Source organism: Dipodomys spectabilis, unplaced genomic scaffold (assembly GCF_019054845.1).
Source record: "Dipodomys spectabilis isolate Male_0828 unplaced genomic scaffold, ASM1905484v1 ptg000129l, whole genome shotgun sequence".
Lineage (NCBI taxonomy): Eukaryota > Metazoa > Chordata > Mammalia > Rodentia > Heteromyidae > Dipodomys > Dipodomys spectabilis.
The window spans coordinates 1465069-1537157 of NW_024870806.1; the positions used below are offsets into that span (position 1 = coordinate 1465069).

The 72089-nt window shown below is 36.2% G+C and overlaps 1 non-coding gene across 1 annotated transcript; it reads left to right on the forward strand.

The window, feature by feature from the left end:
• The first annotated feature begins 20573 nt into the window (after positions 1-20573).
• LOC122116245 lies at positions 20574-20680 on the forward strand. Its single transcript, XR_006148929.1, has one exon. It is a non-coding gene; the product is annotated as a U6 spliceosomal RNA (small nuclear RNA).
• Positions 20681-72089: the final 51409 nt, after the last annotated feature.

The following is a 72089-nucleotide window of genomic DNA, read 5'->3' on the forward strand; positions in this document are numbered from 1 at the left end:
TTGTTGGTTTCACTAAAGTCGCAGCTGGACATGAACATTACAAAGGAAATAATTCTACTGCTTTGCAGGCAAGAATGTGATGAAAAGCATACTGTTATCTTCTTAGATGAAATAAGAAGTCCACACTTTAAACGCTGACTAAATGATCAGCCCTTTGAATAACAGTGCCATTTTTAATGCACTCTAGATAATTCAAATCCTTCATCCCTCCACAACCATTAATGACATTCACAAATCATTGCCGAGGGGAATTTCCAGTTCTATATGATATTTCATTTGGATTAGGAGTAACATAAACAATAATTCAAGTTGTTGAGAATATTTAATTTAGAATAAGCAAACAAATCAGATTCAACTCCATAGCATAACCTTTAGGAAAAATGAATTAAGATATATGGCATGTCCTTTGTAATTTAATTATAGACATTAAGGCAAAATGTCAGAAACACTCTGCAAGAAGGAAACAGAAGTTTTGATAAGATATATTAAAGATTACAAGTAATTTTACCTACAATTTCTATTACATGATAGCATATTTTTTTCTGCTAATCAGAGACAAAATATTTTTAATTATGATATGAAAAATGCATTATCATGAATGAATGAAATCAGGGTGTAGATGGCTCAAGTGCTGGTTGGTTCTGTTAAATATTCTCATTATTTTGAATGATCTGGTGTTTTTGTCTGTGTGGAATTATGAATGTATTTTACGTCTGGGCAGGAAAATTTGATTATTAAATCACTGCTGACACCCAATGTCAGGAATCTAACCTGAGTCAGAGTGGTAAATATATATGTGTGCGTGTGTGATTGTGTGGGTGCCTGCAAGTCTGTAGTTAGAAAGAAGTATCTCATTTTCCTCAGGGTATAAACTTAATTCTATTAGTTATACTTCATTAATGACAGCAGATAAATGTAACTAACATTTTGAGGCATATGTTTATGTTCCTATGTTTGCATGAACAAAATAAAAAGTTATATTTTGGGTATGAGTTTTGTGAAACGTCAGTTGAAAGTATAAATATCATGACAAAGATGTCAATGGCAATTATTTCAGTGTAGATCAATTTCAGACAACACTTGGAAGAATATGTAATCATTTATGAAAATGCAACATTTATTGATTTTCAAAAGCTACACAATTCGAGAAATATTTTGGAAAACAATTAAATTATGGAAACATAAAAGTAATGTGATTATTTATTGCATACAGTTTTATATTTTAGTTTCGTCAAGTAAAAATGCCATTTATTTCTACTGGATAGGAAGGAAAATCCTAAATATTACAGTTTGTGCAATATTTCACATTGAGAAGCTTTGTCTATATCTTTGTCTATTTCTTTTGTTTCTGCTTTCCTAGTCATAATTCTGTGTCTCATAGTCTTCTTCTAAGGACTTTTTCTTTCTGCCAGTTTGAAGCTTGAACATACATTATGCTCTCAGTTTTGTTTTTTTTTTTGTTTTTTGTTTTTGCAAACTGTAGTCAGTCTACTATTTGAACCATGCCCCAGCCCAGAAATTTTTGTAGTTAATTGGAGATAGAAACTCATGAACTTTCCTACCAGCCTGAAAACCATTATCCCCCAAGTCTCGTACTTAATAATTGGGATTATAGAGATGAGTCTTGGATCTGAAGAGTCAATGACTTTTCGTGTCTTATAGCTTCTACATGTTTGCTAGTAATTGCAATAATAAACTAGCACAGATTGGGTAGCATTAACATTGTAAATACATTGTCTCTGAGTTGGTGGAATTAGAACTCCAGATTAGAGTTGGCTTCTGATTCCTCTTTCCTTGGCATATTCAAGACATTCTGCTTCTCTTGGAGTAGACTTCAACTTAAATGCTACCTTTGAGATTCTGTTTCCATATGCAGTCACTTTGTAAGACAATGGGTTTTTTTAACTTTAGTCTGATTTCAGTGGGACATAACATATTACTTAATAGAAGAAAATCTCTAATATGAAATTATTTGTTTGGGGTAGGAAGTTATGGTTATACTTTTTAAAAATAGCAAAAGAGGTAAAAGTTTTATTAGAACTTGTAAGACAAGTATGAAATCTTGATCTTAGACATGCCACATTTAAATTCCCAGCGCTACTGGAGATTGAACTCAAAGCCTATACTTGTGAACCAGCATTTCTACTACTACCATACCTGCAGATTATAATTTGATTGCTTATTTTGAGGTAGTATCACTATGCCTGGGCCTGCTTGGACTGAGGTCCTCCTAACACAAGCATAAAACATTTTGCCTGGAACTGGAATTCTCTAAGCTCTGTTTTCCAAGTCGATAATATTATAGATTTGAGCCACTTTATCCAGTAAAAGTATACAATTTCAAAATATCTTGATATTGCCTATATTTGTGTTTAACATATATAGCTAGCATTAATTTTCTCCCTCTTTTGTTTAGTACTCTGGGTTGAAAACATTGGCTTTCTTCATATACATGGCTTTGTTTAGGATGGAATCCCATCACAATCAAAAAAGTCTCACAAAAGTTTGTCAAAAATCATGGAAAAAAAGGCTTCAGGTTGGAAGAAAACACTGATCTTTAAGTTATAATTGCACTATTATTTATAGTGTTAGTCAATGCTTGCATAAGTATCAGGAGGAAGGCAGAAATGTGAGAGATGTCAGGTCACTGTAGAAATTTTGTAGTTGTCACTTCATGTTGTCTTCCTTCCTTTAAGCTTGTTTCATTAAAACCCTCTGGGTGTATATTGGTTGGACTGATTGTTAATCATCTCTGGAAATAAAGCTGATTTTAAAAGGCTGATGGTGTTGTAAATAAAGGAATTATCAGAATGAGCAGAGATATTGTCACAGATTGAGCCGTCCATGTTAACTGCTGAACAGCAAAAAAAAAAGCAAAGTTTCAAGTTTGATGATCCACATTGGAACATATACAGGTATATATATATATATGTATATATATATATATATGTATATATATATATACATATATATATATATATACATATACATATACATACATACATGAAAAATTAAATCTCCAGTAGATTATAGAGAAACTTGGAGTGACAGGTATTAAACTATATCAAACTGGTTGCAGGAAAGGTACAGTAAAATATAGATAGTTTAGCATAGATTTTGCATACATTTTGTAGAGGATGAAAATTCTTCCTTCATTATATACTTTACAAATATCCTTATTATATTTTAAGTTTTTTTCTGAAAATACCATACAGAGGGGTTACAATTACAGGGACAATGTAATAAGTACATTTCTTATCAAGCATTGTTACCTCCTCCTTTCTATCCCTTTATCATCCCTTTCCATCTCCCTTTCCTGACCCTCTCTCCCATCTTGAGCCAAAGTTGTAAATTTCATTTTTCTACATAACATCTTGTACATCTCATTGTTGCACTGGGTCCACCTGTATCCCTATTTAAACAATTTGGTTTTTTCTTCCCCTCCACAAATTATACCAACATCAAATACAATAAAAACTAGGTTAAGATTTTTCTTATATTGTAGTAGGAGCATCTATAAAATGCTGAAAATTTGAATTACACAAAATATTCAACATGGGTAGGCACTGGTGGCTCAAGGATGTAATCTTCGCTAGTTAAGTGGCTAAGATGTGAAGATCACAGTTCAAATCCAGCCTGCATAGGAAAGTTCATTAGATTCTTATCTCCAATTAACCACCAGGGCAAATGGAGTTCCAGTTCAGATTGTATGTCGAGCACTGGCTTAGGACACAAAAACATCATCCAGGCCCTGAGTTTAAGCCCTGGGATCAACAGAAACAAAAATATAAAATAAAACATGGAGTTAGATATTTTATAATGAAGCATAATTTAATATACTCTACATTGTTAGAAAGACTAGATTTCTGGATTAGCTTTATAACCTACCATAATAAGTGATGTTGTCGACTTATTGAACAGAAATGTTGATTCAGATTTACAAGTTTGAAGGTTTCAGTGTATGTTCAGTTGGTTTTATTGTTTTGGGAGCCTGTGACAAGACAATGGCAAGGTGGCGAGTATGTCAAAGAGAAAAGCTTTTGACCTAGACTGATTAAAAGATAAAATAAGAAAGTAGTTGAGAGTCTATGTTCTCATAGCTTACACGCTGAATAACTTAATCTCCAGAACTATTCAGATATTCTCCACAGTCTGGGAGGAAATAGAAAATCATTTTTCTTTAACCCATAGATCTTTCTGGGGCATTCTAAAACCAATTGGCAACACCTTCACAAATGATAATGACTTGTCCAGGGGAAGAAGTAGGTAAATATTTCTGTAAATTCTAATCAGAACTCAGCAGACTAAATATTTTATGGAATTCCTATTAAAATATTTTCTTGCAGATGGGGTGGGTCTTTATACTACAAATGTGTGTATCTGTGTGTTTGTATGTGTGTTGTGTGTGTTTGAATAAACTAATACAACAATGTAGCAGAGAAAAGTATTAATGGGGCTGGGAAAGTGGCTTAGTTGTGGAGTCCTTGCCTTGCATGCATGAGGCCCTTGGTTAGATTCCTCAGCACTACATAAACAAAAAGAAAAAAGCCAGAAGTGGCGCTGTGGCCCAAGTGGTAGAGCGCTAACCTTGAGCTGAATAGCTGAGCGACAACACCCAGGCCCAGAGTTCAGGCCCCACAACCGGACCCCCCAAAAAAATATTAGTATGGCCTTTCGTTTTTCTTCTTATACTATGAAAGTGTGCCACAATTCCCAATCAAATCCTATCCAAGATTCAAACATTAATACTGTCCCAAAAGTTTTGCATGCATGAAGGGCTGGGAAGGTGGCTCAGTGGTAGAGCACTTACCTTACTTACCAAAAGTTTTGCATGCCAATCCAAGTATATCTACCTCATTTAAGATGGCCATGGTATATAAAATTTTAAGTCCTCCAATTATGTTTCACCAAGGAAACAACATATGATATTTCTTTAAAAATACCTAGATTGTAGAACACTTTACCCAGAAAATTGAAGGAATATACTTTATGGAATTTAATTTAAATATTTAGTCACTGAAATGGATGTTCTATATCCACAACTCAGAGCCTTATTAAACTACATAATCGCAAAACTCATCTATTACCATCTTCCATGAACACAGTCCCTCATGAAAACAAACCAGATGTGGTAAACAAATTAACATGTACGCCATTGTCAAATGCAGCTGTTCTAAAGCATGGAACTGACAGAGCAATTAATGCCTGTAAACAGCTGTTTCTAAGGAGTACGGAAAGTGATTTTTCCTCTATAAGTGGAAAAGTCCACAGCTGTTTCAGATTGTGTTTCATTGTTGGCATTTGTGAGACATATTTTGGAAAACACAATGAATGAAAGCACACTGTTTTGTAAAACTTTGCTGGCTGACACAGCAGGGAAGGAAAACTTTTGACATGTTTCAAATGAAAAGCCAGACAATAGGGTGGGTAAGTTGTGGTATGCAGTTTAAATACAGACTGAAGCAAACCAAAGAATGGGAAAAATTCTTTTTCCTTAAGAAATGCTCTCTGGGTATATTGTGCTATACATTATAATGGTGAAATAATCATTTCTTTGGAAAACTAAGGAAAAAACACTCACCTGTTGAACTTCTTTTTAAAGTGAATCTTAAATGACAAGGATGAAGAAATTTAAATGGGTCCATATTATCCAGTATTACTTTAATTTTTGATTAAAAGTTAAAACAAACTGACAAACTATTAGTCCATGAAGATTTACACAGTAAGTTTCTGGCATATATTTTATTTTGTTCCTCTTTTTGGGGGGGGGTGATATAAATATTTTATTTCAAAAAGGCAACTGGTTTTAACCATTACCCACAAAATTTGTGCAGTCATAGAATAAGATTTTTTTTTATTAATTTAAGACAATAGTAGGCTCATTTTATGCCATCAGAAATATAAAAACCAATGACATTTTCACTGAACAACCACTAATAAAAAATCATGAAATAATATAGTAAAACTCCGTGTCAATTTTTTTTTGTTGGTTGTGGGCCTTGATCTCTGGGCCTGGGCACTGTCCCTCAGCTCTTCAGCTCAAGGCTACCACTGTACCATTTGAGCCACAGTGCCATTTCTGGTTTTAAGGCAGATTATTGGAGATAAGAGTCTCACAGACTTTTCTGCCCAGGCTGGCTTTCAACAACGATGCTCAGATCTCATACTCCTGTGTAGCGAGGATTACAGGCATGAACCACCAAAGTCCAGATCCAGGTGAATTTTTAAAAAACAAGCTTATTGAAACTTCTAGCTTTTTCCAGTAAACAATCTTATTTTTTTTCAGAATTAGCTTATAACTGAGTAATTTTTAGATGTAACCGTGAATTTTTTGTTTGTTTGTTTTTGATCCGGTCATGGGGCCTAAACTCTGGGACTGAACACTGTCCCTCAGCTCTTCAGCTCAAGGCTAGTGCCATACCACTTGAGCCACCTTCGCCACTTCCGGCTTTTTACTTTTTGCTTATGTGGTGCTGAGGAGTCGAAACCAGGGTCTCAGGCATGCAAGGCAAGCACTCTACCACTGAGCCAACTTCCCAGCCCATAACCCTGAATTTTTTTATAGAACCAAATATAATTCTATTACTCAGTATTTCACAAAAATCCACTGTAATTGACTTTCCCCCAAAGGAATTATTACATACTATCACACACACTATAATCATTACATTCTAAATAGTTTGGATCATTTCATATAAATTCTAGGTGCTATTTTACATTATAAATTCACATCTGTGGTTTTAAACTAAGGAGAAAAGATTTTAGAGGTAAAATCACATATGAATATGTAGTGTGGCTCAATTAAACCAAAAATTGTGAATTCATACAGACAAAATTATTTTCTTTCCACTAAATACGTTGAAGTAATACCATTGGAAATATTGAGGCAGGAAGTGGCAGAATTCAAATCTCATCAAACAATGTCTCTCTTATTCTGCTAACCCCTGCACTCAGAAGATGTCCCTTTTCCCAGTTGTCACAAAACTTGCAGTGTCTCTCTTAGAATTCTATTTGGAAAAGTTCTAAATCACTGATTCTTTTTTTTGTATTTTCTGTTATATAAAACAAAATATAGGCACAAAACAATTGAAATAAAATGCACACATATGTTGAAGTCATCACAGCTGGAAAAACAACAAACAAATTGGAACTTCCCCAGAACAAAAACATGTTGTGCCCAGTTTATTTTTTAAATTACAAAACCTTCAAACATAATTTAAGTAGAGCTATAACTGTCTCTCAGAAATAAGGTTGTGTTAATATGTAATTAAATTCATCTGGATCAACCTAATATAGAAAATCCCTTGAATGGATCAAATTGTTTAAAACAAATGAAGCTGTATATAAAGTAAGATCTGCACATATTTAAAAGAAAAAATGCAATTAGTAATTCCAAAATATCCATAATGAGAGCTAAATACTACTGACTTAACAAGAACAAAATGTGCAAATAATAGAATCTGAGCAGTGTACATGAGTGTACATAATTTAAAAATACTCCAAATTATACTGTTTTTAGAAGATTGAATGTGGATTATCTAAAGGAAAACTAGCACATTATATAAATGAAATTAAAAATCTCATGAAAAGAGAGAAGAGTAGTAGTTTCTGGAAAATAATATTTTAATAAATGTTGGTCAAAATCTAGTACTGACTAAATTGTATACCTAATTAATTAGAGACAAAGAAGACCCAAGTTACTCGAGCTGATTTGAAACTGTGGCAAAGTAGTAGAATACAACTGTAACATTATTATGGATGTTGACTCTGGCATGGAATTCAGTTCCTCTTTGATCTGACAAATGAATATATGAAAGAACATAACTTCTCCAACTAAATATCAAGACCTAACTAAACATATAACTAGAAAAGTCATCATGCAATCCGTATTGCAACTGGAATAAAAAGAAAAATCAGTCATACTGATTTTGTATTTATTTTATATGTTGGCTTTTTTCAAAAATTATATCCTTTGTCTTGCATTTTTTAAACATTGTGTTAAATGATTTATGTCTTGGTAACTAATTTTGGATGCCTCCTTAATATTTGTTCTGGGTTTAATATCTCACTTCAGTTCCTAACCCATGAAATCTTGTTGTTTACAAAACAAATGCTAATTACCACTGTTTTTAATACACAAAATCTCATAAGCATGATTTCAGGAAGCATAGGTTAACATTTTGATATCATGGTCTCATGACTGATGAGGCCTATTGCATGAGTAAAGTTGTACCTACATTCCTCAGCCTAAATTTAGCCACTTTTTAAAAATGTTTATACCTTTATCTGTCACCCATCAGAGGTTAAACCAGAATATAGACTCTAAGGAAAATCATAAGGTAAGAATTGAGCTCTTCTGGATATAAAGTAAACCAAAATGCAGGATAGAGTAACTCATTCGACTAAATTCAACTTATTTCTCTAAAACATGTTAAGCATTCCCTTACAATGTGTATTATTCTCAAGAAGGGAATGAAGGATGTGAGAAGAGGACTAAGCAAGTATTGTCTTCAAATATACATAATTGAGATTTACCTCTTTATTTCGTTACAGGAATTTTTGATAAAAACTGTTTGACTAATTGATTTCCTGGTCAGGTATAATATACTCTAGTTACATATACCAAACCGCATTCAGAAGATGGTATATAGTAATTGAGTAGAAAAATATTCTATAAATAACAAAAAGTATATACCTATAGGATAATATTTTGAAGAGTCAATTGGAAATATTCTAATATAATAATTTGAACAATTTCACATTGACAGTAATTATCTAGAATACTTTAATGCTAATTGGACAAGATTGTCCTTCTAAATGAGCAAAACCTATTTCTCCTTTTACTTTATCAGGGAAATATCTAAGCTAAAAATGGAAACTAACATATGAATCTATAACAACTGGAATGAATTTTACTTTTTATTAGCAAATAATTTCACAAAAGTATTTTATTGTGTTATACACATATGTCCACATAATGTAGCTTGTTAAATTTTATTCCTTTTATTAATTTTATTATCCTATTTTTATACTTGTATTTTATTATGTCACCATACTAACATGAAATATTTGAACATATTTACTCCACAATATTTCTCTTCATCTCATCTCTTACTTTTTTCCAAACTTAATCTGTTCCATCTTTACACGTGGGTCATTCATTTTATTTTCTGGGTCTAGAGTCTGCATATGAGAAATCTAATATTTGTTTTTCACAGTATCGCTAATTGCTTTAATATGAAGGTTTCCAATTCTCTTTTCTTGAAGATGATATGATTTCATAATTATGTGTGGCTAAATAGTATATCATTGTGTGTGTGTGTATATATATATATACATATATATATATGTTACAGTTTCTCTCTTCAATGAGTGATTAAGAAACATGTAGTTAATTCTGTAGTTATTTATGCTTTTTTATGTGGAAGAAGGAAGGATGGAAATAATGATGTTTGGAATAAGAAACATGCTCTTTAGACAGACGCTCTACTATAAGGATACAGGTGGACCCGTTGCAACAATGTTGCAACAAGTTGTCATGTTGAAAACGAACTTTACAACATTGGTGCAGGGTGGGGAGGACTGGGTGAGGGGTGGGGATAGGTGGGAAGGGATGAGAAGGGGAAACAAAGGAGGAGGCTACAATGCTTGATAAGAAATATATTCATTATCTTGCCCATCTAAGTGTAACCCCTCTATACAGCATTTTCACAATAAAAAATTTAAAAAAAGAAACATCTCTCATCTGCTCTTTCATCAGTATTTCAATAATGCATTTTATTTAAATATAAAATATAATTACATTTGCAAAGGTTTTCTTTTTCAGTATATATATATATATATATATTATTTTTATTACAATGTTATCTTTAGTATGTCATGTGAGTATGGGGATGTATGTGAGCATGAAAATCTAGGCATGTTTGTTCATGCAGCTGACTCAAAGGAAACTGAGTGTATGTGAGATACAGGATTCAAATGAAAGTTTGAGACCTGTAAGTTGCTAAATTGATGTATATGTCCAGTTTGTGGAGTGTGATTTCAAGATCACATTTCGGTAGGTTTTATACCAAGTAAGTAGATGTTTCTAATCCAAAATCATAAGGAATAAAACAACAACTCTGTTTCATAATCATTCAGTCTTAGTACTCCAGACATTGTAATAAGTGGATAAAATGATTGAAAGTATGGTGGGTCAGTAGTAAGCCTTTAGACACTCTACATTTTCCCCAAAATCTTCAGATGTACTCTTTGGATATATATTAAAAGTATATTTATCAACATACAGATATATGATCTTATATATGTAAATATATGTATATATTATAAATACATCATATATTTACTTATATTTTAAATGATTATCACAAATATTGATTTATATCTAAATGTAATTCATCTCATCATAGACACATAGACAGACAGACAGACAGACTGACAGGCAGACAGACAGACAGACAGACAGACAGATAGATAGATAGATAGATAGATAGATAGATAGATAGATAGATAGATAGATAGACAGATAGACAGATAGACAGATAGACAGATAGATAGATAGATAGATAGATAGATAGATAGATAGATAGATAGATAGATAGATAGATAGATAGATAGATAGATAGATAGATAGATAGATAGATAGATAGATACTTTTTTTTGGTCAGTCGTGGGGCTTGAACTCTGGGCTTAGGTGCTGTCCAAGTACTCTTCAGATCAAGGCAAGAGCTCTACCGCTTGAGACGTAGCGCTATTTCCAGTTTCCTGGTAGTTTATTGGCGATAAGACTCTCATGGATTTTCCTGCCTGAGCTGGCATTGAACTATGATCCTCAGATCTCAGCCTCCTGAATAGCTAGGATTATAGGCATGAGCCACGGGCACCCGACTATACTTATATCTGAGATTTGTTAGTGGAACAAAAGGTACAGAAATTATTATTCTTATCATGAAAGGGCTTCACACTGACAGGTATAATTACAAGAAGAAAAACAATAACTATTCACAGTTGCACAAAAATACCTTAGGTGCCTAGCAAGACAGCATGCGTTTCCAGAAAATGCATGTGGTGTGAGCAGTTTGCAACCCAAGCGACAGTGGAAGATAATGGACCCTAAACAAACCTGACAATTGCATAAACACAACCCTCTATGACATATTTAGCAAGGCCTATCTTAGAGATTCTTTTTAGGGACATGATGAAAAAATTTATAGTTTAGTTGCGATTACAGAACTCTTTTACACATATCACTCAACCATTAACTATATTTAACATAGTTCCTATTGCTCTAACTTATATTTTCTTGGCTCAGTAAACTGTTTTTTGTTTGTGACAAATTAGCTGTTCAAAAACATAGACATGGGTTTTTAATATTTTTGAAATTACTGTCTGTATAGTGTTGTATGAGATGAGCTTCTCTTTACCATATCAGGAATAAACTTAATCTGATTCAAACTTGGAAAAAGGTAGCTTGTTCTCTCTCCTAGAAACCCATCTATGTAAACTTCTTTACATGTAAACAGACCCTCATTTACTTGCAAAAGTCTGTCAGTGAGTCAAACCTAACTCACCCAAATGAGGTGAATTCTTCTCTCATGCTTCCTTTACATTAAAAATGGTAAGAACTGTTCAGTAATGTGCATACTTTTTAGTATGAAGTGTGACTCCCATTTTAAATAATATAAATCAATTAGAGGAATTAGTTTAAGATGTGAAAGAGCCTTAAAAAGAGTCTTGGACCTTGAAAATTTTCCTGGGTATGAATTTTTGGAGAAATATCCCTTTTCAAAGACAAAGGACCCATTTCTTAAAAAAAATATTGTTCTGGTACTGGGGTTTGAACTCCTGGCCTTGACCTCTATCTGGGCTTTAATTCTCAATGTTTGCTCTACACCACCTGAGCCACACCTTCACTTCTTCCATTTACCACAAGTGGAGAAAAGAATCTCTTAGGTTTATCTACTTGGAATAGCTTCGAATTGCAATTGTCAAATTTGAACCTACCAACTATCTAGGTGTAAGCCACTGGTGCTGTGCTAGAACTCACTTCTTAAGAATAAAAAAAATCACAAAAAGAGGAGAAAAAAACATTTGTTCAATTATTTATGTGTTGTCTGATAAACCTAATCACTTGCTACTGGAAGAGAAAAAGAGAAAAGTTAGAGATGAATATGCAGGAAAGAGACACAAAGAAAGAAGAAAGGAAGGGAGGTTAAATGAGGGGAGGGGAGTGGAAGGGAGGATACGAGAGGACCAGGTAGCTGAGTAGAATTGTCTACTCCTCACTTAGGTTTTGTTGGACAATCAGTACCTTTGCATTTATGTAGCCAAAGCTATTATGTTTGGTATTAGTAAGCTGAGATATAAAATACCAGTTTACGGGTAATAACCTGTAAGTGTGCTTCCTTCTGCACCAAGGAAGCCACAGTTAGGTTACTGTCAGAGAGAAGGCAAGAGGAAGCAATTTAAGTGATTCTGAGAAACAATAATTGACATGCCAGGAATGCTCCCTTGTATGGTGAAGTCAAGCATCAATCTTGTTCCCTGCTCCAGTCTTCCTCTCAATAAGAAAAGCAGAAACAGAAGAAGAAGGAGATATCTGAGTAATGATCATCACTCTGTTTACCCTCATCCCTTGGTTTCAAAAAAAATAAAGTGAAAGGAGACTTAACCTGAACTAGTGGGGAAAATGGGAGGAAAAATTTCAGTCTAACTTATTGTGAAACTTTTAAAATAATTGGAGCAGCATTTCAAATACTGAAATAAAACTTTTTAAATTATTAACAGAAAGTAATTTGAAATTTATCGAAAATTTAGAAGACTACAGGGCTCACTACATAGTGTAAACTGAAAATTAAAACTGATTCCTGCTTCTATCATCAGAAATTGAAGATCGTCCCTAAACTTCCAATACTAGGTAAATTACCCTTGATATTCACTTATACTGTGTGAATATAATTCAGAAAATATTTCTTTAAATTTAGACTTCTGAAATGATAAGCGATGGGAATTCATGATAGATAACATAATGCTAAGAGCATGGAAATTATTTCCCTTCCAACTTCAGTGTGTAGAGAATAAAAATGCTCTATTGGATGGCCCTGAAAGTCCAATTCTAAATTTAGGACAGAAGGTGAATAGTAAAGGAGATCTATCTTAGCCATTCTGAGATTAGTTTTGTGGAGAAATATACTCATTTATGTAGGTCAAACCTGGAAGAGAGGATGTGGCAAGCCCATAGCCAAATGCCAAAGTAGAGATATATAACAAAATACCATGAATTTGAAACAAGTCTTAAAAGGGGATCTGGGCTAAAAGGGAATAGAGTAGAAGAATGGAGAGGGAAATGGTGGACTAATACATTCATAACATTCAATGTACACGTCAGAATATAAGTAGGAAACATGAAGGGATTGGTGGGGTTGGGGTAAGGGAAGGAAGAAAAATGTGAAGTTTGACAATAATCCAGATGCACTGTATATTGAAATGCACATACACTCTATTCAACACTGACATGATGAAGCAAAACCCCTCTGCACAACTAGCTAAACATAAATTTTTTGAAGTTTTAATATTCAGAGACCAGAAGCATAAACCTTTAGAGATTAATAAGAAGAGAATTGGCATATTGTTGAGGCTTGTTTCCCTTTCAATATACAAAATTTAGCGTGTCAAGTCTGCTGAAAATGTAAATTTTATTTTGCCTATTCTTTTATGCAAATTGCTTAAAATGTAGAGAACCAAATTCCAATATCCCTTCATTTCCAATAAAAAAAAGTCTTATGCACCTTTAAGTTTCTCAGTTATTTATAAATACCTTAATGCAATGCATTATTGGAACTAATTTGATTCCATATTTAAATTTATTGTTTTGCTGTTGTTGTGAAAGTACTGTACAAAGGGGTTTCAATTACATGGGCAAGATAATGACTATATTTCTTATCAAGCATGGTAGCTTCCTGCTTTGTTTCCCCTTCCCATAACTTCCTGTCCTCTCCCCACTCCCCAACCAATCCTCCCCCCCCCACCAAAATTTAATGTTTGTTTTCTACATAATGACTTGTACATCTCATTGTTGTAATGGTCAAACTGTATCCCTATTATTTAAACGATTTGCTTTTTCCCTTCCCCTTCACAAATTATAACAACATCAAGTACAGTGAAAGCAGGGTTTTTTACAGTGGGGGAGGGACATGCAAAGCAAAAAAGAAATAATCTTATAAATGTGTTAGAAACAATCGCATTACAGGAAAAATAAACAATTGAATATATATCTTAGGTTTCATTTCCCTAACATCAACTTGTCTGACAGTTTCTGTTTGTCTCAGACATATACTAGTTACTGCAAATAAGGGAAAACATGGCACTTAATGTTTCTTTGGGCCTGGCTTACATCACTTAATATATTTTTTTTCCTAATCTTTCCATTTCCTAACAAATGGAGCAATGTCATTCTTTCTGATGGAGACATAGAATTCCAGTGTGTACATTTACCACATTTTCGTGATCTACTCATCTACTAAGGGTCATCTGGGTTGATTCCATATATTAGCTATGGTAAATAATGATGCAATAAACATAGTTGTGCTAGAAGCTCTAGTGTGGTCTTGTTTGTGAACATTTGGGTAAATACCCAAAGTGGGATTGGTGGGTCATAGGGGAGCTCTATGTGAAGACTTTTGAGGAACCTCAATAATTAATTCCAAACTGGCTGAACAAGTTTAGACTCCCATCAACAATACATTAATGTTCCTTTCTTTCCACATCCCCTCCAGCATCTGTTGTTATTAGAGTTCTTGAATTTTGCTATTCTAACTGGCATGACGTGGTATCTCAATGTTGTTTTGATTTATATTTCTTGTATGACTAGGGAGGTTGAGCATTTCTTCATTTGTCTACTGGCCATCCTTCTTTCTTCTTTAGAGAACATTCTCTTTAAGTCTTTAGCCCACTTATTTATCTTCTTTGAAGATTTTTTTGGGGGGATTTAATTTTTGAGTTACAGGTATATTTTAGATAAGAGACCCTTGTCCATTTTATGGCTAGTGAAGACCTTCTCTGAATCCGTAGGCTTTCTATTAATCTTGCTAGCTATGTCCTTTGCCATGCAGAAGCTCTGCAATTTTATGCAATCCCATTTGTCCAACTTTTCTTTGATTTGTTGTGTTTCCAGGTCTCTACTAAGAAAATTTCAGCCTGTGCCAACAAGACTTAGGGTTTCTCCTATTCCATCCTGTAATGTTTTCAGAGTGTCTGCTTTGACTCTGAGGTCTTTGATCCATTTGGAGTTGATCCTGGTTCAGGGTGATACATATGTATCTTGCTTTAGTGTTCTACAAGTTGTTTACCAATTTTGCCAGCACCAATTACTGAAGAAGCTGTCTTTCTTCCATTCTATTGTTTAGCTCCCTTATCGAAGATTAGATGGCTATAGTTCTGTAGGTTCATTTCTGGGTTTTCAATTCTATTCCATTGGTCCTGAGGTCTTTCTTGTGCCAGTATCAAGCTGTTTTGATTACTATGGATATGTAGTTGAATTTGAATTTGTATTGATATTCTTCCAGCACTGTTCTTTCTGTTAAGGATCATTTTTTGCTATTCAGGGTCTTTTATTGTTCCATGTGAATTTTTTGATTGCCTGTTCTATTTCCTTGAAGAATGAGGTTGGAATATTGATAGGAATCACCTTGAATTTGTAGATAGTCTTCGGAAATATTGCCATTTTCACGATGTTGATCTTTCCAATCCAGAAGCATGGGAGTTTTTGCCACTCTCTAAGTTCAGTTTTGATTTCTTTTTTCAGTTTTTTAAACTTTTCATCATAGATACCCTTCACTTCTTTGGCTAATTCCTAGGTATTTTATTTTTTGTGGAGCTATTACGAATGGAGTTGCTTTCCTAATTTCAGCCACACTTTTCTTATTGTTGGCATACAGAAAAGCTATTGATTTTTGAGGATTAATTTTACACCCTGCTACTTTGCCAAAGTTTTGAATCAGCTTGAGTAATTTTGGAGTGGACTCTGTGCGATTCTTTAATTACAAGAACATTTCATCTGCAAAGAGCGAGAGTTTTACTTCTTCCTTCCCTATTTGGATCCCTTTTATATTTTCACCTTGTCTTATTGTTGTAGTTAGTCATTCAAATACTAGATTGAAGAGAAGTGGAGAGAGTGGGCATCCTTGTCTCATTCCTGAGTAAGAGGAAATAGCTTTAGTATTTCACCATTAAGTAAAATGATGGCTATAGGTTTGTCATATACAGCCTTTATTGTATTGAGGAATGTTCCATGGATTCCTAATTTTTCCAGAACCTTCATAATAAAGGAGTTTTGGATCTTGTCGAATGCTTTTTCTGCATCTATTGAGACGACCGTGTGGTTCTTATCCTTGCTGCTGTTGATGTGATGAATTATATTAATTGATTTGCATATATTAAACCAGCTTTGCATCCCTGAAAGGAATCCTGTTTGACCCTGATGTATGATTTTTTGGACGAATTGTTGAAGTCAAGTGGCCAAAATTTTGTTGAGAAACTTTGCATCAATGTTCATAAATGAAATGGGTCTATAGTTCTCTTTCCTTGATGAGGCCCTTCATGGTTTTGGGATGTGTGTTATGATGGCCTCATAGAATGAGTTCATTAGTGAACTTTCTCTTTCAGTTTCATTGAAGAGTTGGAGGAGTATTGGTGTGATCTCTGCTTTGAAGGCCTTATAGAATTCTGCTGTAAAACCATTTGGTCCTGGGCTTTTCTTACATGGGAGGGCTCTTATTGCTGGTTCTATTTCAATGCTTGGTATAGGCCTTTTAAGATAGTTTGACTCATCTTGGCTTAGTTTCGGCATGTCAGTATTTGCTAGGATAAGGTCCATTTCTGCCAAGTTCTCAAACTTATTAGTTTAAAGGTTTTAGAAGCATTCCCTTATAATGTTCTGAATCTTAGTTGTTTCTCTGATATTTCCATTCTTATCTCTGAGTTTATTTGGGTGTGTTCTCTTCTTTTTCTGATAAGTTTGCTAAACGTCTGTCAATTTTGTTAAATGTTTTGAAGACTCAACTCTTTGGTTTCTTGATTCTTTCTATTTTTTTTTTTACATTCCAATTCATTTAATTATGATTTAATTTTAATTATTTATTTGCATCTACTGGATTGTGTTTATCTTGCTGCTCTTTTTCAAGGAGGCTTGGATGTCTCATTAAATTGGTTTCACATCTCTCCAATTTGTTGATGTAGGAACGCAGAGGTATAAACTTGCCTTTGAATACTGTGTTTGCTGTGTCCCAGCCGACACAGCAAATTGGTGTGTTCATTTTTGTTGAATATCATGAACATTTGAATTTCCTTTCTAATCTCTTCCATGACCCACTCGTGATTCAGTAGTGTGTTGTTCAGGATCCATGTATTACATGACTTTTTTGGTGGCATTTGGTGTTGAGTTCTAATTTTATTCCCTTGTGGTCTGAGAGAATGCAAGGTATAACTTCAATGTTTCTGAATTTGGACAAGTTTGCTTTGTGGCCTAAAATGTGGTCTATTTTGGAAAATGTTCCATGTGCTGTGGAGAAAAACGTATTGTCTAATGCTGCTGGGTGAAATATTCAGTAGATGTCTGTTAAATCTACTTGGTTTATGCAGTTTTTTATATCGGCGGTTTCTCTATTGAGTTTTTGCGAAATTCAGCTATCTAGTGGGGAAAGTTCTGTGTTAAAGTCCCCAACAATTAATGTCTTTAGATCTATGTGGGATTTGAGGGAAAATAGTGTTTCTTGGATAAATTTGGGTGCTCCATTGTTTGGCAAATAGATATTTCGAATTGTAATATCCTCCTGAAGGGGTAATCCCTTAATTAGTATGTCCCGAACTTTTCACTAATTTTAATTAAAAGTCTATTTTATCTGATATTAGGATTGCAACTCCTTCTTGTTTATGGGGACCATTTGCTTGGTAGATTTTGTTCTAGCCTTTATAATTGAAAATGTTTGTTTTTTGGCCAAGATGTAAATCCTGAAGGCAGTAGATAGAAGGATCTTGCTTTTTAATCCAAGTAGACAAACTTTGTTGCTTAATTGGAGAATTAAGTCCGTTAATGTTGAGAGATAGAACTCAGAGGTATTTGGGAGTTCCTGCCATTTTATCCAACTTGTTAGGGGCTGCCGCAACTGTATTCTTATGGTTCTTGGATTCTCAGTTTGGGTGCTGTTTCTTGGCCTTTATTGTGGTCTTGCTGGTTTTCTCTGTGTAGGACATCTTTAAGATTCTTTTGTAGGGCTGGTTTGGTAGAGATATATAGTTTCAATTTTTCTTTGCCATGGAAGTGTTTTATTTGACCTCCGATTATTAAGGAGAGTATAGCTTGGTAAATTATTCTTGGTTGACTTGTGTTTGTCTTTACGGCATGGCTTACATCATTCTAGGCTCTTCTTGCTTTGTTTGTCTCTGCTGAGAAATCTGAGGTGATTCTAATTGGTTTCCCTTTACAGGTGATTGATCTTTTCTCCATGACAACTTTAAGGATCTTTTCCTGGGTCTGAATTGATCCTGTGCATATTATAATGTGGCAATGGGATATCCTGTTCTGGTCTGGTCTATTGGGAGTTCTAAAAGCTTCTTGTATCTGAATAGGCCTATCTTTTTGCATGTTTGGGATGTTGTCTCCTAGGATCTTGTTAAACAAATTTCCTAGACCATTGACTTCTGGCTCTAGGTGCTCCTCTACACACATTTTCCTCAGATTAGGCCTTGTAATGGTGTCTTCCAAGGGTTGAATGTTGAATAGATCTATCATATTTCTTGGATTTGTCTTGGATGGTTGTATGTTCTTTCTCTATAATATCTAGGCTGTCTTCTATCCTCAGGATTCAGTCTTCTGCATGGTCTATCCCACTATCCAGACTTTCTACTTTTTTTTATTTCCTTATAGTTGTTGGGCTTTTATGGCTTCAAATTCTTTGTTGGATCTTTGTTTTAGATCTTGTATGAAATTCTTTACTTCCTTAATTTAGTGTTCAGTGTTTATTCTCAAATCACTTAGTTGATTAGTTATGGTTTCCTTGGACTCCCATTTCTTCTGTTGGGATCCATTCAGCATTCCCTTTGTGGACTCCCTGACTTCTTTCAGCTCTCTGTTTATGGATTGCATGAATGCCTCTAGTGATCTCTGTCTATTCTCATCCCGCTCTCATTTTCTGTATTACTCTTTGATTAGCTTCCTCACGTTCATGCAATTCCTGTAGTTCTCTTTGATTGATCTCAGCCTGCTCACACAATTCCTTTATTTCTTTTTGAGTGTAGTCAAACTGCTCAGGCAATTCCTTTATGTATCTTTGAGTAGCTTCCTCACGCCCATGAGCTTCCTGTTTTGATCTTTGGTTTGCCTCCTCTCTCTCCCTATCATGATCACGCAGAGTCCATTGCAGGTTTTCAATCTTTTCATTTACCATGTTTACCATTAGTGTTTGTAGAGCTTTTTGGGAGCTCTCTTCTGGATTATTCATTATCTGTTCTGTCCACTGATTATCATGAGTGGAGTTAAATGTATATGTAGAGTCCAGTTTTCTGAGGATTCACTCATCTGCCTAGGAATTCATGCTGGCTGTTGGAAAAAGAGCTCAAGTAAAGATGCAATTTAAAGCCTTATAACTTTACTCTTTACCAGGCTATTCTCTTGCTACTTTGGGTGTTGAGAGTGTCTACAAGACTATGAATTCCGTGAGAAGAAGGGAGACACCATATGACTTATACCCAATTGACTTGCTATCACTTGTACAGCATTTTGTAAGTCAAATCTCTCTAAAACTACCAGTTTTAAGAGATAAGAGGAGTGGTAAAAGAACTCTTAGAGACAAATACATCTTCAACACATATTGTTCCAAGTATTCCGTTTAGGCATATTCAATAACTGGTGAAACTTATGTTGGCTGTAATTATGTGTCTTTCTCCATGTGTGCATGTATACATGTGTATATGTATGTGTGTGAATAGTAACATACATGTGTACATTATGGCTTATATCATCATTTATTCCTTGCTAACAAATAAAGTAAGGAATCCCTAAAGTTTTAACAGAAACTGTGTAGTTAAAGTCTTAACTCTTCACTCTGCTTCTTTACACAAAGACTTTGCAACTCCTCATTAATAAAGTTTCCATAAACTCTGAAATGTACATACTTAATGCTTAATGTCTGCTACCATAAATCTTAAATACTTTATAGAAAAGTTTTATACTTGCCAAATAGTCCTATTTTTTGGCATATATAAGCAAAATCCCCAAAGTAAGCATATTTAAAACATTAAAACTTTTAACAAACCTTAACACTTTCTGCAATGTTCATTTTGACAGATGCCTTGTATAGAATAATTGAATTTCTCCTCCTACACATCTCTTGAACAATAAATATCCAGAATTATTTTGTTTTTGGCATGTCTATCTTGATTTTATTCTTAAATGTGTGCTTATGTAAGAAATACATGATTCTAAAATTTCACAACAATTCTTTTGAACTTACTTTTTGTTGAATTGTCTAGTTTAATAAAATCAATGAAAATTATACTTTATATATAAAAAATGTTTTATGCTCAATTTAGCACCACATACACTAACATTGGAACAATACAGAGAAGATTAGCACACCCCAGGCGCAAGGATGACATGAAAATTCGTGGAGCGTTCCATATTTTTTACAACAGATGCTGAAAGGTATGTGGCCACAAGGGAACCGTATTGCATTCTTGGTGGGAGTGTAAACTTATTCAACTACTTTGGAAAGTAGTATGGAGTTTCCTCAAAAGACTCCACATAAACTCCTCTATGACACAGTAATCCCACTTCTGGGGATTTACCCAAATGATCATAAACAAGACCATACTAAAACTACCAGCACAACTATGGTTATTGCAACATTATTTACGATAGCTAAGATATGGAATCAACCCAGATGCCCCATTAGATGAATGGATCAAGAAAATGTGGTATATATAAACAATGGAATTCTATGTCTCCATCAGAAAGAATGACATCTCCCAATTTGATAGGAAATGGAAAGACTTGGAAAAAAAATTATTGTGTAAAGTAAGCCAAGTCCAAATAAATATAGGTCCCATGATTTCCCTTATTTTCAATAATGAATATATGTCTTGGATAAGCAGAAAAGTTGAAAAGATATATCCAGTGCATATATCCAGATAAGATGATGTTAAAGAAATTGAACCCCAAGATAGGGATACAAGTGGATTTTTTTGTTTCTTGCTATTGTTTCTAACGTACTTATAATGTGCGATGTCATTTTTTTTTGTTTTTTTGTATGTTTCTCCCCATGCTATAACCCCTGTTTTCTCTGTATTTGAAGTTGGTGCACTTATATCTTGTATGTATGCTTCTCTAATTTGGGGAGGGGAAGGGAAAAAATGCTCAAATAGGGATACAGGTTGACCCATTGTAACAATGAGATGCACAAGACACTATGTTGAAAAATGAACTTTACAATTTAGGCGTAGGAAGGAAGGGTGAGGGGAGTGTACTTGTGGAGGTGGGAGGGAAGGGATGGTAGGGGAAATACAAAGGAGGAGTTAACAATGATTGTTAGGAAATATACTAGTTTCCTTGTTCATGTAAATGTGACCCCTCTGCACAGTATTATTACAATAAAAAACATATAAAATGCTCTGAGATGGAAGAGTTTATTTCCTCTATTTTACCCATATAATATCATTAACAAAGAAATTAATGCAGAACACTGATATGAAGGTAATTTGAATAAATGTGTGTGTGTGTGTGTGTGTGTGTGTGAGTGAGTGCGGCACCGCACAATCAAACACATGCGTGCGTGCAAACACACGCCATGCATGTATATTGGCGTGCTGAGAGTTTAAAATCAGGTCTTCAAGGTCTTGCTAGGCTTTTACTATCTAGCTACGATATAAGCTACATCTCAATTCCTGGCTCTTTGCTAATTCATTAATCTTTTTGAAAAATAATTTCATGACGTGTTTTTTTTGGCCCTGATTGGCTCCCAAGTGTTATCCACATATTAAAAACAAAAGAAAGAAAGGAAAAACCACTTGTGTCTTTGACTTGGGGTATATTTTGCTTAACATTATCTTGTATGGTCATATGTTCTTTGCATATGATCTTCTTTCCTTGTCCTAGACATGTTCTAATCCTTAGAAGGCAAAACAAGGTAAACTATGGGCCCTATGTTTTCTTTCGGTCTGGCTTATTTCACTCAATATAATTTTTGCCAAGACATTCCATCTCCTAACATATGGAGCAATGCCATTCTTTCTGATGGAAGCATAGAATTCCAGTGTGTGTGTGTGTGTGTGTGTGTGTGTGTGTGTGTGTGTGTGTGTGTGTGTGTACCACATTTTCTTGATCCATTCATCTGCTGAGGTGCATCGGGATTGGTTCCATATCATAGCTATGGAGAATAATACTGCAAAAATATGGTTGTGTTGGTAGCTTTGTGATCATTTGGGTAAGTGTCCAAAAGTGGGGTTGCTGGGTCATTGGGGAGCTCTACATGGAGTCTTTAGAAGAAATTCCATACTGCTTTCCAAAGTGATTAAACAAGTTTATACTCCTACCAATAATGCAGTAGGGTTTGCTTTTAGCCACATCCCCACCAGCATCTGTCTTTATTACAGTTCTTGATTGTAGCCATTCTAACTGGAGTGAGGTGCAATCTCAATGTTTTGATTTGCATTTCTTTTATGACTAGAAAAGTTGAGCATTTCTTCATGTGTCTAACGGACATTTTTTATTTCATCTTCAAAGAAGTCTCTCCTTAAATCTTCAGCCCACTTATTTATTGGGCAGTTGTTTCTTTGAGGATTTGTTGTTGGGGGATTTAAGATTTTGAGTCCTAAGTATATTTAGATATAAGACTTTGTCTGTTTTATGACTCATGAAGAACTTCTCCCAGTAAGTGTGCTTTCTATTGATCAGAAGCTCTGCTGTTTCATGCAATCCCATTTCTCCAACCTTTCTTTGATTTGTTTTGTTTCTGGTTCTCTATTAAGAACATTTTGGCCTGTGCTAAAGAGGCCTAGAGTTTCTCTTATCCTTCATGTAATGTTTTCATGGTGTCTGCTTTTATTTTGAGGTCTTTGATACATTTGGACTTGATTCTCATGCAGGCTGATATATATATATATATATATATATATATATATACATATATATATATATATATATATATATATATATACACACACGGATCTACCTTTAGTTTTCTACAGGTGTTTAACCAATTTTGCCAACACCATTTACTGAAAAGACTGTCTTTCTTCTATTCTATTTTTTAGCTCCCATGTCAAAGATTAGGTGGCTATAGGTCACTTGATTGATTTCTGAGTCTTCAGTCCTATTCCATTGGTCCTCAGGACTGTTCTTGTGCCAGTACCAAGATGTACTTATTACTATGGCTTTGCACTATACTTTGAAATTTGGAACTGATATTGCTCCAGTGCTGTTCTTTTGGCTAAGGATTGACGAACCTATAGCCAGCATTATACTTAATGGTGAAAAGTTAAAGTCATTTCTTATAAATTCAGGAAAGAGATAAGGATGTCTGCTCTCTCCACTCCTCTTCAAATAAGTATAAGAATGCTAGCTGGGAAAATAAGACAAGATGCAAACTTAAAGGGAATCCAAATAGGGAAAGATGAAGTAAAACATATAAGATGACCAATGGAATAGAATTGAAAACCCAGAAATGAACCTACAGTCCCATAGGCATCTAATTTTCAATAAGGGAGCTAAAAATATAGAATGGAAGAAAGACAGCCTCTTCAGTAAATGGTGCTGACAAAATTGGTTAACTTCTTGTAGAAAACTAAAGCTAGTCCCTTATTTATATCCCTGCACTAGACTCAACTCCAAATTGATCAAAGACCTCAGAGTCAAAGCAGACACTCTGAAAATATTACAGGATGGAATAGGAGAAACCCTAGGTCTCCTTGGCACAGGCCGAAATTTTCTTAATAGAGATCCAGAAACACAACAAAATCAAAGACAAATGGGACAAATGGGAATGCATGCAATTGCAGAGCTTCTGCATGGCAAAGGACATAGATAGCAAGATCACTAGAAAGCCCACGGATTGGGAGAACATCTTCACTAGCCGTACAACAGACAAGGGTCTCATATCTAAAATATACCTGGAACTCAAAAAGTTAAATCTCCCTACAACAAATCTTCAAAGAAAGAACTGCCAAATAAATAAGTGACCTAAATATTTAACAAGAAATTTCTCTGACGAGGAATGAAGAATGGCCAATAAACACATGAAGAAATGCTCTTTAGTCATGAAAGAAATGCAAATCAAAACAGCATTGAAATAACACCTCACCCCAGTTAGAATGGCTATAATCAAAACTTTAATAACAATAGACGACGGAGGGGATGTGGACAAAAAGGAACCTTACTGCACTATTGGTGGCAGTGTAAACTTGTTCAACCACTTTGGAAAGCAATATGGAGGTTCCTCAAAAGACTCCACATAGAGCTCCCCTATGAGCCAGCATATCCCACTTTTGGGCATTGACCCAAAAGTTCACAAACAAGACCACACACACTAAAAATTCCAGCAGGACTATGTTTATTGCATCATTATTTGCCATAGTTAAGATATGGAACCAACCCAGATGTCCCTCAGTAGATGAATGGATCAAGAAAATGTGGTATATATACACAATGGAATTCTATGCCTCCACCAGAAATAATGACATTGCCCCAATTGTTAGAAAATGGAAAGACTTGGAAAAAATTATATTCAGTGAAGTATGCTAGACCTAAAGAAATATATCTCCCATGGTTTCCCTTATTTGCAGTAACTAGAATATGACTGAGTTAATCAGAATAGGTCAGATAAGTTGATGTTAGGGAAATGAACCCTAAAATTTGTATTCAAATGTTTTTTTTTCTTTCATGGGATTGTTTCTAACACATTTATAAGATTATTTCTTTTTTGCTTTGTATGTTCCTCCCCCATGGTATAACCCCTGCTTTAACTGTATTTGATGTCCGTATAATTTCTGGGGGGAATGGCAAAAACAAATCGTTTAACTAGGGATACAGGTGGAACCATTGCACCAATAAGATGTACAAGTCATTCTGTTGAAATCGAACTTTACAACTTTGGTGGGGGGGAGGAGGATAGGGTGGGGGCGCAGGGGGTAAATGGGAAGGGATGGATAGGGGAAACAAAGTAGGAGGCTACAATGCTTGACAAGAAATGTACTCATTATCTTGCCTAGGCAATTTTAACCCTTCCGTACAGTATTTTTACAAGAAAAAATAATAAATTTTAAAAAGAAAGAAAAAAAAGAAAAAAAAACATGAGGATGGCATGATCTTGTATTTAATGGACTCCATGGATTCCACTCTCAAGTTACTTGAGTTGATCAGAAACTTTGGCCAACTAGCAGAATATAATTTTGTCTCAATAAAACCAACAAAGAAAGGAATAAAAAATAAACAAGAAAGGAATACACAGTTGGAATTTTGGGCTAATTTTGTCATTATGTTTTGGTAGTCAAGTATCCTATAGAAATGCAACTCATGTATAATCCTCAGTTGTGTTGTAAATGTTGTCTTAATTACAGAACATGTCTAGATGCAAAAGAGCTCATGATTCCCAATTAAAAATTTGAAAAAGTAAACATCATTCATTTAGTTTCCAAAGAACTGAAGGATTACAAAAGTTTATTGGAGAAATAGGAATGTTCATTTAATGTAGGACTTTGTAGACCTGGCTAAATTAGAATTCAGATTTAAAATATATATTTTTGTTTATACTTTAATATTCGATAGGATACTACAAAATTCTTTTCAAGTAAAAGGTTTAATTTACAAATTCACAAATGATTCTGGCATTCTAATTGACTAGAGTAGTTAGTCTTTCAAGTGAGGTATAATAAGAACTTAGTTAATAGATAATTCCAACAGTTCATGTGTAAAATGATAATGTCAATAATCTAGACAAATTGCCAACAAATTGATTATATTAATTTATAAATATAGAAAAAGAGCAATCTTTTGAGACTTTGGTGTAACATGGTTTGAAGATAGTAATTGTGTGACATCTTTCTTTTTCTACCTATACATAACACAGGAAGAAATTTCCATATTTATGTACCTCTGTATACAATGAGAAAAATGCTAGGTTTGAGGTTTGTTTTTATTTTGTTTTTGTTGTTTGGTTTGTCATAGGGCTTAACCTCTGGGCTCGGGTACTGTCCCTAAGCCTGTTTTTTCTCAAGGCTATTGCTCTACCACTTGAACCTTAACTCCACTTCAGTCTGGCTTTTCCTTATGAGTTTATTGGAGATAAGAATCCAAGGAACTTTCCTGCTTGGGTGGGCTTTCAACTATAATCTTGAAATCTTAATATTAAGATATACAGATCTCTTGAATACCTATGATAGATTATATATAATAAAATATATAAAAATAAAAATAATAATAAATAATATTTGCAAGTGTTTTAATCTCAAGAAAACTACTGCGGGGAAAATGATATAGCAAAGTTAGTGTAGTATTCTTTCCAAAATAGGAAGGGCATCACATTAGCAGAAATGTAGTATTTTTTCACAATAGTGATAAAGTAGTCATGATGTGAATTTAGGGAATTTTAAGGTGCACCTTACGAGTTGCAAACTGTTTCGCTAGGATGACTTTACAGCATAAAAACTTGGGATTGATTGTCATAGAAATAATAGCTTACTCTGATGAACAAATGTTTACTCTTACGTAATGATTTATAGGAAGTGGCACTGTGGCTCAAGTGGTAGAGCACTCACCTTGAGCTGTAGAGCGCAGGGACAGCGCCCAAGCCCATAGTTTAAGCCCCAGGACTGACCAAAAAAAAAAAAATGAAGAATTAATTATTATAGATACTTCATAGTTTTATCCTCTACAAGAACATGTCTATTTTTTCTGTTGACTTTTAAATATGTAATGTAGCATTGAAAACTGCATCTATGCAGAATTAAATAAAATGCAAACAGGTACTATTTTGAATGTGTCTGGTATGGCATATTCAGTATTTGAAAATGAGTAGTTAGTAGTCTTCGGAATGTTGAGGAACACATATATTCTGTCCTCTTAACAATTAGTCAGTTTTCAGTTTTTAAAGTTAGGGTTTCCATAGAATTGAACTGTTTTCTGTTTTAGTATGAGCCAATACTAAAATAATGTTTTTTTTTTCAAAATAATGGCAAGTATATTCTGAAAATATTGTATAGTTTGATAACATTCCAGTTGATGTCCCTCTGATAAAGAAAGAGCTAACTCAAGTTAGCAGCCAAAATGTTCATTTTTTAAAAGGTAATACACATAGAATAATATTTACTATATCAATAAAGTGAAATTATATTTTATGTAGCTCATTTTTAACTTAATTTTATTGTCAAGGTGATATATAGAAGGGGTTGCAGTAATTGTAAGGTATTGAATACATAACATGTCAAAATTTTTACGCCCTCCCTCATTTTTCTCACACTTTTTCTTTACCCCAATACTCCTCACAAGATGTAATGTAAATTTCCAACATGTTGTCCTGTGAGTATGGCTATTGCATTGGTTTACCTTTTGTCCTTTGTCTCACCATTTTATTGTTCTGCTTCCCTTGCCAAATGAAGATAAATGTATATACAATACACAGGAGACTGAAATCAAATACAACAGTGGACAAACCATACGGGAAAACACAAAACAAAAAAGAAGTCACATAGTACATTAAAAACAACAACCAAAAAGAAAAACCTCTCTTTCCATATCTAGGAGTTTATTTTGCTCAGCATCATTTTATATGGTCATTTATACATAGCTATTGAGCCATTCTGCTCATCTGCTAGGACTATCTTAGATATTTCCTAGTTATTACAAATGAAGGAAACCATGGAATCTGTTTCTTTGTGTCTTGCTTATTTTTCTTAGTAGGATTTTTCCAAGTCTTTCCTTTTCCTTATGAATAGGAAGCATAGAATTACTCCGTACATATATAAACCACATTTTGTCAATTCGTTCATCTACTGAGTGGCATATTGGTTTAAAACATGATTGCATGTAAATATCACTAAAGGCCATTCAAAAATGACAGATTCCACCTCACCAGATATAACAATATCATGACTTCTAAGTAAGATAGTATTTTATGCTGGTACAAGTGTTGAGATATAGGATGAGTCTAATATATATCTTAAACTGAATTAGGCAAGAAGATATCCAATATCATGTAGGATCAAAATGGTAGTGACAAAATATTCCCTTGAGAAAGATATAGGAGCCTGCCAAGACACTATGTTGAAAAAATGAACTTTACAATTTAGGCGTAGGAAGGAAGGGTGAGGGGAGTGTACTTGTGGAGGTGGGAGGGAAGGGATGGTAGGGGAAATACAAAGGAGGAGTTAACAATGATTGTTAGGAAATATACTAGTTTCCTTGTTCATGTAAATGTGACCCCTCTGCACAGTATTATTACAATAAAAAACATATAAAATGCTCTGAGATGGAAGAGTTTATTTCCTCTATTTTACCCATATAATATCATTAACAAAGAAATTAATGCAGAACACTGATATGAAGGTAATTTGAATAAATGTGTGTGTGTGTGTGTGTGTGTGTGTGTGTGTGTGTGAGTGAGTGCGGCACCGCACAATCAAACACATGCGTGCGTGCAAACACACGCCATGCATGTATATTGGCGTGCTGAGAGTTTAAAATCAGGTCTTCAAGGTCTTGCTAGGCTTTTACTATCTAGCTACGATATAAGCTACATCTCAATTCCTGGCTCTTTGCTAATTCATTAATCTTTTTGAAAAATAATTTCATGACGTGTTTTTTTTGGCCCTGATTGGCTCCCAAGTGTTATCCACAGAAATCAGTCTCCTGAGCAAATATTCAGAGTAGATAGGATTATAGGTGTGACCAGCCAGAACAAGGCTTTTAGAATAATTTTTAAAATAAAAGAAAATTTACTTCAAGGGAGCCTGTTTTATCATCTCCTAATTTGAAAGCCTTTTGGAGTGATTTTATGATAATTTAATTTGTTTGGGGATTGTTAAAAGATAGAAAGTGATGATATTTAAAAGTTTTAGTACTTTTTAAAAAAGAAACTGGAACTGTGGGACAGAAGAAATTTGGCTGTCTTCGGACATCAATTTATAAGCTCAGCTCTGTGCATGATAACCCAATGTCACCAACGCAGTCTGTGTTGAAGACAAAATGTGACAGAAAACAATCACCATGGGCAATATTTGCTACGCTCTTATTTCTTGGGCAATATGAATATTGAATTGAGAGTATAAAAAATGGAGAGATTTTACCCACCTTTTTGGTATTGCTGAAAGACTTTTGGAAATTTTGACTCATTTCCTTCCTCACTGTGTGTGTCTTTGGGCCATGCACTTACTGTCTTTAACTACAATTTTTCCCAACACTACAATGGTAATAACATTAGCACTATAGCAAATGTTATCTTAAGAATTAAGAGAATAAAACTTGTGAAACACTTAACATAAACCTATGAATGATCTTTGAGTTTAGCCACCAATCTTTTTAAAATACTAAAAAGAATGTGATAAGTAGTACAGAAACCATTACATGTAGTGTGAGCAACCAGAATTAATATCTACTGACCATGCTCTGCGTCCAAGGAAGCCAGGTGTATAACTTCTTATGCTGTAAATCAAATTGGTTATCTTATGTCATGATAGTGTAAAAATATCAGGGACAGAACGATGAGGGAATGTTGTAGACTGAGGTGAAATCCATATGAAAATGTGCAAAACTGATAAAACATGGAAGTATCTGAGCAGTATGTTGTGTTTTACATCATTTAAGTTACATCGCAAAGATAAGGAAGACCTAGAAGAATAAAACGTCTTTTTGATAGTCTATCATAGGTCCTTAGAAGGATGAACACTTTCCTCATTCTTGTAGAGGCATCGTCAGATGAGGGGAACTATATTTTTTGTTTGTTTCCTTCCATTTACTCTTCAGTTTGAAATCTGAAGAACATAAGACTGAAAGAAACCAAGTGAAATTAGCCATGTAGCCTTTAGAAAGAACAATCAAAGAAAAATAAATAAAGTATATATAGCCTTGTAAAAGGTCTAACTACATTGAGTTATATAGTCTCAAGCGTTAACAGAAAATGATTTAAAAAATATCATGTTAATAAAAATTTAAAAATGTTTGGAGCTTCTTAATCTTTTTCCTTTCTACTACTATGAATTAATTATTGATTTTCTATAGAGAGAATAAAGATCAGATTAACAAGCAACTTGATTAAAAATGGACAAAAGTTCTGAATAGACATGTTTTCCAAAAAGCCCTGAAAATCGCCTGTGGATTTACAAATTTGTATTTAATACAACTTCTATGCTGGCTTAATGCTTTGTGAGCAGAAGTCATTAGAGAAATGCAATTCAAAATTATTATGATATTACTTCTTTTTTTTAATTTTTATTTATTTTTTATTGTGAAAATACTGTACAGAGGGGTTACAATTACATGGGCAAGATAGTGAGTATATTTCTTATTAAGCATTGTAGCCTCCTCCTTTGTTAAGATTGCTAATCATTGTGTTATTTTTTTTTTAATTTTTTTTTAATTTAATTTTATTTTACTTGAGAACATACTGTACAGAGGGGTTACAATTACATGGGCAGGATAATGCATACATTTCTTACCAAGCATTGCAGCCTCCTCCTTTGTTTACCCTTCACCTCCCTTCCCAGCCTCCCCCCTCCCTCCCACCCAATCATACCCCCCCCCCCCACCGACATTGTAAAGCTGGTTTTGACATGACATTTTGTACTTCTCATTGTTGCAACAGGTCCACCTGAATCCTTAAACGACTTGTTTGTCCCCATCTCCTCCACATGTTATACTGACATCAAATATAGTGAGAGCGGGGGTTACACTGTGGAGGAGGGACATACAAAGCAACAAAGAAATCATCTTATAAATGCGTTAGAAACACATGCATGAAAGAAACAAAAACATTAAAATACATATTTGAGGGTTCGTTTTCCTAACATCACATTCTCTGACTTTTTCCGCTTGACTCATACCTATACTAGATATTGCAAATAAGGGAAACCATGGGACCTATGTTTCTTTGGGCCTGGCTTACTTCACTTAATATAATTTTTTCCAAGCCTTTCCATTTCCTAACAAATGGGGAAAGGTCATTCTTTCTGATGGAGGCATAGAATTCCATTGTGTATATATACCACATTTTCTTGATCCATTCATCTACTGAGGGGCATCTGGGTTGGTTCCATGTCTTAGCTATGGTAAATAATGCTGCAATAAACATAGATGTGCTGGTAGCTTTAGTGTGGCCTTGTTTGTGATCATTTGGGTAAATGCCCAAAAGTGGGATTGCTGGGTCATTGGGGAGCTCTATGTGGAGTCTTTTGAGGAACCTCCATACTGCTTTCCAAAGTGGTTGAACAAGTTTACATTCCCACCAACAATGAAGTAAGGTTCCTTTCTGTCCACATCCCCTCCAGCATCTGTTGTTGTTAGAGTTCTTGATTTTTGCCGTTCTAACTGGAGTGAGGTGATATCTCAATGTTGTTTTGATTTGCCTTTCTTTTATGGCTAGGGATGTTGAACATTTCTTCATGTGTCTATTGGCCATCCTGCTTTCTTCCTCAGAGAATCTTCTCTTTAAGTCTTTCGCCCACTTACTTATTGGGCAGTTGTTTCTTTGAGGATTTGTTGTTGGGTGGTTTAATTTTTTGAGTTCCAAGTATATTTTAGATATGAGACCCTTGTCCATTGTATAGCTAGTAAAGATCTTCTCCCAGTCCGTGGGCTTTCTATTGATCTTGCTAGCTATGTCATTTGCCCTGCAGAAGCTCTGCAACCTTATACAATCCCATTTGTCCAGCCTTTCTTTGATTTGTTGTGTTTCCGGGTCTCTATTCAGAAAATTTCGGCCTGAGCCAAGGAGACCCAGGGTTTCTCCTATTCCATCCTGTAATGTTTTCAGAGTGTCTGCTTTGAGTTCAAGGTCTTTGATCCATTTGGAGTTGATTCTGGTGCAGGGTGATATATAAGGATCTAGCTTTAGTTTTCTACATGTAGTTAACCAGTTTTGCCAGCACCATTTACTGAAGAGGCTGTCTGTCTTCCATTCTATTGTTTTAGCTCCCTTATCGAAGATTATATGGCTATAGGTCTGTAGGTTCATTTCTGGGTTTTCAATTCTATTCCATTGGTCCTGAGGTCTGTTCTTATGCCAATACCAAGCTGTTTTGATTACTATGGCTTTATAGTAGAGTTTGAAATTTGGTATTGATATTCCTCCAGCAGTGTTCTTTCCGTTGAGGAGCGTTTTTGCTATTCGGGGTCTTTTATTGTTCCATATGAATTTTTGGATTGCCTCTTCTATTTCCTTAAAGAATGAGGGTGGAATTTTGATAGGTATTGCGTTGAATTTGTAGATAGCCTTGGGAAGTATTGCCATTTTCACGATGTTAATCTTTCCAATCCAGGAGCATGGGAGGTTTTGCCATTTTTTAAGTTCTGTGTTGATTTCCTTTTTCAAGATTTTAAAGTTTTCATCATAGAGGTCCTTCACTTCTTTAGTTAAGTTAATTCCTAGGTATTTTATTTTTTGTGGGGCTATTACAAATGGAGTTGCTTTCCTAATTTCAGCCACACTTTTCTCATTGTTGGCATACAGAAAAGCCATTGATTTTGGGGGGTTAATTTTATAACCTGCTACTTTGCCAAAGTTTTGAATTAGCTTGAGTAATTTGGGAGTGGAGTCTATGGGATTCTTTAAATACAAGATCATGTCATCTGCAAAGAGGGAGAGTTTTATTTCTTCTTTCCCTATTTGGATCACCTTTATGTCTGCATCTTGTCTTATTGCTGTAGCTAGGCATTCTAATACTAGATTGAAGAGAAGTGGAGAGAGTGGGCATCCTTGTCTTGTTCCAGAGTTAAGAGGAAATGGCTTTAGTTTTTCACCATTGAGTATAATGCTGGCTGTAGGTTTGTCATATACAGCCTTTATTGTATTGAGGAATGTTCCATGGATTCCTAATTTTTCCAAAACCTTCATCAGGAAGGGGTGTTGGATCTTGTCGAATGCTTTTTCTGCGTCTATTGAGATAACCATGTGGTTCTTATTCTTGCTCCTGTTGATGTGATGAATAATATTAATTGATTTGCGTATATTGAACCAGCTTTGCATCCCTGAAATGAATCCTGTTTGATCGTGGTGTATGATTTTTTGGATGAATTGTTGAAGTCGGTTGGCCAAAATTTTGTTGAGAAGTTTTGCATCAAAGTTCATCAAAGAAATGGGTCTATAGTTCTCTTTCTTTGATGATTCCCTGCCTGCTTTTGGGATGAGGGTTATGATGGCTTCATAGAATGTGCTCGGTAGTGAGCTTTCTCTTTCAATTTCATTGAAGAGTTGGAGGAGAATTGGTGTGAGCTCTGCTTTGAAGGCCTTGTAAAATTCCGCTGTGAAACCATCTGGTCCTGGACTTTTCTTAGCTGGGAGGTCTCTTATTGCTGTTTCTATTTCAATGCTTGATATGGGCCTGTTAAGATAGTTTGCCTCATCTTGGTTTAGTTTTGGCATGTCAATATTTGCTAGGAAGAGGTCCATTTCTGTCAAGTTCTCAAACTTATTAGCATAAAGTTTTGAGAAGTATTCCCTTATAATGTTCTGAATCTTGCTTGTTTCCGTGGTGATGTTTCCATTCTCATCTCTGAGTTTATTAATTTGGGTGTGTTCTCTTCTTTTTCTGATAAGATTTGCTAAGGGTCTGTCAATTTTGTTAAGTTTTTCGAAGAACCAACTCTTTGTTTTGTTGATTCTTTCTATAGTTTTTTTGGATTCTAATTCATTTAGTTCTGATTTAATTTTGATTATTTCTTTCAGTCTACTGGATTGGGGTTTATCTTGCTGCTCTTTTTCAAGGAGGTTTAGATGTGTCATTAAATTGCTAGTTTCAGATTTCTCCAATTTGTTGATGTAGGAGCTCAGAGCTATAAACTTGCCTCTGAGTACTGCCTTTGCTGTGTCCCAGAGGAGCTGGTAATTTGTGTGTTCATTTTTGTTGAATAGCATGAACATTTTAATTTCCTTTCTAATCTCTTCCATGACCCACTCATGATTCAGCAGTGTGTTGTTCAGCCTCCATGTGATACCGGACTTTCTTTGGTGGCTTTTGGTGTTGAGTTCTAACTTTATTCCCTTGCGGTCAGAGAGAATGCAAGGTATAACTTCAATGTTTCTGAATTTAGACAAGTTTGCTTTGTGGCCTAAAATGTGGTCTATTTTAGAAAACGTTCCATGTGCTGCTGAGAAAAACGTGTATTCTGATGCTGCTGGGTGAAATGTTCGGTAAATGTCTGTTAAGTCTAGTTGATCTATGCAGCTGTTTAGATCTGCGGTTTCTCTGTTGAGTTTTTGCCGAGTTGACCTATCTAGTGGGGAGAGTGGTGTGTTAAAATCCCCAACAATTAATGTCTTTGGATCTATATGGGATTTGAGGGAAAGTAGTGTTTCTTTGATAAATTTGGGTGCTCCATTGTTTGGCGAATAGATATTTAGAATTGTAATATCCTCCTGAAGGAGAGATCCTTTAATTAGTATGTAGCGACCTTCTTTATCTCTTTTCACGAATTTTAATTTGAAGTCTATTTTATCTGATATTAGGATTGCAACTCCCGCCTGTTTATGCGGTCCGTTTGCTTGGTAGATTTTGTTCCAGCCTTTAACATTGAAAATGTGTTTGTTTTTACAGGCAAGATGTGACTCCTGCAGGCAGCAGATAGAAGGGTCTTGTTTTTTAATCCAACTAGACAGTCTATGTCGCTTAATTGGAGAGTTCAGTCCGTTAACATTAAGAGATAGGACTGAGAGGTATTTGGGAGTTCCTGCCATGTTATCTACCTTCTTGGGGGCTGCGAAAACTGGGTTCTTCCTATGGTTCTTGGATTCTCAGTTTGGGTGCAGTTTCTTGGCCTTTATTGCGGTCTTGTTGGTTTTCTATGTGTAGGACATCTTTAAGGATCTTTTGTAGGGCTGGTTTGGTGGAGATGTATTGTTTCAATTTTTCTTTGCTATGGAAGGTTTTTATTTGGCCTTCAGTTATGAAGGAGAGTTTAGCTGGGTACAGTATTCTTGGTTGATAGTTGTTTGTTTTTAGGGCATGGCATACATCATTCCAGGCTCTTCTTGCTTTGATTGTCTCTGCTGAGAAATCTGAGGTGATTCTAATTGGTTTCCCTTTATAAGTGATTACCCTTTTCTCTCTGACAGCTTTAAGGATCTTTTCCTTGTTCTGAGTTGATCCTGTGTGGATTATAATGTGACGGTGGGATGTCCTATTCTGGTCTGGTCTATTTGGGGTTCTAAAGGCTTCTTGTATCTGGACAGGCCTATCTTTTTGCATGTTTGGGAAGTTCTCTGCTAGGATCCTGTTAAACAGATTTCCTAGACCATTAACTTCTGTTTCAAGGTGCTCCTCTACACCCATTATCCTTAGATTAGGCCTTCTGATGGTGTCTTCCAGGTGTTGGATAGATCTATCATATTTCTTGGACTTGTCTTGGATGGTTGTATGTTCTTTCTCTATAATATCTAGGCTGTCTTCAATCCCTGAGATTCGATCTTCTGCATGGTCTAACCTGCTGTCAAGACTCTCTACTTTGTTTTTTATCTCTTTTCCTTCTAGTTGGTCAGCTTTGATGGCTTCAAGTTCTTTGTTGAAGCTCTGTTTTAGGTCTTGTATGAATTTCTTTACTTCCTTAATTTGGTGTTCAGTGTTTGTCCTCAAATCACTTAGTTGATTGGTTATGGTTTCTTTGGGCTCCCATTCCTTCTGTTGGGTTCCATTCAGCATTCCCTTTGTGGTCTCCCTGACTTCCTTCAGCTCTTTGTTAATGGATTCCATGAATGCCTTTAGTGATCTTTGTGTGTTCTCTACCTGGTCTCTCAATTCCTGTATTACTCTTTGATTAGCTTCCTCCCGTTCGTGGGATTCCTGCAGATCTCTTTGAGTGTTCTCAGCCTGCTCACGCCATTCCTCTCTTTCTCTTTGAGTATTCTCAAGTTGTTCACGCAAATCCTGTATCAGTTTTTGAGTAGCTTCCTCACGCTTCTGATATTCCTGTATAAACTTCTGGGATGCCTCCTCTCTCTCCCTATCACGCTCATACAGAGTCCTTTGTACGTTGTCAAACTTTTCATTTATCATGTTTGCCAGCAGTGTTTGTAGAGCTGTTTGGGAACTCTCCTCTGGATTATTCATTATCTGTTCTAACCCCTGATTATCAGGATTGGGAATTGAGATACCCGAATTTGCCATTTTTCTTGTGTTTTTCCGGCTTACTCTGCCCATTTGAGATGAAGATAGCACCAGTTTTGTGCTAGAACACTATCTTAAGGCAACCATCAACCAAAGTTTGCATTTGTACAGTCAATAGTCTACAGATACAATCTAGTTCAACAGATACATCTATTCGACATCAAACAACTATATGTTAAAGGGCTTCGAACCGCAGAGAAGAATTTGGAAAACCAGAAATTATTAGGGTTAGGGAGAGATGTGGGTAAAAAATAGGAATAGATTGGTGTGGGGAGGCACAGGGAGAGTTAACTATGTCCTAATCACAATGCAGGAAATAGGTTGGGTAGGATGTAAGTAGAGAGAGAGAGAAAAAGAAGAAAGGGAAAGGGGAATGAAAAGAGACCAGAAAATAAAATAGAAACGTAAAAATTAATGTTATTTTAGAGATTAAAAGACCATCTATTTATAGAGGAATATGAATATGTTGAGAGAAAGGGAGGGACATAGAGGAGATGAGAAAAACTTTAAAAAAATGCTTAAAATATTATATAGGTATAAAGAGGTAGTACTGCTATTAATCAATTTAAGTCTCAGAGGTTTTGAATTGAGTAATAAGTTTGTGGATTAAGTGTGTACACAATGGGGGATAGGGTCTACTGGTTAACTACGGGTTTATCTGAGGATGTGCAGGACAAGAGTTAAGTCACATAAAGATGAACAAAGAGGAAAAGATGGAAAGGATAGGAAAGTGAGAAGAAAAGATCAGAAGTTCAGTAGAGCTAGAAAAAAAAACAAAAAGATAATTAAGAATGAAAGAAAAAGAGAAAGAAGACAAGAAAAGAAAAGAAAACACACATTCACGTATTCCTAAAATAAAAATTATAAGAGGAGAAAAAAAAAAAAGTTAATGGAAAACAATTATTTTTTCAGAAGAGGCAAAAATTAAAGATTAATAAAAGTTTTAGAAAAGCAAAAAAATTTTATATATATATAAGGTAACAAAAAATGAAAAAAAACAAAACAAGAAAAAGAAAAGAAGAAGAAGAAAAAAAAAGTTCTTTGATTTTTTTTTTTTTTTGGGAGGGGTGGGAAGAGTCCTGTATCTCCCTTTTGTCTGTAATCAGAGTCTGGTTGGAGTCTCTGGTCAGCTTGAGGTCCTGTGGCTTGATTGGTTTCTTAAGTCAGTTTGTTGGAACAGGCAGAAAAATGCTCTGCTTTACCCAAGATTTTGAGATCCCCCTCCCAGGTTAGTTTACTGGGAGGGTGATCTGCTTTGAGAATCACAAAAGAGGGGGATGCAGTGATGAGGCTAGGTTCTGGGTAGAGTTGAGGCCTTTCAACTAACAGTAGCTTTTCCCTGGGGCTATTTTGTGAAAAAAAACTCACAGCACCCAGCCTGGAGCCATTCTCAGGGTTTCTGTTTTTCAATTGATTGTGGTGGCTGCTAGAGGGCGGGGCAGCCTCTGGCTCTGGTTACCTGGTGAGGAGAGCCACTCCAATGGCTGGCGCCTGAGCTGGGTGACTTTTCCCTGGATGGAACTCAGTCTGTGAGGTCACTTCACAGTTAAGTTCTTGTGACCTGCTAAATGACTCGTTTTATTCCAAGGCCTGAGCTGGAGCTAGCCGCTCCTCCGAGCTTTGTCGGTATCCAAGATGGAGATCACCGCTGCTGGGGGGGGGAGGGGTGGCCTTCCCTCCTCTGCTCCCAGAGGAGGAGTGAGGAAGTGGGGCTTCTACTCACGCGGAGTCTTGGATCCCGGGTCGTCTCTGGTCTGCAAAGTGCAGGATGAAGTTGTCCGCTCCTTGTCGGTTCTTGCTGGTGTTGAGTAGAATTCGCTCATCCGCTGCGTCTGGCTCCTTCGTCCAGGACTGCGTCTCAGGTATGCCTCCGCGGCGGTGGTCGCCGCTGCGACCCTGCCGCCGCAGCGGCAGCTGCTCAGATGTGTCTGCTTGGCTTCCCCTCTCTTGACTAACTCTCTGTCCTGTGATGGCACACTTGGTGTGATTCTCTGGCTTGGGACTGTTCACTGGAACTCTGAAACTGTTTTCTATGCAAGAGCTTGTTCAGATTCCAGCTTCTCCTCCGCCATCTTCCCGGAACTCTCCTTACTTCTTAACTATTATAACTCTCATCAAAAATATCCAAGGAACCAGGTGTGGTGGTAAAGGCTTGTAATTCCAAGTGATTGGAGGATGGAGTAAAAGGATTTAAGTCTAAGGCCAGTCTTGGGTACTGCACACAGTAAAAACCTGCCATTTAAATAAACTCAAAAGGTAATAATGTTGGCTGGCGACACTGTGGAGAAAAGGAAATTTTCTACACTCTTGGTCAAAATACAGGTTAGTGTTCTCATTGTAGAAAGTAGTATGCAGTTTTCTAAAGACATCCAAAGTTGAAATATCATCTGACCCACCAATCGCGTGATTATTTCTCTCTGGGTAACTCATAAATATATCTGTAGTTCATTGTTATTCACATTATTCACAACAACAGCCAAGATATAAATCGAAGTCCAGTGTTCAACTACAAACTAATAAAGCAACTGTGGTACATGCACAAATATCTTTTTCTGTTGATCCCAAAGTATTTTTTATTATTTTCCTGTTTCCATTTGATTAACCTCCAAATTGGAAATCCAGATATATGATTTAATTTAACCAAAACTATTTATTGAGTATAAGGAACTTCTACTCTCTACATTCTTCCCACTAAGATCACCAAATATGGTGAGTCTGAAATAGTCTCTTTTTGATCTATGTTAATATTCTTTACAATATGAGTGAAATGTTTAAAAAGTAGTATTTGTTTTAGCTTAACTGCTCTGAAGAGACAATAAATGATATTATCAAAGCTTAAAAATGATTTGTTTTAAAATTTAGAATTCTGGAAATGGTTTTGACCACTCTGGTTACTGGAGCTTTCACTACAACCTCATGAGACAATTTATACTGATAAAGCAAAAATCTGAGGTTAGACATTTATGAATAAAAAAATCATGTCAATCAGGTTTTAAATACCTGAATATGCTAGTACATTTAATTGCAGGGTAAATACTAGTTCTGAAATGAGATAAAATTGCACTTATTTTGAAATATAAACCTAAGTATTTATTTGAATAAAAGAAAATGTTTAAAATATCACTCATTCAAGAAATAAGATGTAGAGTTAGTTGTTTTTCATGCCAATTAAGTTCTCTAAACTTACTACAAGTATAGATTAGTAAAACTAATTCATTGCTTTGTAGGAAAATAGCAATCCCGTTTCCTAAAACTCATGAAAATAACTTTTTCTGAAACAATTGCTAAGTAACTGTTTTATATTGTTTTGTCATGGAATCTTATTCGATAAATTTTTATTCATTAAGTTAAATAATTGGACAAAAGTATAAATTATGCATAAAAAATGTTTATCTAACACGAGTTTATTTTTTCAGAAGACAGATTATGGCTCTCTTAAAGAACACTAGAAGGCAGTGTTCTTTATTAATTTTTAGTTATTTTGTTAATGGATATTAATTGTCAGAAGTGACAATTCCATAATATATTTAACATATTTGATTATACTCCCTCTATTTCCTTCTCATTACTCGTTCCTCCAAAGATCTTCTGTTATTCACATAAAATTACATCTTCATATATGCACATATAAACTAACTTGGAAGATTTAAGCTAAACTGCAAGTTAATTCAAGATGTACAGTGAATTAATACGATTAACAAAAACCTGAATATCTTTTGTTAACTTTTGAATTGAGCTATTATTATTATTATTACTATGGTTAAGGTTAGGATCCCAGACAGAATTAGAATTAGGATTAGAGAAATAGAAAATTTAGGTTCATCAAATGATGACCCATTGCAACAATGATACTCACAAGACACTATGTTGAAAATGAAGTTTACACCAAGGGGAGGGAGGAGAAAAGGAATTGGGGAGGGATGGGGTAGTGGGAGAACAAGAAAGAAGTGGGTTACAATGCTCAACAAGAAACGTAATCCTTACCTTATACATGTAACTAATCCCTCTTTAAAGCATCTTTGCAACAAAATAAAATTTTTAAAAAATAATAAAAAATAAAACCTGACAGGAAATAGAAAAACATTTAAAAATTTATGTTCAAAATGCAAGTAAAATTTAGACCTACACGCTGAGCAAGAGTTAGGATAAATATGAAAAAAGTGGCTTGCTATTAACACGATGATTCGGTTATATGTAGGCTTAGGATTAGGCACAGTGTGCCAGTTAGAGCGGGGTTAGGATGAGAAAAACATGTAAGACATTGTGCAAAACTGCCACATATTTTAAGAAGAATGAATGGCAAGAATGATTGAAAACCAGTCTCTGTTACTTTAAACGTTCAGATATAATTTGGTTTAAAGTGTGAGATACTTTTTTGTTCCAGTTAGGGTTAGGGAAGGATAAGCTTTAAGGTAAATTTTAGTTTTCCAATTAGAAGTAGAAGCCAAAAAAAAGTGCGATTGAATAGAATCTAAACAATTTTCCTTACATTAACCATTTGGTGTTAAATTCCGAATGTGATTTGGATTAGGTTTCTGGTTAACCGGTGTTGAGGATAGAGAAATGGGTTAAACTAGTGGCTCGCACCTATTATCCTAGCCACTCAGGAAGCTGTTTTCTGAGGACCGCAGCTCAAAGGTAGCCCAGGCAGGAAAGTCCATGAGACTTTTATCTGAAATTAACCACCATAAAACACAAAAGCGGTGCTATGGCTCAATTGGTTGAACGCAGACCTTGAGCTAAAGAACTCAGGAATCATGCCCTGGCCCAGAGTGCAAGTCCCATGACCGACAAAAAGAAAAAAAAAGAAATGTTAAGTATTAAGTAAAGGTGAACCTATTTTTCAGATTCCAGGAATTCAGGAAAAGCTGGGATAATGGACGTACAATGTATTTCTTAATATCAGGATTTGAGATCAATGGGTATAATGATTCCTGTTATGGAACAAAATACATTCAAAGTTAAGAGTGAAAAAATCCGTAGGGTTTACCAAAAACCTGCAATTTATTTCAAGAATTACCAGTGGAATTTCAGTTAGGCTTGCACAAAACGAGCATTTTTCATACATTTTAGAACTGGGATACGATTAGTGTCAAGGTTATGGTTAGGATTCCAGCCATGGTTAGGCTTGGAGTGAAGGAGAAAATAAATGAGGGTCAAATTGAAGGTAAATTTTAATATAAGCCTGATAAGAATTAGAATGAATGTAAACTAAAGTATTGCTTTTAATATTAGAATCTACTTACAATTAGGCTGATGGTTATTCTCAATGTTCTAGTTAAGAAAAATTAAGTTTAGGGTTAGAAAATGACTAAGATATTGGAAAAATTGTAACCTATGTTTGGAAGGATGAATGAAAACTAGTGTACTTGTGTGTTAGTATTGTCATATAATTTGGATTAAGATTAGGGTCAGTATTTTCTTTTGATTATATTTACTGATTATATTTACTGTTATGAATAAGAAAGCTTTTAGTATAAAATTGTGTTCACTAACAAGTAAAAGCAAATATGTGAGGCTGAATAGTAACTAGAACATTATCATTATATTTATTCCTCAGTGATCATTCTTGTAGTGATTAATGAGAGCTTTCCAGTCAGGTTTATGTTGAGAGTTAGCGTTAAGTAATGGACTAGATGGTAAGAAAATCTGAAACTGTTTTCAGATACAGTGGTTCAGGAAAAGGTAGAATCAATGGAAACTACAGTATTTTCCTGGTAAGAGAATTTGAAGATAAGTAATATAATGGCTCATGTTAGGGAACAACATAACTTTCGAGGTAGAGTCAGAAAATTTGCGTGAATTAGGGCAAACTGAAACTCATTTCCAGAGTGAAAACTGGAATATTCATTAGAATGATTAAAAACTAGAGTATTTTTCTTAAGCATTAGAATTGGATTATCATTAAGGTGAAAGTTAGGTTTTTAATTCCAGCTAGGCTTACTGTAAACATTAGGGAAATGGAAAATTTAGGGTCAAAGTGAAAGTAAATCTTAGAATAACAAGTAGAGTTAGAATTAGGATGAATGTGAAATAGAAAACTGCTAATAATATTACGATTAGAGTATGATTTGGGTGAGGGTTAACATCAATATTCCAGTTAGGGTTAGGGTTACAATAAAGACAAGATAATGAGTGAAACTACAAACTATTTTTAGAAAGATGAGTTGAAGTTAGGATGAATAAAAACAAATGTATTTGTGTGGCTTTTAGACTCCAAAGTCCATTAGTTCTAGGTTTAGGTTTACTTTCCTAATTCCGTTTAGGCTTAGGGTTAGGGAACGGTAAGCTTTAAGGTAAAACTGAGTTTCTACTAACACTTTCAAGTAAAGTAAGTGCGAAATTTAACAAAAACTACAGAGTTTCCCTAATTTTCCTATTCAGGGTTCAATAGGGTTAAATTTAGAGTTAGGTTTCTAGTAAGGTTTAGATATATCATTAGGGTTTGGAAGGAGAATAGATTTTAAGTAAACCAGCAGCTTCTTTTTGGATATACAGGAGTTCAGTAAAAGTTAAGATCAATGGAAACTATGGTATTTTTCATGATATGAGAATTTGAGGTTAATGATTCCTAATAGGGAACAAGATAGATTTCAGAGTCCAGGTTAGGAAATCTGTAGGATTTGGAGCAAATTGCAAATCATTTCAAAGACAATGGGTATCTGTAAGGATGTATCTAAACTGGAGTAATTTCCATTAATTTTAGGATTGGGTTACTATTATTATCACGGTAACTCTTAGGGTTTTGACCAGGATTAGAGTTAAGATAAGGGAAATTGAAGGTTGAGAACTTGAGAGACTTACTTCATTTGTGTATATATATGAACTATTCTAAGGCTTTAACTCAAGGCTTGGGTTCTGTTCTTGAGCTTTATTCTGTAGGCTATGAGCCACGAATCCACTTCCAGCTTTCTTTGGCAGTGAATTGGAGACCAGAATCGCACAGATTTTCCTATCCAAGCTGATACTGAACTCAGATCCCCAGATCTCTGACTTCTGATTAAAGTTAGAATTAAAGGCATGAGCTACTAGTGCCGGGGAAAGTGCTTGACTTTTATTGATTGTTTTTACTTATGTTCAAGATCAAGTCTTGAATTCAATATCTGAGAGCGTTGGTCACAAGGTAGCCAATGCCACGTGAACCATATCAACTAAAATGATTATGTTAAATAGCTGGAAATCATTAAATTTTCTTCGGATGATAGGCATCATTACTGTTGTTCTAAAACTCATCCTAACGAAAAAATATTTATAGACCCTAGAGTTGATCTGTGCACATTCTCATGCTTTGCCTCTAATTGCATAACATTTTAGGGACATGATTTTTAATCATTATTTTGAGTTATCATTAAATAAAGCAGTTAATGCATACAGTATACTTTGATCAATGCCAACCCTTTCAACATTCTCATCCATCCCACCTCTATGAAAATCTTTCTTCACTTTTCTTAATTTTGTAGGAAATTTACTGGATTCCTCTCTACTGTTCCTCCAATTCCTCTTATTCATTCTATCTTTTCTCCCTTTACCTCTCTTTTGACTACCCACTTCCATATTTTCCATCAACTCTACTCCTAGGCATTTACCTGAAAGTTTACAAACCAGGATATAGTTAAAGTTTCAGTACAACCATGCTTACTGAATCAGCCCAGATACCCTTCAAGTGAGAAATGAATGAAGAAAATGTAATACACACACACACACACACACACACACACACACACACACACACACATTGGAAATTCTACTTACCCATCAGAAAGAATATTGTACCATTTGTATCTCTCATCTCTCATTTCTCTTATTTCTTCTGCCTGATATCACATTGTCGCCTTACTGTCCCTGTACTGCAGTAACTGACAAATGCAAACTGCTGTAAAAGATTTTCAGGGTTATTGTCTAACCATAGATTTCTGAATACAAGTTCTTTGCTCCTTCTCTATGTATATTCATGCCTTTGAGTAGTGATTGTGCAGATTCATTTGTACCATTTGCTACACAGAAAAGAGATGAACTACTTGCACATATATTTACATACATGTATATACATACATACATGGATATATGCATTTTATGTTTTCAAGAATTATGGAGCTAACAAAAATCAAATGCATTTTCCTTTCTTTTCAATTCTTTCAAGCCTAAATAACTTTGTCTCTTTTGAATACCTGATTTTAAAGAAATGTCACCATCTCTGATCTGTCAGTGGCCTTGAAATTAGATGTTTAAATAGGACAAACTTATTTAGGCTTTTTGGTGGAAGAGAGGAGTATTACTAGGGTTCTATCCAGGAGTTCTCTGCTTGCTAGACAGGACTTTTGTTGTATAGCACCAAGAAGCTCAACCACTGTTGCCATACTTCTAGTCCATATTATTTGCTCGAGTTCTTGAATTTTTGCATTGTCAGGACGAGCTGAAAAATCAAAAACAGGCACAAATCCTTCTCTGTGACTGAGCCCAGTTGGAGGCAGGAACTTTTATTTCCCCAGATATGTTCAAAATCACAATTGTTATAAAAATTACTAGATGAGACCTTCATGGGTGAGGTGATATTGGGTTTCTGGTGAAGCTCTGTCTGGTTTAAGGGAGGATTTGGTATTGGCACAGCCTGTATGGTGGAACAGGACAGGGCTTTGAGGGTGAAGGCCAGTGTGTGTAGGGCTTTGAGACATCAGGGAGGGAACAGGAAGGACTAGACTTGTTAGGGGAGGGGTCTCTTGTGGAGTAGGTGGGACTTAGGACGGACGCTGGCAGGTGGACAGGTTTTCATTGGAAGTAGGTTGGGTCACTGGGGAGGAGGCTGTTTGGGGCGGGGCTTTGAGAAGGAAGAATGAGTTTACAAAGGAGGAGGTTACTTAGACGAGGGGATTTGGTGGAACACTGTAAGCCCTTGTGGGATATGTAGGGTGAGGTTTCCCATAAGGCAGGGCAGGGAATGGAGGCAAGAGGTTGTCAGAAAGTGGGGATTCTGGAGCAGGAATGCGGAGCTATGAGGGAGTGGCTTTTCAGGGTGTGGCTTTGAGAGGGCAGGGTGGTACTCAGAAGACATAGGTTAGCAAGGGGCGGGGTTTCTCATGGAGAATGCCAGGCCTTTGGGAAAGTGTTTTAGGGTGGAGGTGGGGTTTCCAGCAGAGCAGGATGTAGTCACAATGTATGGAGGCGTTATTAAGGACCAGGGCTTTGTGAGAGCAGTGATAAGATCCAGTGCACTAGACTAGGTAGGATGGGGTTTCTGGTGTAGCCAGTCACCACTTCATAAAGAAGAGTAAGATTGGATGAGTATTTCAGTGTTGTAAGGCAGGACATGGATTATGGACAGGATTTCCAGCAGGGCAAAACAACCTTCCAAAAGGGAGTATGGAGGGACTGGGATTTACAGTTGAGTCTAGTGAGCCTTTCAGAGGGAGGCCAACTGGTGCAGTGGTTTCCAGTGGAGCAATGTGGGTGTCCAGAAATGGCATAGTGTGGTGGGGGATTTCTAGTGGGGTTTTTCAGGAGCAGGGCAGGGTTTGGAGCCATGGGGCTAGTTGGAGGAGGGGCTTTGAGAAAGAGTGGAAGAGCTACAATGGTGAAGGATAATTTTGGGCAGTGTATCTGGTGGAGTAAGATGTGTAACTGAGGGAGGAGCCAATAGGGAGCAGGATTATCTGGAGAGCAAGGCAGGGCATTGAGAGAGTAGATGTGGGAGGTAAAGAGGCTTGTGGTGGAGCAGGGCTGTCTCATCTTTTTAATTTAATTTTATTTTATTTGAGAACATATTGTACAGAGGGGTTACAATTACATAGGCAGGATAAGGCATACATTTCTTACCAAGCATTGCATCCTCCTCCTTTGTTTACCCTTCACCTCCCTTCCCAGCCCCCCTCTCTCCCCCACCCAATCCTTCCCTGCCTCCCCTGCCCCACACTGACATTGTAAAGCTCGTTTTTGACATGACATTTTGTACTTTCAAGGCAGGAAATGGGCTGTGTGAGAAGCTTCTGGCCAAGCAAGACAGGGCTTCAAGGGCAGTTATAGGGAGCTGAAGGGTTTTTGGTATAGCATGATGGGCTTTGTGGGAAGAGGTAGGTTCAGGTCTGTGTCTGAGGGATTAGGTCTCTTACAAGTAGGCTAGTTATAGGCTGAGTATCTGATGAAACCGGGTAGGGGGGCGCTGTAGTGAGAAGGCTGGTTGGGGGTGGGGTATAAAAGGGAAGGGAGGAGTTTGGAAGTACTAGGATATGGGAGCAATGCGACTATGAGGGACTAGAATAGTTAGGGGCGGACTTCATCTGGTGGATGAGGTGGGGATTTGAGGGAGGAGCCTGGTGTAGGCGGGGTTCTATTGCAGCAAGGTGGGACATAGAAGGAGATATTGATGTGGCCTGGTTTCTGGTGGTGCAGAGCAGGGATTCCAGGAAGGGGTGGAGTAGAAGAGGGATTTCCCTAAAGCAGAGGAGGGCTATCAGGCAGGAGTCTGGTTTCAGTCAGGCCTTTGAAAGTTTTTAGCAGGGCTTCCATGGGGTAGGTTAGTTAATGTTGAGCTTTTTAAGGATAAGGCTTACTAGAAGTGGGTTTCCAGTTGATCTAGTCAAGTTTTATGGGAAGGAGGGATAGCAAATGGGCAAGACTTAGTGAAGAGTGGGGCTACAAAAAATAAAAAGTTACTACTAATAAATAAAAGAACACCATTTTCTTTCAGTGTAGAATTATATTATTTTTATGTGTGTGAGAGATACTGGAGGAAGTAACCAAGTTTTAATTCCTTCCTAGGGAAATTTTGCTTTATTCCAGTTGATTGAAAATAAAACCATAGGTCAAATCAGGCTCAGAGGCACACAGTAGACTTAAGACACATGAACCAAGAACTTGATTCCCCAGCACCACCATTAAGGACCACAAATAAAAAGTTTAAAATGTCTCACTTGGTCATAATGGACAATATTGTCTTAAAATTGTGAATGAATACAACTTTTATTCTAACCATTTTAGAAATCCTAAAACTAAGTAAGTAGTAATGTTTTAACTTTATACAATATTGAAAAGTATAATAAACATAATTAGGAAAATATAAAATTGTACACAGAATGTTCGTTCTCCAGCATCAATTCTAATCTGAAAGAATTTAAAACCAGAAAATTGCGATATAGTGAGATTGCAGCATCGTTTCTTTTCAATCATCAAAATGGTTACTTAAGCAATGTGTCTTTATCATCGGATGCATCGATGTTAAAAACATATCTAAGAATGTGAAGCATTGCTATACATACCCTGAAGAAACTCAGAAGGATCTGTGAAATGATGTTGGAATAAAATTAATGACTAATTACGTAGGATCTTCACTAGGCCGATAAATACTTTCCAGAAGAAAAAGGCTACATTGAAAAATAAACAGTGAAAAGGAAGCAGGCAGGTAGACCTTGAAGTAAAACTTATCCAATTAACAACATATATGGAGGCATGATTGCAATGTTCTTTTACCCAAGTTATAGTTACTGACCTATGTTCTTCCCTAATGCCAAATAGCAAAGCCATGAAAATGCAGTAATCATTTTCAAGACATTAGACTTTACAGAAAGAATTCAATGAATGTATTGCTAGAAAGTAAAGATTGATATTTGAGCTAAAGAGTGAAGAAAATATCCCCAATCTCTGACCCTCTGCGGTGAGAGGGGTACAAGACGAAGCACAAGGAGAATGGACAGAATTACAGTAGTGCATACCAGTATTTCCCAAGATGAAATGATGAATGTAACAGGGGAGAAAATCAACATGATCATCACAGGACTTAGCATGGGAGAGTAGAGAGAAGAACAGTGAAAATGCAAGGAGATTTACAAAGGATGTCCTTGCATATTTGGCAGAAGAGTGCATGGCATTGATGTCTAAACTATGTGGAGGTATTATAGGAAAATACCTGTGCTCATATGATGCCACAAGAAGTGATGAACTTATGATTTACAGGACATTGAATAATCATAAAGGTGCTGCTTCAGTAGTGCAGAGTTAAACCTTGGTAAATTCTGTTTTGAAACACCTAACACACTGTAAAACTAAGAAAAGAAGATTCAAATTATATATGTGACTTGACCTTTTGCAACAATAGAGTTCAAAAAATCAAATCATATAATGTGTATGTAAAAGGATAACATTAATAAAATAATATTTAAACAACACTTGGTTATAAGTGATTTGTTTTCCATACAGATTTTGGATGCACAAAACAACAAAAAACAAAAACAAATCAAAGCAAAAAGCACTTGTCAATAAAGCTGGATGCCAGTGCCTCATCCCTATTCCTAGATAGTCACGAGGCTGAGCTTGGAAGATCATGGTTCACAGATGGCTGAGGTAGCAATCCATGAGATATTTATGTTCAATTGTTCAATCAAAGACAGATTGAAACCTTGGTTTAAACAGTACAGACTCAGTCAGTCATGAATGAAGAAACCAAGCAAGAGTTTTGAGGCTCCGAGTCAAGTTTCATTACTGTCTGCGTACACACACACACACACACACACACACACACACACACACACACACACACAAATGGCATGAAAGAAGAAGAACGAGAGAAAAAAAGGGAATATTAAGAGTTTAAAAAGTTAACCTGTCTGTCAGGACTATCCTAAGCATATATTAATTAATAAAAATGAGGCAAACCTTGGAACCTATTTTTCTTTGAGTCTGGCTTCCTTCACATAATATGATTGTTTTCCAAGTCTTTCCATTTTCTTAAGAAAGGAACTATCATTCTATCATTCATTCTGATAGAAGAATAACATTACCACATTTTCTTGATCCATTCATCTATTGAGGGGCGTCTTGATTGGTTCCATATCTTAGCTACAATAATAATGCTGCAAAAAATATAGTTGTAGATTTAGTGTGTTTTATCTTGAGATCATTTCTACAAGTGCCCATGAGTGGGATTTCTGGCTCCAGATTTATATACATTTGACCTTACAAAATGATGCTAATTGAAATGAACTCGAAGACATGGAAACAACAAATCTTTTTTTTTTTTTTCAGATATCAACCTTGATGTCGGTAGAGTATCTAGATTTTATTTTATTTCACTTCTTTTTTCTATTGGTTTATCCCTAGCAAACTCTGTGTTGATTTTGATACCTTCCATCTTGTATACACATTTATCTGATTTGGAGATGGAAGGAGAAAAAATAAAGTGGTGAAAGAAGTACAAGAGTGACCCATTGCAACAATGATATTCCCAAGACACTTTCAGAAATGAACTTTACAACTATGGGGTGGGAAGGAGGTGTGGAGAGTTGGAAGAGAAATGAGAACAAAAATGGAGTGGGTAACAATATTCAACAAGGAATGTATCTTACTCATGTAACTGTAACCACTCTGTACAGTATTTTTTGAAGTAAAATAAAATTTAAAAATTGAACCTATCCTAGAAAAAATATATTTTTCAAAATAATACATCTGTCACAGTACTTGTGAGGGATTCCAGGGTCAAACTGTTAAACCTGGAAAGGGATAGAGTGGGAAGACATCTCAAACAGCAATCAAAAGGCTGAGAGCTCTGCTCTGGAAAGGTCAATCAAGGGAAGACAGGGGTATGAGTTATTACCTCAAGAGTATTCAAATTCGAGCTGGGGGACACTAAAAGATTAAGACTTTGGAGACAAGATGGATGTCTGTGTTATGGATGTAATGACTATTGCTCCCTTCTGCTCCCTAACAATAAGGGATTCAATTATCACTATGTATACAAACAATACCTTTGTAACCAAAGCTAGGTTAATGCCTTAGTTTATGGACATACCTATAGCCACTGACCACCAATCCCCTTGTAGTAGAAGGAATATAAACTTGTTAAGCAGGATTTGTTGATCCAGAAGCTGGCAATGAGGCTGGGGGTCCTCTGGTGTCTTCTTTCCTATCACTTCCTGTGATTTCTCAGTTCTTTGGCCAGGTATCCCATCATCTTTCCTGTCCCATGGTTGCGGTTAGTGACAGTAATGATTTTCTGAACACCTCAAAAAAAACTATGGAAAAACACTTCCTCCAAAAAGATTGAGGAAGATTGAGCACCTGGAAAGATACCAAACGTTAGCAGTGACCCTGTGATCTTCTAGCAAGTAAGTACAATTCAAGAGTATCTTTACTTCTGATAATATGAGATGGATAATTGTCCTTTTTGTATATTTGGTATTTGGTATTGTATGCATTTTCAGAAACACATCTGCATTGTGAAATTATGTCATTTATTTCACATGTCACAGACCATGTCACTGGAGTGATGACCTTAATGTCTTTTCTCAGTTGCCTGAGTCAGACTTAGATGAGTGTGAATTGCCTAATTATGAACATTTCTCCATGAAACTCAACAACAAAGAATGAAGTGTCAGGGTCAGGCCATTCCATACCTGTAAGGATTTTTACATATATTAGAGTAATATACACCTACACTGCTCAGCACTCATGGCACAGTGGTATGTTATAATTGTCCTCAAATCAGAAATATGCTAGAGCTTAAAGTAGAATGATGGGCTATTCATTTTCAATGCAAGAGTAATGATCACCCCCTGAAATTATTCTCAGTGGAGAATCCTTCCTATAAATTTTAATGACTTAGCTTCTACTCTCTGTTTACCATTCTCAGGAAGGGTCACAGTGTATCGTGCTACAATACTGCAGCAACGTATCTGCCTTGAATTTTACCTCCAATCTTGATACCAAGGTCAACTCTGCAACTCTAATCACATAGTTACTGGACACCCGAACTTTTCAAGCCTGGTTAAAAATTCAGCTATCCCTGCTCATTGCCAGTGTTAAAGAACTCACTCCTTTAGATGTATTATGTTTCTTCTTGTATTTCCAACACTGCCTTAGATGTTGGTTTTTGAAGTAGAGCTTTTAGTTTACTTTTGATTTATGGAGGTGTTAGTGATGCCAGTTGTTAGTAATTTGATGTTTTGACATTGTGGCTATTGAGGAAGTGAATATACATCACTCACAAAAGTTTCTTTATGTGTATAGGTATTGCTATATTGTGAACTTCCTAAAAGCCAGCCATGGGAACACATATCCCTAATCCCATCACTTATGTCACTAAGACAAGCCTTGAAAGGTCCAGACCACTTGGAACATTGTAGTGAGAACCTTTCTACAAAGAAAGGAGAGAGAATAGCAAAAAAACAAATGAATCTTCCAACAGTTTTATTACATATTCTTTACACTTAGCCATTAAGAGCACCATAATAGTTTTGTAATTTTTATGACTTCTTACCTACTCTTTTCCTTTCTCAGCTGTTTTATTTATGGATCTCTAAGAAGTCATTTGAGAACCACATAAGAAATCGATATAAATCATACAAGAAATCATAAAAAAATAGTTTGTTAGGGATATATAATCCAAAGGTAACAATTTCAGGAAAATACTAAGCACATAAAATGTAATGCATTGACTATTGAAAACTTCAGCAGTTGTAGTTTATTTATTCCCTATAAAGATTATAAACGAAGTTACAATAGTATTCCAAATGGAACACAGAACTAGAAATATGAAGGGTAGCACTAAAGAATACTTCTGCTATCACTAATAGGGTAAGAATGAAATTTAGGCAAAACTCCTTCAGAATAAAAGCCACAGGACAACCCCAACATTGCTTTCATTGTTTCATATGAAGATAAGACTTTTTTTAGTAAAGACAAATTTTCACAGATATTAACATCAACTGGGTATATATTTCTTAAGGCCTTCAGGAAGGATGATGTGACCATGTTGATGGAAGCTGACTTTTTTGGGACCTACTACACAATTTGCAGACACCATTCCAAGCACTGAACCTACAATAGGGTAATTTAAGTGCTCATGATTGTTCTTCAAGTTAGGAAATGAATTAAGTATTTTATTAAAACCAAAAGTAGGCAAGAAGCCCAAACAAATTTCCCAAGTTCTTAAGACTGATCAGTTGAGACCCATAATTCAACTCCAGAATTCCACCAGCCACATCTGAAGATATTCTTTGTCACATTCATTAATTTTCAAGAGCTATGGACCAGATGAATCCACATTATCTCCCTAATTATGGTAATAAGGGCAATAACATTGTTACAGAATATAAATACTTTTAAATGAAAATGGTGTGGATAATGACAGCATAAGTGATCTTCATACCAAATGTAGATCAGTTTAATTTCTAAAGAAATACCTGAGTGAACATCATTCAGCTTCCACTGTTTATTATTCCTGGTGTCAAAGACACCTGTGCTGATGAACACAGGTTTTTATCAATCAGTACCCTCAATACACAGGGAAAAGATTGCTATGGATATACAATCCAAAACGAATAATTTTTGTGACAACTTACTTCCTTGTTGTACCAAAAAAAAAATCTATTCCCTATTCTAAAACATATATCAATTTAATGGATATTAGTGTTATCAGTATAAATTAGGTGTGCATAATATTTGTAATGTATTTTATTACATAACATAGAAGTTATATATTTATATATCATATATATACATATATATTTATCATTACTGATAGTCTACCACTACTATAAATAATATATGCATTAAACATTTTAGTATTATACTGTGAAGGATACAAGGAATGACAACTTTATTTCAATAAATATATATGTATGCTTTAGTCACATAATTTATTTTTCTGCCATTACTCAGACTGGGTGTTGTCCCTGAGCCATTTCACTCAGACTGGCTTCATATAGCTATCTTCAGATCTCAGCTCCTAAGTAGCTGGAATTACATACATGAGTCAGGTTATAGTTTTTTAACTCCATCCTTGGCATGTTTTTACATAATGATTTTTGAAAGCTCAATTATATTCTGATATTCCATTTCTAAACCAATTCAGAATAAATAATTTCTAATTGGGTAAAACTCTATGTTGCAATCGAAATTGTAAGGACCCTACTTTCTATCCATTTTCAAAGATATTGCTAGTTTAATTCCTGGACAGACAAGTAGAAAAATTAAATTATGTGTGCATAATATATGTAATATACTATATTACATAACATAAAAATGATATATTTATAATATATGCATAATTAGTGATATTCTATAATTATTATAAATACTACATGTATAAACCTGGTTTTAATATTATACTGTGAACGATACAAGGAATGACAACATCCCTATCGTAACTGTCTCATTTTTGACAGTATACAAACTATGCTATAAATATATATCTTCAAGAAATTACACCTCTGTAATCACCTTCAAATATTCCCCTCATCATTATGATCATCCTCTAAGATTGGCTACACTTATCCACAGCAAACACTTTGTGATAATTTCTGGATAAAGTTGCTTGTCCTCATCCTTATCAGCCATTCAGCAACTTCAGTGAAGAGCTTTTTCTCTTGTTTTCCCTGTAGACGATATAATCCTTTGTTATTTCCCAGCAAAGAAATTGTGGCTAGCAGGCTTGAGCATTGGTACATACAAAGCTTCTTTGGTTATGAATTTTTCCATTCCTTTCTTGATAAGTGAGCTGTAATAACAAAAACCTTTTAAGGCAATGTGTAAATGAAAACATATTGATTTGAAAATGCCACAAATATTCGTTCTTTGAACTTATTTTTAATTCAAATATAATAGGGGTGGTTTTAGTGGTGCACGCGTTTAAATCTAGGTATTTATAAGGTTGAAAACAGAAGATCGTAGTTTCATGCTAGAGCAGGTAAATGGACCATGAGACACTTATCTTTAACTAAGAACCAAAAAGCTAAAAGTGGACCTGTGGCTCAAATGGAAGACTGACAGCCTGAGCACAAAAGAAAAGTACAAAAAAAAAACCAAGGCCACGAATTTAAGGCATAGTATTAGTACTCATATACTATATATTTATGGTTCCTAAAATATTCTGTGAGTTAATTTGTCAAAACCTGTTCATACATTACATATGAGGTGTGAAATAGTAGGCCAGTCTGAAATGACTCCAAGATATTTTGACAAGGCAACTAGAAGAATTATCAATTAAACAAATAGTAATGAGGGATAGAATCAAAGCTCACTTTGGGTTCTTTTGAATTTGTTAAAATCAATAGCTAGGAGTTGTCAGTAGACATGATGCTATTAAGGACTTGAATTAAAAAAAGAACAGAGCTGAAGATAAAAAAAACGAAATAATTACATGTACTCAGTGGTAACACTCATGAGAAAGAAGATTACAGAACTAAGCCCTGGGATACACAAATATGTATAACATGACAAATGAAGAAAAACCGTCATAAGTATGTAATGCAGACTAATATGGATATGTATTTTTAATGTTTAAGGGCTATGAAGTAATTGTGTGATGACCTAAAATTTAAGAAATTGTTAAGGTCAACTATCTCTTGGGCAAACCAGAGCAGATAGTTTAAGTAAAACAGGGCCACAATAGAGTGTCTTGATTTGCTAACATGAAAACAGGTCAATATTTGGAAAGCTATTTTTTGGACATGTGGTTGGAGTGACAATTGCTGCAGTTTGTTCAAGTGTAAGTAGAAGGGACAGTTTTAGCACAATAATAGAAATCTTTCCGGGATCTGGTAGAATTTCCCACTATCTTCAATTTCCATTTTATTCTGAGAACTAAAATGTCATTACTGGAAGCCATTCCCAAATTGTGTCTTTGGCAAGTTATCAGATATTCATTCTATCACATGTCTAAATAATAGAGAATGGGACCAGGTCTCCATTGAGCACTCACAGTAGACAGTTTTCTGGACATTCTCAGGAAAAGCCTTCTGCAATTGTGGGATGGATAGGGCTGGATAATTTGCAAAACAACCATCATAGATGGAAATTATTCTGCTAATTTGACCCCTGAGATATTGGATGTTTTATCTGCATTGTATTGATTTTTATGAATCAGTTAATCAGATTCTTCATATTATATGATGTTACTAAATTGTGAAATGCATGTTTATTGCATTTCCTTTGTATAACATATAGTATGTTTTGAAATTTGGTATAAATCATTCATGTTTTTATTTTTTTCAATATGGATTACTCCTAGTTCTCAAGAGTGAGGAAACGCTTTGGAACTTTGTAACTTGAAGTCATGTGTCATATATTTTCCTTATACAGTGTTGGTAATAAATTATATGTAATTTATTTTTTATTTTTATTTATTTTCTATTGCAGAGTTTGAACTTGGGTCCTGGGCACTGTTCCTGAGGTCTTTGGCTCAAGGTTATCTCTGTACAACATTGAGCCACAGTATCAAATTTAGTCTTGATTGATTAATTGGAGATAAGTATCTCATGGCAACTTTTCTGCCCAAGATGGCTTTGAACTGTGATTCTCAGATATCAGCCTCCATATTAGCCAAGATTACAGGCACGAGCTACCAGCACCTAGCTATATGTAATTTCAACTGTAGTTTTCTTCAAGTGTTTCATCCTGCACTGAAGTTTATTTTTCTGACAAACTTTCTAATAAATATGCAATCTATTTAATTTTGAAAAGTACTGCTGCAACCCCCACTTATTTGTGGCATTTCTGAAATCCAAGTTCCTCTGTGTGTCAGGGTGGATACTTTTTCCTGTAACAAGTATTGTTGTTGAACACATGACATCTGGCTACTAAGAGAACAAATGATGTGAAGCTACAGTAGCCAGATAAAGAACTCCCAGGACAATTCATGGGCAACTCATGTACTCCTTGTGTAGGTGCATAGGGAACATAGAAAAGACATTATATTTTTTTTTTGGGGGGGGGTCCGGAGGTGGGGCCTGAACTCTGGGCCTGGGTGCTGTCCCTCAGCTCTTCAGCTCAAGGCTAGCGCTCTACCACTTGAGCCACTGTGCCACTTCCGGCTTTTTTCCTTTTGCTTATGTGGTGCTGAGGAATCGAACCCAGGGCCTCATGCATGCAAGGCAAGAGCTCTACCACTGAGCCATTTTCCCAGCCTGAAAAGAAATTATTATACTTGAAATTTGATTGAGTGTGTGTGCACATAGATGTTGACTTAATTATCTGCTGTTATAGTTTTACACATTCACTAGTATAAAACAATATTTCATATATATATATATATATATATATATATATATATATATATATGTGCTGATCACAGTTTCCAGAATCCAGAGTTCCACCTCCATGGGCACTGCTTGCCTATGTTGCTCTTTGGGTAATAAGAATGAAACCTGGAATTGTCCAGTGGTAGAGAAATTACTCAGAGATTCAAGCATTCGTCTTTCAATATGTTGCTTGTTCCTAACTCTAAAATTAGGAAATCTGTTCATATATAATACATGTTACATTATAATATATTTATTGTACTATAAAATGTATAATATATTGTACAATATACATTATATATAATACCTGACAGAATTATATATTTATAAGGAAAAATACAATAAACACATCAATGTCCATACTTTCCTAGTCATGATTAAGTTCAGCAGAGTTAGGTGCATTATATCTCAACAGGAAAACTCTACTGAAGTTCTGATGACCTTGAACTAGATAAGAATCCCTGTTAAAATAAAAACTCTCTCCTCAATTATGAGAAAAGATAAGTTTGGAAGGTTTTTTTGTTTTTTGGGGTTTTTTTTGGCAGGTCATGGGGCCTGAACTCTGGGCCTGGGTCCTGTCCCTCACCTCTTCATCTCAAGGCTAGTGCTCTACCACTCGAGCCATAGCACCACTTCTGGGTGAGGAATTGAACCCAGGGCGTCAAGCCTGCAAGGCAATCACTCAACCAAGGAGCTCAGGTTTGGAAGTTTTTGAGAAGAGGAATTTGGCATTTTCTTTGCATCCTTGATTAGTAATGAATAGGTATCATTTTCCTCCAAATTTTGTCTCCTTTTATGTTACCTAGACAGTTACACAGGATCATCATTCCATCGCATATCTTTAAGTCCTTCTTTTAATTCTTTTTATCATTATTGTTTTTTGTTGTTGTTTTGATGATCCTGAAGCTTGAACTCAGGGCCTAGGTAGTGTCCCTGAGCTCCAGACTAGCGCTCTACCACTTGAGCCACAGCACTACTTCTGGCTTTTTCTGCCTGGGCTTGCTTTGAATCATAACATTCAGATCTCACCCTCCTGGGTAGCTAGGATTACAGGTGTGAGCCACTAGTGCCCAGCAAGTCCCTCTCTTTTAGATATTATTCTAAAAGCCTCCTATCCAAGGTCACTCCTCAAATAGTAAATAGACCTCTGCCAACAGTTCCTGAGCACTCTCATCTCCTGTTATGGCTGTTATGTGTCTTTTCCATGTTATCATGAACCTACTTCACTGTTTTCTTCCTAATCCATGATTGTATATGTGTTACTAATAATTACCTAAATTTAGTGGCTATACACCCTAAATTACTCAACCATTAATTTCATTTTTTTTTCAACATGATTGTTCTTCCGTACCAATCTGAGCTTATACTCACCTTCTCTACCTCTTGGCATGTGCAGAGCCTTGGTCTTTTCTACCTCCAAACCAAGAGGTTTGCCAAAGAATAGCCTACAATATTCCTGCTTAGGATTCAGGACAAGTAGTTGAGTGTCTGAAAGAAGCAATGCATTCTTGGCATGGGAAGGGGTGGGAGAGACAACAGCCTAAAGGGCAAACTGGTAGACACAACATTTAACAACTTCTTTGGGGAAACTGACCTCCCTCATGGTGGCAGTGAGATGACTCACCTATTGAATTTTCATATATAAAGGATGTTGTCATGTCTCACTGCACAACTCACTTTTAGTCAAAGAGAGGATCATTCTTTTGTGTACACCTTAGGCCCAGTCTCACTTTATCTCCATCGTAGACTTTGCCCAGACTCTGTTCCTACTAGAAGGTGCCTGATGAGGAGGAAAATATGATCTTTTGGCTTCTGACTGGCCCTGTGAGGACTGAGATCACTTTTAGTATTGAACCTATTCCTCCTGACAAAGCTGTGGTGAGTGGTGGGAAAGTTCATTCTCTGAATTATGCCCTAGGACCAAATCTCTTCAGAGAAAGTCAAGGAATGATGAATCCTGCCTGAGGGATTGAGATTCTCTACTTCCAAAGAGGTCAATTAATATCTGATTCTGAGTCCCAGGTGGAGGTTTTTTACCAGATCCTCCAAGCTAGAGTGGATGTTCCTCAGATTCCAGACAATCCTCATATTTCTCTAGCTCTTTCTCATAAACCAAAAGGACACAGGAGTTGAGTTCAGAAACAAGGTGAAATGAGAGTAGCAGAAGAATTATTGGCAGGGGAAGGAATTAGTAATTTTTGGTGAAAAAAAGGGCTCAGAAAATCTAGGATCACTCACATCATTTGGGAATCACATCATAAGATTAGGGAATAAAAGTAATAAATTACTGCCTAAATTAGTAACTCCACTGCTCTGACTACATTACGAGTACTCTGTCAAAAGGTAGCTGTCCTAGCTCAATGTTGATGAGCAAAATGGAGCACATTTTTTCCTCACAATGTTCTACTGAGTATCTAAATCCATGCCCCAGGTTGTTCTTACTCTCTACTTCTTTGTTACTTTCTTTTGCTGGATTCAATCGATGATACTTGAATGTGTTATCATCTTCAGACATGTAATCACATTTTCTTTTAATCCATTTGTTATAAATTAAAACAAATTATGGGGAAACATATGTCTATTGTACATTTTCTTCCATAGCATACTTATTTGATGTTATTAAGTATTATTTTAATTGTTTCATTTTTAAAACTTGAGGAAAATATTTTTTAGTATTAGAACTAATCAGTTGCACATTTCTAATATTTTTCCATGTCTGTTTTTTTGTTATTAAGGTTCTAACATTGTCTTGTCCCCCAATTGTTGCCTTCTTAAAATTGGATCAAATTACAAACTGTATATGATGGTCCTTTATGTGTTCATTGATATATTTAAATTTCTTCTAATATCCACATACTATAGGATATCTTCAACATCTAAAAATCAATATGGAGATCCCTTTTAAAGAAAAACAAGAAGCCACGAAACCTGTGAAATTAGGATTAGGTATATATCCAAAAATATATAGCAGTGATATTGGAAAAATTCACTTTTCTTATATACCAGAACATGTTTATAGTTATGAATAGCATATTTCCTTTATTCCCTCTTTTTTGTGCATCTCGGTTGAATGCACAGATTTCTTTCTTGCTGCCATGCACATGGATATTGATGTTGATATATATTCCTTCTTTATATATCAAGGTTGCAGTAAAGGTCATCAACACATGTGTCTTTTTGGTATTGTCTAAACTTCCATTATGATCATTATAGGTTGCACTAGTTTACAATACCACAAAACCAAATACAGTTCCTAATTTATTTCTGCCTCTCCAGATGTTTATTTATTCGAGTCGTGATAGCTATTCTGGTGTGTAGGATGGGATTTCAGAGACTTTCCTATTTATTTTCCTTTGTATTTACTATGTGGATAAGAATCCCAAACATTTCATTTATTTATTAAACACTTACATTTGTACTGCATTCCTGATCAGTGTCTTTCTTTTTCTTTTGTTATTTGATCAGTTTTTAAGTTCTATAATATTTGATTTTTTTCCACATTCTAAATAATCACTTCAGTAAGAAGATTTTTTTCATTGCTGTGGTGCACAATTAACTAAAATCAACAGATTGTACATTTATACCACTGGAATTTTTTGTTGGTTTTACAGCCAGGAAAATGTTTCAATAAAGCTTCTGAACTTTTTTCACTAGACAGACTGAAATGATAGTATCTCATATTAGCCTAAACTAATCTCAGAACTAACAGTCACAGCCTGGGCCACAACAGTCTGGGCTAAGTAAAACCACTAACACAGCACATGCTGCATTTAAAAAGAGCAAAGGGCTTCATAAAAGTTAGAAGAAAAGCACCCCATTTATGAAGCAAATTCTGAAGTTCACAAGCAGATATTAGGAATCTGAATATTAAGATCTAAAGATAAAAGTATATAGAAGAACAAATTTAGAGTTCAGAATCCGGGAGAGGGAACAACCACTAGATACCAAACTCAATGCTGAAGGGAAGAAGTGTTTTGCACCAAAGCTCAGCTGTGTCTGACTTTCTCACACCAAACACACACACACACACACACACACACACACACACACACACACACACACACACCCCAAGTGGGAGACCTTAGCCAAAGTATAGCCATTTTGGACTTAGTCCATTATGAAGGTCTATACTGAAAGTATACATTGTGAAGGCATTTACTGAACGTACCCATTGTAAAGACTTTACCGAAAGTTAGGACTCAGGTTCCTGGAAACACCATGAAATGTCCCAATAACATTCTTCCCATAACTCCCCTAGCAATAGCCATCAGCAGATGACAGGAAGGTACCTAAAGCTACACATGTTTCTTAAGATTCCATATTTAACATAATTTGCTTTTTACTGCTAAGCTTACACATATTAGCCAAAAATATTGTTACAATATTAACTCATTAAATGTCAACAAATCATGTAACTGACAAGCTATGAACCCACTTACCTCAGCCCTATGCCCTATAAAAACCCTAACTGAAGATTCAGAGTTCTCAACTCTGACCCACTGTGATGCTGACAGTTGTGAGTCCATGCTCGAGCTTGCAATAAATGACCCTCGTGTGCTCACATCGGAAATGGCTCCTTGGCGGTCTTTGGGGATCGTTATCTCAGCACAAGACTAGTGTACACAGAGAACCCCAAGGGCAGCTGTATCTGGGACAATGAAGCTTTTCCCTCTTCTAAGCTGAAATTGGGGTACGCTTTGCCTGGAGGATAGCACCCTGTGAGCCCTGCATGCATGGTGAACCAGACGTGGGAAGCCCTGTGAGCATCTCCAGGATGGCCTCTTAGAGGCCTGGAGAAGTTTAATCCTGTAGTTGGACATGGCACGAGGCAGGAGGACAGTGGGAATCCAGAAGATGGGAGAGGCACAGGAGCAAATGTGCCTAGCTGTGGAGACTCCTTGGCCATGTTAAGGTATTTCCCAGCCCACACATAGCAGCCAACACGCAAATCCCCAGAGGCCACTTCTCTGGGGGACAGTCCCTGGTCCTGATCCAGAGCCAGAACTTCCCCAGTGGATCTATACCTGGCTAGGGTGGAGCAGTACCCACCAGCCATTCTCCTCCGTCCTGCTGCACCTAACCTCCCAGGAGCTGCCCAGTCCCCAGCACTCATGGCAGGCCAGCTCTGTGAGGCAAGCTGAAGCTGTGCCTGTGATTCCTGGTGCCTGCTTCAAGGCGAGAGTGAGGCCTAGTGCACAGCAGCGCTGGCCCTCACTCACTTCAAGTGCCTCCAGAGAGGCATGACCATCACTGGTTCAGCACTGCTGCCCTCCCCACCCCCAGAGTTTACCTACAAGTCCCTGCCTTTTTTCTTGAAATTCTTCAGCCACTGGTTGTCTCATTTCTCATTGCCTATTTGGGTGGGATTTGAGACTCCTTCCTCTCCTCAACCAGCCACGAGGCCCCCGGGGCCAAACTCCACACCTCACAGACACTCTCCAGAACGCAGCTGCCTTTGGGGCTGCTGCTTCCTGAGTCATTGGCCTACTGCCTCCTTCCTCCCTTCACCGCCTCTGCCAGGGCCTCCCATACTCTCCCTACTACCCCCATCCCCAATCCCAGCTTGGCCGCCTCCGAGACCTCCCCTCTTCTCCACACAGCTCCCAGTGCCAACCCCAGCAGGGCCACTGCTCTGGGGAGGACAACTGTGGGCCTGGCCCAGTAGAATCAAAGGTTCCACAATGTGCAGCCGGCTTAGAAATGGAGGCAGCATAGGTCACTGATCAGTGTCTTTCACTTCGCTTACACAAATATTAGTTGTATTAATTTGATATTTAATTTTGGATTTTGCAACCTCTTATTAAGCCTTTGAAGAATAGCTGGTAGAAATATAGTCCCAAAATTTGGATTGTCTCTTGTTTAATTCTTTTGAGATTCAAAGATGTTTAAGTAGTTATAACCATCTTGAACTCTCATTTCTATAGCAGAGTCTATTCAGAAAATAATTGCTTAAGCATCTGTTATCAATTACTTAAAAGACTTGAAACTTTTAAAGTTTCAAATATTACAGGAAGATCTTTGATTCATGTTGAATGGAAGTGAGTAGGTTGAGCTGTTGCATACATTCTTGTGTGTTCGTGTGTGTGTGTGTGTGTGTGTGTGTGTGTGTGTTTATGTGTGTGATTGTGCGTCTGTGTGTAGGGGGGTATATGTGTATCATTGAAATAAAGGATAAGGATTTTGAGCCCTGGTCTGCACTTGTTTCCTTTTTCTGAGGTATACATTATGCCGTTTTTGTTGGTGGTATGCTCTGATTGCTTGCCTTTGCCTGATGTGCACATTCCAGCTCAATTTTTCAATTAAAGCTTCTTTTTTTATAATTCAGCATAAAGGGCTCTGATAGTGTTTTGTCTTTAGTCTGCCATCTAATATCTTCTTTTCCTCTTCAAAAATTAACATTCAATATAAATTTTATCTCCTGACTGATTTTCCCTTTAATTTGCATTTTGAAATAAGTATTATAAGTCCTTTAATCTCTGTATTTATGAAGAAAAGTCATTTTGAATTCTCTGTTTAGTGTAATAACACCTGGACACATTTGTTAGCATCAAGACCTTAAAATTACTTTTTTAGTTTTAGTTTAAAATACGTCCTCCATGTTTACAGCATGGGGAGATAAACAATTCCTAGTAACAATGATAACAGTTTTATTCATTAAAATATCAGATAATTCATAATTTTGATTATGTCTAGTGGCGAATGAATACATTTGCTCAGTGATTTGCTTGATAGACCTTAGCACAAAAATACCGCTTATGGGTGCTGAGAAGGTGGATAAGTGGTAGACAGCTTATCTTGAATGTACGAGACCCTGGGTTTGATTCCATAGCACCACCTAAGCAGAAACAGCTAGAAGAGGTACTTTGGCTCAAGTGCTAGAGCAGTCTTGAGCTGAAGACCTGAAGGACAGCGACAGTTCACCATCATCAGCAAATTAAATAAATAAAACTCATACTTAAGTACATGAATTTCAAAAGTTGATTACCATTTTAGTTAGGGGCAGGGTGCCAAGACACAGCAGAACTCTGTTGCAAATCTTTAAGAAGGATTTCAACACCTAACAAATATTAAAACCAGAAAGTAAAACATTAGCTCTGCCAACAACATATAGAATTTCTAATCAAAGAGAAACCAGTACTAAGAATGAAATACTTGTTATAACATTTCTTAAGAGATTATGGCTTTATATTAATTATCATATATATTGACCTTCAAAAACTCCATTGGTGGGCCTGAGTCTTAAGGGCACCTACAAAAACTGGAGGAGAGAATCATCAACCTCGATTTTTATAATTGTTATTATATTTTTAAAATTGTTATATGGATAACCATTTTGTAAGTCAGGTAATGAGTTCATTTCTTGTTTGACAATCCCATCCCTCCTGTCTCTGTCCACAGTGGTATAGCTCATTGTGAACACAATAGCTACAGTGTACAAGTGCTGCATTTGTTTCCCTGTTCTCCTTGACTATCTCTGGTTCCCTCAATGCCATAAAAGAGTAAACTAGAACAGAAAAATCCCTCTTGTTTCCAATTCCTGGAATACATTTCAATATAAACATCAATAGTTTTATGAGAGTGTCAGGCTCTGTACACACATCCCAAACACGTATACTTCCTATACCCAGTCATAACTCCCACCTGATTCTAAGGTCAACACAGTAATTCTTTTCACTTTCCACACAGGAAGAAACTGAGATTCAGAAAGATTATGTAAGTCACTGGAAATACTGGGCTGACAATACTGGCTCACTCTTATACATTACCTATTCCAGAGAGTAAGATCTGAATATCATCATTTGAAACCAACCCAGGTTGACATATCCATTACATGTTGATCTCCATTTAACCAGAAGAAAGCGAGAATTGTGTTTCACGTGGTAGAGCTAGAATGTCACCAGACATGAATGGGAAATCTAAAGAATATTGACAGTATGATGATTTTAAGAACTAATGCTCACCCATACATAATCTCAGACACCACACACACACACACACCAAAATCACACTCCTTAAAACAGATGTTAGTACTGCAATCCAAATAGTTTTTTGTTAATTTTATAAGCTTTATTTTTAGCTTTAGTGAGTTTTGACTTGATAGTTTCTACTGATGAGCCATAACCTAGAACTTTGTTATAATTATACCCATATCTGTATTCAGAGGGACATTCTCCTAGTTAAGTCTTCCTCCTTTTTCAGCAATGACAAGTTTTCTCTTCTTGGTCCAGTTTCTTTTTGGGATCTAAATGTCTTAGATTTTTCTGTCTTGCATGGTCTGTAAGTTCATTGATCCAGTAGATCTCAGCCATCCCAATAACCTGGACAGAACCTGCCTTGGGAAAAGTGTTCTAAGCTCACCATTCAGTGGAGGTTGTTAGTACTCACACATAATCACGTTCTCTTCAGAATTTGGAACTTGTTAGGTCCAGGAATTCAGGGAAAGCACACATTGTGTGCTATTTCATGCTTTTTAAATTTAATGGCAGCTTCCCACATATTGTCTACTTTAAGCATTGTGTGAAGAGAAGGATTGCCCCTAAGAGACAGAAGCACTACTAACTGTTGCTCTCAAAACACAGAAGGAAGGAAAGAAGTTCTGAAGGAACAATAGAGCCTAGAAACTGATTTCGTAGAAACTCAAACTGCCTTTTATCTTACCTTTAAAATAGAAAGTCAGAGATTGCAGTTACTTTTAAGCTCCATTTATATTCCTGAGCAGGGGTCACCTTTCCCCTTTGCCCTTCTGACAATTTACATCAGGAGCTGGTGGAACGATGTAACAAGAACACATAGAGTTTGGGCCCGGGATTAAAAACTCTTTTTTTGTGATCATAAACATTCAACCACTTCCTGAATTGGGTCTGAGTGGCAGAAGGAAATAAGGTTAGACATTCAGAAACTTATAATTACTTCTAGGTTTCCTATCTAAACTCATCCCTTCCCACCCCTCAGAATCTTAATTCCCAACTGTGTAGACACCCTTACACTCTGTTTTCCTGGAGCATTTGAGTGTGGGGCATCATTTCCTTCTTATGTGTACTGCTTTACAAATGGAGATTTTCTCCTAGGCTCAAAATTATTTCATTGATTGGGGCATTGTGCAATATGCTAAACAGAGAGTTACCTGGAAGGAAGGTCCTAGAAGACAAAACATCTACTAGGACAATGGAAATCCCTGGTTTGGCATGCTTAATGTTTTAACTTGTAAACTGAATTAACAGGAGAAAACGACACACTAAGAAATCTGCCAATTATGCCAAATAAAGAGATATGATGAAGGTCAGAGAAAGGACATTGATTTCATGGTGGTCATGACAAGACAAAATCTTACCACACCTTCAAAATACTAATCCATGCTCCCTTACTTTTTTGTTCACCCATGTCATTAGGTCTGAGTTGTATGTCGGAGACCTCAGGACTTGCAGAACAGGAAGATCTCGGGGAGAGCCTAACATTGGTCTGCCATTTTGGACATAAAATAACTAGTTTGATGAAAGCCCTTAGTAATATACACAAATATGTTCATTTGTCCTACTACTCTTGATAAGTACCCCTCACTATATTGTCTTTAGTTTGGTCACTTGCTGACATAGCAGCTGTTTGGTAGGTCCATTGTGACTTCACTTTATTCACCAGAAATGGAGAAGGAGAGACTGACCAGAACACATTTGCATCTTTCTCAATGAGCAGTGAATGGCAGGGGAGTATTTAGGAAGCTCCCCATGTTCTCAGTTAGCTAGTACCTCCTAGATTCCAGCTCAAATCTTGATAAACAGATACAGAAGTTACTTGTTGTACCAGATTCACAGCTAGAGAGGTAGATGAGAAAGTGGAAAGGCTTGGTGTTAAAGCCACAGGTTGAAATAAAGCAGAATTCAAAGGATGTGGAGATGAAGCGAGCTACGTGGAAGGGAAAGGAGAGGCAGCTGAAGCAGAAGAGCATCTAGAGAGAGAAGATAGAGCACATTTGAGGCCACCTGGACATCAAAGTATCCCATCTGAGGTACAACAGTCTGGTTGTGCTGAGCCACAGAGAAAAGTTGGAAGAACATCAACAAGTGCTCTTGCCCATTTCTAGGGAGTTCCCAGAAAGACAGGGCGAATTGGTAGCTTACCAGAGCACTGCGGCTGAGCACATCTCAGATTCTTTGCTACCATGATCATTGACATTGGAGAGTAGCAGCAAGAGTTGTATGAGGTGATTGCAACTCATTATTTGGAGGCTGTTCTGCAGCATTGTGGAGTGTGGTCTCTCAGGATGCTTAGGGCAAAGATCCTATAGTTGGTGTCAAAGAATGCAATCTACTTGGAGTAGACATTTATAGATGGCACATGCCTGAACACAACAAGCTGATAATGAGCTGCTAGAGGTAGTTTCCCTAAAGATCTAACAGCCAAAACTGGACAAGCACACCCAGAGCTCTGCACCACATCAGGACACCATGCCAATTGCTTCTACCATAGTACTGGCTACCCAGTTTGCACACCCATGACCTTGTTACCCTGGTCGTGCCCCACAATCCCTCACAACTTTTACTCTTTCACTTTGTCTATGCTTCCTAGTCCCTGCTAAACAGTTCTGGATACCTGTGTTAGCTACCCCAACCCCTGCAAAGCTGTTGCTGCTAACCAATTTCCTTACACTGGAACTCAGCAATTACAGTCACAGTTAACCTTTACCTGGTATCCTAGTTTCTACTACTCTTTTCTGCTACCCATAATTCATAACACCAGGGTTCCAGCCACCTGAACCCTGAAACCCGTTTCTCCCCTGTCTATGATACTGCATTCCCAAACAAAGTAAGGGAAGAGTGGGCACAGACAGTTGCCTTGGATACTCCTCTTGCAGGCATATTGGAACAAGTTATTCCTCAGGTATTTAACATGAGGGACTAACTAGTTGTGGAAAGAAAACAGCTTACTCAAAGTTGACTAAAATCCAAGGACATAACTTATAACTTATTGCTAGGGAAAGAAGGCCCTGCAGTGAAAGTTAATGAGAAAGAAAATTTTGTAAATAGTATTGGGAACAATGCAAAAGGTTGAGCTTAGTCTCTTCTATCAGTGGTCTGAATTATTTTATGACATATGATGTGTAACTACATTGTATTTTAAAAATTATATGAAGATGCATACTTTGTGGTATTTATATTAATTGATGGAATAGTTGCATAGGATCACGTTAATGATATTCAATAGTTTATGCTCTATTATTTGCCTATGGGTCTGCCTTGGCAATATGTATTGAGCTCTCTAACAACAAATGGAATTTCATTGTCAAATACTACAAGGAGATTATTCGTGCTAGTACCAAAATGAAAGTGGGAACAAGAAAACTGAATAAAGCTACAAGTTTGAAGGGAGGGGATCAGTGGTAAGGGCTATGATAAAAGACAAATTCTTCACTATGGAATCTTGGAAGAATAGAATGTGTTTTCTTGAATTACTAGCTTTTAAAACATTTAAAACATTAATGAATAGTTTAACAAAAAATTATAAATACGACTTTGATAATTCAATGATGTGAATTATGAGATTAACATTATACTCAAAGTTTCCTTGAGATGAAAGCAGGCTGCATTCCTTTTCTATTAAATTAATGGAATACGCTTCCTTTTGAATGGTTAAACAGTCCATGACATTTGTTCCAAAACAAGAAAATATACTGGAGAGAAAAAAAAGAGGAGTAGTTCCAGGAAGATGGCAGAGCAGAACCTGGAGGCTAAACAAGCTCTCACCTAGAAAGCAGTATTAGTGTTTCAGTGAACAGTCCTAGGCGGGAGAATAACACCAAGTGTGCCATCCCAGTACAAAGAGTTTTGCCAGAAAGGGGAAATCCAGGCAAGGAAACAGATTTGAGCACTTGCCGGTAGCAGTGGCGGTGGTAGCAGTGGCCATTGCTTCCACACCTACAACACAGACAGTCCTGGACAAATGTGCCAGACACAGCAAATGAGCAGATTCTACCCCACACCAGCAAGAACTGACAAGGAGTAGGTATCTTCATCCTGCAGATCACAGACCAGAGACGACCCAGGAACCAAGACACTGGCATGAGTAGAAGCCTTACATAATAACACCTTCTCAGGGAGCAGAGGAGGCATGGCTCCCCTCCCCCTCCCTCTCCCCACTGTGCCACTACCTGAGATCTCCATCTTTGAGACTGTCAAAGGCCCAGCTGAGAATATAGCTCCAACCCAGGCCTTGGAGGAAAACAAAAGAGTCATTTAGCAGGTCAGAGGAACCTGACATGACCTGCCAGGCTCAGCTCCACCCAGGAGAAAGTCACCCAGCCCAAGCAGTGAAAACTCTGCCCCCAGAGGAATGTCTTTCTTCACTGGGTAAACAGAGCCAGAGGCTTCCCCTCCCTATAGCAGCCTAGACAATCAATTGAATTTCAGTAAACATAAACCCTGAGAATGGCTCCATGCTGGGCTCTGTGAGTTTCTCAGAAGCTAGCCCCTCAGGGAAAAGCTACTGTTTGCTGAAAGGCCTCAACTCTACCCAGAACCTAGCCTCATCACAGCATCTCCAATCAAGAGGAAACAGCCAACTCCCTCTTTTGTGAGAAACAAAGCAGATCTCCCTCCCACTGAACTAGCCTGGGAAGGGGATCACAAAATTCTGGGTAAAGCAGACCATTTTTCTGCCTGCCAAATAAACTAACTTAAGAAACCAATCAAGCCACAGGAAAACCAAACACCAAAAGCAGACCAGAGACTCCACCAAGAGACTAGTTATGGACACAAGGGAGATACAGGATCTTCCTTTTCAACCCCCCCCCCCCCAAAGAACACTTTCTTTGTACCTTTTTATTAACTTGTTATTTTTTTAAAAAATTGTTTTCTATTAATCTTGTTTTGCTTTTAGAAATTTTATTTTTGGTGTATATGTGTGTGCACTTTTGTATTTTTATTTTATCTCTATTGAACTTTTGATCCTTTTCCTTTCTTTCTTTCTCATTCTTTTCACTTTTTCTTCTCTTCATTCTTTTTTGGTTAACTTAATTGCTGTTCTGCTCATCCTCGGATATACCCTTCATCGATTATTAGACCTTATTCCACATTGTTTACACGATGAATCCAGAAATTTATTACGTATTTCTAAAAATCTCTGGCTTAAATTCCTTAATTACAGTATTATCTCATAATACCATATATATATAATATTAAAATGATTTTTTATTTTTTATTTTGATTATAAGTATTTTTAGTTCTTCATATCTCCTTTCTACTCTTCCCCTCCTCTCATCGTATTCCCATTCTTCTCTCGATATTTCTTCTTTAAAATTGCATCATTTTTGTGTTTTACTTTTTAAATTTAAATTTTTGTTTTTCCATTTTTTCTTGCCTCTTTTACTTTCACTTCTCTTTCTCCTATCATTTTGTCCAATACATTTTCTTCTTTGAGATTATGACTTGGTTAATTTCACTCTCCTTTTACCTTTCCACATCTCTCTAATCATATTTTTCCCCACTTTTCTCCCTAAAACTAATTTCTGGTATGCCGAATTCTACTTTGCTGTTCTTACCCCATTAATACATTGTTGTTTTACGTTGAATAGATTGTACCTGTTGAAATAGATTGTTTGTATCTGTCGACTTTTGATTGTGCAACTAAAGGAATTTGGCTGATGCTTGCCTTAAAATAGTGTTCTAGCACAAAACTTGTGTTACTTTCATACCAAATAGAGGCATTCGTGGAAGCCATTAAAAGACAGCTGAAAGAAGTCAGGGAGACCTGAAAGGGAATGTTGAATGGAGCCTAACAGAAGGAATGAGAGTCCAAGGAAACCATAACCAATCAATTAAGTGATTTGTGAATAAACACTGAACATGAAATTAAGGAAGTAAACAAATTCATACAAGATCTAAAACAAAGCTCCAACAAAGAATTTGAAGCCATCAAAGCCGACCAATTAGAAGGAAAATAAATTAAAAAAACCAAAGTAGAAATTTTGAAAATAGGTTAGACCATGAAGAAGACTGAAACTCGGGGATTGAAGACAGCCTATATATTATAGAGGAAGAACACACAACTATCTAAGACAAATCCAAGAAATATGATAGACCTATTCAACATTTGGAAGACACCATCAGATAGCCTAATCTGATGATAATAGGTATAGGGCAGCACCTAGAAACAGAAGTTAATGATCTAAGAAATTTGTTTCACAGGTTCATAGCAGAAAACTTCCCAAACACGCAAAAAGATAGGCCTATTCAGATACAAGAAGCTTTTAGAACCCCAAATAGACCAGTCCAAAACAAGACATCACAACTCCACATTATAATATCCACAGGATCAATTCAGACCAAGGAAAACATCCTTAAAGTTGTCAAGGTGAAAAGATCAATCACCTATAAGGGAAACCACGTAGAATCACCTCAGATTTCTCAGCAGAGTCAATTAAACCAAGAAGAGCCTGGAATGATGTAGGCCATGCCCTAAAGACAAACAACTATCAACCAAGAAAACTGTACCCAGCTATACTCTCCTTCATGACTGCAGGACAAATAAAAACTTTCCATACCAAAGAAAAAGTGAAACAATATATCTCTACCAAACTAGCCCTACAAAAGTTACTTAAAGATGTCCTACACAGAGAAAACCAACAGGACCACAATAAAGGCTAAGAAACTGCACCCAAATTGAGAATCCAAGAACCGTAGGAATAACCCAGTTGGCACAGCCCCCAAGAAGGTGCATAAAATGGCAGGAACTCCCAAATATCTCTCAGTACTATCTCCCAACATTAACAAACTTAACAATACAATTAAGCAAAATAGACTGTCTACTTGGATTTAAAAAAAAAAAAAAGATCTTTCTGTCTGCTGCATTCAGGAGTCACAACTTTCTCATAAAAACAAACACATGTTGAAAGTGAAAGGCTGGAACAAAATCTAACAAGCAAACGGCCTCATAAACAGGAAGGAGTTGCAATCCTAATATCAGATAAAATAGATTTCAAATTAAAAGTAGTGAGAAGAGATAAAGAAGGTCGCTATATACTTATTAAGAGATCTCTCCTTCAGGAGGATATTAAAATTCTAAATATCTATTCCCCACAAGAGCACCCAAATTTATCCAAGAAATTCTAATTTTTCTCACATCTCCCATAGATCCAAGATATTAATTGTTGGGGACTTTAACACACACTCTGCCCACTAGATATATCAACTCGGCAAAAAATCAGCAGAGAAACCACAGATATAAAACTGCATAGATCACCTAGATTTAACAGACACCTACCGAATATTTCACCCAGCAGCATCAGAATACACATTTTTCTCAGCAGCACAGGGAACTTTTTCCAAAATAGACCACATTTAGGTCACAAAGCAAACTTGTCCAAATACAAAAACATTGAAATTATACCTTGCATTCTCTCAGACCACAAGGGAATAAAATTAGAACTCAACACCAAAAGCCACCAATGAAAGTCCTGTAACACATGGAGGCTGAACAACACACTGTTGAATCACCAGTGGGTCATGGAAGAGATCAGAAACGAAATTCAAATGTTTGTAATATTCAACAAAAATGAACACACAAATTACCAGCTCCTCTGGGACACCGCAAATGCAGTACTCAGAGGCACATTTATAGCTCTGAGTTCCTACATCAACAAATTGGAGTGATCTCAAACCAACAATTTAGTGAGACATCTGAGCCTCCTTGAAAAAGAGCAGCAGGATAAACCCCAATCCAGTAGATGGAAAGAAATAATTA